This window comes from Magnolia sinica, chromosome 4, assembly GCF_029962835.1.
Source record: "Magnolia sinica isolate HGM2019 chromosome 4, MsV1, whole genome shotgun sequence".
NCBI classification, from domain to species: domain Eukaryota; kingdom Viridiplantae; phylum Streptophyta; class Magnoliopsida; order Magnoliales; family Magnoliaceae; genus Magnolia; species Magnolia sinica.
The window spans coordinates 39,813,367-39,885,455 of NC_080576.1; the positions used below are offsets into that span (position 1 = coordinate 39,813,367).

General features: G+C 38.4%; 2 long non-coding RNA genes across 2 annotated transcripts; one reads left to right on the forward strand and one right to left on the reverse strand.

The window, feature by feature from the left end:
* The first annotated feature begins 6,516 nt into the window (after positions 1–6,516).
* Positions 6,517–7,815, forward strand: LOC131244465 (uncharacterized). The gene is made up of 3 exons (XR_009170305.1): positions 6,517–6,805; positions 6,951–7,025; positions 7,489–7,815. It is a non-coding gene; the product is annotated as an uncharacterized LOC131244465 (long non-coding RNA).
* An 11,421-nt stretch (positions 7,816–19,236) lies between these two features.
* LOC131244466 (uncharacterized) lies at positions 19,237–34,321 on the reverse strand. The gene is made up of 4 exons (XR_009170306.1): positions 34,205–34,321; positions 33,178–33,514; positions 32,549–32,599; positions 19,237–19,306 (listed from the first exon to the last, which is right to left on the reverse strand). It is a non-coding gene; the product is annotated as an uncharacterized LOC131244466 (long non-coding RNA).
* Positions 34,322–72,089: the final 37,768 nt, after the last annotated feature.

Here is a 72,089-nt window from a genome sequence, read left to right on the forward strand (position 1 = left end):
AGGGAGGGACCTCTTCTAATGCATTGCTTACAAGAGGCAGGAATACTAAGTGAGACACAAGATCTTCAAGGTCTATATCCAAATCTAAGGGCAGGGGCAAAGGCAAGATAAAGTGTTGGAATTGTAGGATGACTGAACACATGAAAACGGATTGTACAAATCATAGGTCGAAGAAAGAAAACTTAGAGACTTCTTCCAGGGAGACCAATATTGTCACATCTGATGAAAAGACAAGCACATGTGAGGTGTTGTCTGTGTCTATGATCAAACACTTGTATGATGATCGTAGAGACGCGTGGATTCTTGACATAGGAGAGTCATATCACATGACTCTTCATAAAAATTGGTTTACCAGTTACAGAGAGTGTGATGGTGGACAGGTCTTTATGGGTAATGACAATGCCTGTAATATTGTGGCTATTGGTACAGTGTGCATCAAGATGTTTGATGGGATGGAGCGTACCTTGACTGATGTCAGGCACGTTCTTAATATGAACAAGAGTTTGATTTCTCTCGGTGCACTCGAGGCTATAGGGTGCAAGTTCACCGGTCTTAATAGTGTCCTTAAAATTTCAAAAGGAAAACTCATGGTTATGAGAGCGTAGAGGCATAGAAACCTTTACAGGTTGATCGGGAGCACTTCGGTAGGTGGAGCGGCAGTGATTGTTGCAGATTCCATGTCTATACGTATGTGGCATTCTCATCTGGGCCACATGAGCGAGCGAGGCATGAAGGTACTTTCTAATCGTTGTTTCATTCCAACTTCTAAGAATTCTGATTTAGATATATGTGAGTATTGTATATATGTTAAAAAATCTAGGTTATCTTTTAAATATGGAAAACATGTAAGTAAGGGAATGCTTGATTATATGCACTTTGATGTATGGAGGCCATCGCCAAAGGTTTCTGTTGGAGGGTCATCATGCTTTGTCTCATTCATTGACGACTACTCCCAAAAAGTTTGGTTTACTTTATGAAACGTAAATTTGAGGTTTTCACCACATTCAGACAATGGAAGACTAGTGGAAAAACAGCCGGGGTAAAAAATAAAGGTTTTAAGGACTGACAATGGAGGTGAGTTTACATCCACTGAATTCAATGAATATTGTAAAGATGAAGAGATCAACAGGCACAACACAGTGTGTCACATGCCCGAACACAACGGTGTGGCTGAACGGATGAATCGGACTCTCTTAGATAGGGCCCGATGTGTCATGCCCCAAACTCGAAAACCGAGCTCATAAAATTCCTGATCGTCGAATCTAGTGCCGACAACCTCCGTAGTACCCCATTCTCGGCTACCAACGCCCATACACCAGGTTCCGATCTCAAGATCCTACAAGGAGGATTTTCTAACATACATTTATCTCGTAAGAAGCATAACCACAAGTATACCTAAATCACAAAGGCAACATCATCATCACATATCCACTAATATAAATAGTTGAATACAGTGTTGAAAGGAAAATATACATATATTGAAAATTAAGCTCCAGAAGACCGCTGCACGCTCCAAGCTCAACGCTGCTGTGACCTAACGCTACCTGCACACATCTAGCATGCATAAGCTTATATGAAGCTTAGAGGGTGGTGAAAGTGTGTGCGCAAGATAAGTGCCAAGCACATAGATATCAGAGTAAGCGGAAATACTGGTAAGTTTACAAACCATACAATATCAGAGTATGCAATGTGGATCGACTATGCAAATGCGGAATCATAGAGAGCTAAATATCAGATGCTGATGATGCAATGCAATATGCAAATCCTGAAGAACCACAAATACCATCAACTTCATCTAGGCCATACATCAACCTGCGCGTATCGCGCGATCATGTGGGGATAACTTCGTCTCACAAGGAGTCCTATAAACATCTCAGCCCAGCGACATCTGCTTTAATCAATCATCCACCACAACATGCATACAAATGATGGGGGTCCACAGAAGGACGACGGATCTAGTCCAAATATCAAGATAGGCTCACTGATTTAAAACGAGTCATGATAGTTAAGAAAAGAATCTAACTTATAGCCACCACAACATCTGACAATGCTCCCGAAGCAGGACAAAGTTCTGCCTTCATTGTATGTATAGTAGGCTACCAATCACTGGTAGCTCGCTTAGGTCCTCATGCCCTACCCACTCAGTGTACGCCCACGTATGCCCGCCCACATGTGATCATAGTGATGGAGTATCACAGTATCCCCCATCGAGGGTAAATTCGGGTCTAAATGCAATAAGTGGGCTTCCTTACCCTCTCTATCGTGCAATAAACTAGACTTCCTATGGGGCTTAATAATTAGGGTCAACCCACTTAGAAAATGATGAGAATGGGCCTAACAAAGCCTAAGGGAAGGTCACAATGAGGACATTTAACCATCATTGCCCATCAATGTGGACATTTAACCAACATTACTCTCAAGGAGTGGCTTACATAGAGCCAAATGTATCGTGGGCCCATGGCCTCATACAAGGACCTAATATATATCACAATGGGCCTCATCATATGGGCCTCTCATATATCACATTGGGCCTCATCAAAGGTCACGAACACATCATAATGGGCCTCCTCACATAAGCCATATATACATCACATCGGGCCTCACTCATGAGCCGCACGTACATCATAATGGGTCTTGGCACATGGGTCATAAATACATCACATCGGGCCTCACTCATGGGCAGCACATACATCATAATGGGCCTCGGCACATGGGCCATAAATACATCACATTGGGCCTCATATACATCAAGTGGACCGCATCAACGGGCCTCATAAACGTCAAGTGGGCCGCATCAATGGGCCGCACCAATGGGCCTCGTATACATCAAGTGGGCCACAACAACGGGTCGCACCAATGGGCCTCATAAACATCAAGTGGACCGCATCAATGGGCCGCTTATACATCAAGTGGGCCACACTAATAGGCCTCATATACATCAAGTGGGCCGCATCAATGGGTCGCTTAATGGGCCTAATACACATCACAATGACCACATACAATCTTAATGGGCTAAATACTTCACAATGGGCCTCACGCCTGGGCCCCAAATACATCACAATGGGCCTCATTACATCACATCGGACCTCATTAAATGGACCACAATTGCATCAAGGTGGGCCTAACGAATGGGCCACAAATACATCACATTGGGCCACATCTCATGGGCCTCAAACACATTAGATCGGGCCTCACATATGGGCCTCATACACATAAGATTGGGCCCCACATATGGGCCTCACATATGGGTCACATATACATCAGATCGGGCCTCACATGGGCTTCATATATAACACATGGGCTGCATCACATGGGCCTTACACGATGCATGTTAAGTAATGCTGGGTTGGGCAAGGACCTATGGACTGAGGTCATTAACATGACTTGTTATTTGGTGAACTGGTCCCCTTCTACAGTAATTGATTGTAAGATCCCAGAGGAAGTATGAAGTGGTTATAAGATGGACTACTCAGATTTGCGCATATTTGGTTGTGAGGCTTACTCTCATATACCGTCAATTGAAAGAAATAAGTTAGACCATAGAGCCAAAAAGTACATCTTTGTTGGCTATGATATTGGTGTGAAAGGTTACTGGTTATTTAACAAGGTCACATGCAAGGTCATCATTAGCCGTGACATCAGATTCGATGAAAGCTCCTTATTCTGCAAGAATGATCAATAGGAGCAAGAGGAACCAGAAAGGTTGATCGTAAACGTCCAGATTAACACAGATGATACTCAGGCAGAGAAAGATGCCCAGACAGAGGTACAAGAGCAAGTGGAGTAATCACCTGTGAGAAGAAACCCACCACGAGATCGCAGGTTATCGACAAGATACAGGGACAACTCTAATATTGCATATGCCCTCATTACAGATGAGGGGGACCTGTCAACTATTTAGTAGGCTCTTGATGAGCCAGATGTAAAAAAGTGGAAGGTGCACTACCAAAAAATTGAGCAAGGGCTACGGACTATGATCGCTTTTTGTGACGAATATAAACCGTAGCTATATTTACCACAGATTTATTCCGTAGCTAAAAGATTGCCACACCATTAATAATTAATGGCCGTGTAAGGGGCTTTATAGGGCCCACCAAAATATATGTATTATATCTAAGCAGTTCATCTATCTTGAAATATCATTTTAGGGTATGAAACTAAAAATCATTTAGATCGAAGGCTCAAGGACCACACGGTAGGAAACATGGAGATTAAATCACATGTGCATCCTATGGTGTGGTCCACTTGGGCCTTCAATCTACCTAAGTTTTGGGAGCATAAACTAAAAAATATTATTAAAATTAATGAACGGCATAGATAAACCACATACATCATGGTGGGCCCCATGGAGCACCTGACAGGACTGTCATACACAGTGCCTTGAAATTCGACGCCTGGAATGGGCGTGTGCTCAAAACAGAGTCGCGCCCATCCAAAACCCCATTCCCCTCATTCTCTCTCTCTGTCTCTCTCTCTCTCCATTCCCTAACCCTCGCTCGCCCGATCTTTGCTCCCGATTCTCGTTTTTCCCTACCTCACCTGCTCCATCTCTCTCATTCTCGTCCCTCTCTCTCCAATGCATCTCCACCATCTCATTCTCCTTCCTCTCTCCAATGAAGCTGTGAAGCTCCTCCCCAAATCACAGCCCTTGCCCTTGTCAAAATCGTAGCCCCTGCTCAAATCACCTACCCAAATCGTAATCCCAACTCGATCTCACTGCCACTGCCGTAGAGGATAAACCCCCCTCAAATCTGCCTACCCTTGCCGCTACTTCCAGCCCCATTTATCTATTGTTGAAGAAGTTAAAGAATCCACAGACAGGTATTTGATTTTTTTTCCCTTTCTTTGTTCTAGGGTTAGTGTTTTTTATGCTTTTCTTTTTTGAAGGATGGAATCCGTGTACCAAAGATGATTACATGGATGAAGAATGGTTTAAATACTCAAATAAACCCGACCCAAATTTGTCTGTACCAGAGATGGTTACAAGGATTATAAGAAAGCAAGAGATGTATGCTTTGTAGCTTGTTATTAGGAGAAATCCCGTTTGTTGATTTGTTGTGCTTTGGATGGAAAATGAAGGAGTAATGGTTTGTATTGGAAAGGGGGAAGTTTTTTAACTGCTTGCTATTATTTTTTCAGTTAGATTGGCCTTTATACCATGGGCCATCCATACTAGTGCCAACCATTTGGACAGTCGGGATTCACTAACTGTATAGCCACATTTACTGTCGAGTTGGCAATGGACCATGAGTTTTGTTCATTACACAATTGGAAAGCTCATATGGATATACTCATTAAATGCTGAAATAATTCCCTCTTATGAAACTTAATGTTATTTTATTAGGTATGGATTTGCATGTGAGATGATTTTCTTAGACAGTTTTTAACTAAATTCTTAATATGCTGACCCTTTTTTATTTTTTTATTTTTTTAACCTTTGTTTGGCTTTGATAAATTCTTAGCATTCGATAATATATGAAATTAATTCATTTGTTTGGGATTTTATCTGTAGCCTTTCCCCATTTTTCTGGTAGTGTCTGTTTGTTTAGTAAGGAAGGTTACATTTATATATGATTTTTTTTTTTTTTTGAATTTTATGGAATTTTATCTACCACATTAAAAGATCACTTGGGGATTAGACATTTTTGGCTTTTAAAAAAAAAATGGGAATTTTCATTTCTTTGAGAAATATACAAAAATACCCATTTTCCTGCCTGACACATTCAGTCATATATATTGATGGTACTGTATTTTGTTGTTGTTTTTTCATGAAATGGCATCTTAATGTAGGACACATTTGGGTTATTTTCCTCTTCAAAGAAATATCCATTTGCATGCATCCATTGCATGTATGTATGTATGCATGCATGAATCTGTGGATTTGGCACTTTAGGTGGTGTTGGACACATTTGGGTTATTTCTCCCTTCAAAGACTCAACCAATCCCTTTTTGTTGCATGCATGCATGTGTCATCTATGCATGTATAGTTGTGGCATTGTATTCTTTTTCCTTTTCATACAGTGATGTCCTAATGTAGGATATTTTGGGTTATTTCTCCCTTGAATGACTGAAGTAAATGCATTTAGCCAGCCAGCCTGCATGTATATATGTATGTTTGTATTGGTATCTTTTTCTTTTTCATACAATGATGTTCTAATCTAGAATTTTTTTTTGGTTATTTCTACCTTGGGAAAGGCATTTTGTATGCTCTTTCACGGAGGGTTGCCCTTAATTTAGATCAGTCTGAAGAATCATGGACCTTCTTTAGGTGGGGCCTCTTTTTTCAACACCAATTTCATCTTCTTATATTTCACAAGATTTATAGATGTATGAAATTGTTATAGTTCTCTAATTTCAGTTGAAAATGATGATCTATATGCTGAGCTTTGGCATGCATCACGACGGGCCCCAACCTAATGTGTATATTAAAAATTTTCAATTATGGGAGGCAGAATAATTGACAAATATCCATTATGGGAGGCAGAAGAATTAAGAATTGACACATCAATCATGTTTTGTTGGCAAGCATAGGAAAGATCACCAAGAGATACAGTACCCTGCCTTTTTTTTTTTTTTTTTTTTTTTCAATAATTCATTTTCAGGCTCATGTACTAGACTAATGAGTCATAACTTACCTCATATTCCATCGTGATACAGAACATTGATCATCCTGATGTGTTCATTGAAGTTATATTCTGACGAAACTGTGCGAGTTCACTAATTTGGCTCATATAGCATCTTGTAGCCCCTTTTAACCGAGTCAGATGACTGTTAGAGAACTGTGATTTCAACATAAATTGTCCTGGTAAATTTTCTTGAGACTTTCTTCTCTTGTTCCTTTGAGGCAGGCAGTGCATCTCTATCCATAAAGATCTTATATCTGAATTCGTCCTCTCTCAATTGCTAAAACTTCGATTTTTTTAAAATTTTTTTTTATTTTTTATTCCAAGGCACTAACTTTGAATAGTTCACACATGCATTGGATTACTTCCATATCTTGGTCTAGTCCTGCATCAATATAAAAGGTAAGTGATCCATTTGTTGAATATCTGTATTTGATTATAATTAATCTTTTTCTTTTTGGAAATGCTCCAATTGGCTATGTACATGGGAACCTTCCTATACACATAATTGCAGTTTGGACACATCAGTAGTTCATATCATTGATCTAAACTACCCATGTGGTCTAGCTCACTCTTCATTGGCCATCTTGAAAAATCCATTCATCTTAATGGTTCTTACCATCCGATCCATGGCATGAAAAATGGATGGCCATGTTCATTTATAAAAAATAAAAAAAATAAAAAAAAAGGTCAAATTATCAATTTCAATCATCAATTGGTGGTGTCATCCTTTGTTTGAGTTTTTCTTGTGGTTTTGAAACAATTGCTTTGGTTAGGTGATAGTAACCATCTCATCCATGGGTTGGAAAGTGGATGTTTATATTAATAGGGTTGATGTTATCCAGTTTATTTGATTTTCTGAAAGGGGCCTAAGAAAGGAGCATTGGATAAAACAGAAGGTCCAGATTAATGTTATCAATACCTCATGTCTGACTGCAACTATCTACAAGGACGTTCCCATACGTACAACCCACCCGAGCATTTCTCCATTTTTTTTTGTAGCCTTCTATAGTTTAGTGTATGGGTTTCCAAAGATGTATGTTCCAAGACCATGAATACATTCAGCTTCTATATATTTGCTAAGAAGTGATATTATGTACTTTGTCATGACTAGAAACTTAGTTCTTATGTATATTTGAATTGGTTGAAATGTATGGAAAATTCAACTCCCAAAAATTTGCCACAAAGGACTTGTATTGGACTAGCAGTTTATGAACTCTTCATGAAGGTCAGGAAAAAAATAATATAACCTACCTTTTCCTTGTTCTTTATACCTGGTTCTCTCTATATGTTATCAATGTGCTTTTATGAAGCTGGTTGTATTCTTTGCTTTAATATATAATTCTATAAAAGACTGATCATCTACAACCACTTGTATGCAACGACCCTTTCTTCTTCTTCCTCTTACCCTTTCAGTCATGTATGATAATATGGAAAAGTATCCAGTGCTTAATGCTTACATTAAAGTTGGTTGTCAAGTACTCTTATCTTGATACACAGCATACATGGACGGCAAGGCATAGGAAAAATAGCAAGCTATAGGAAACAAGGAAAAACAAAAACTACAAAAAACTGCCCCACGTTAGCCAAACCTGGCAAAAACAACATTACGGAGCCCAATCCCGAAACAGAACTAGCACTCTAGAGAACACTCCTGCAGCTGAGACTGAGGAATTCCTAAAGCAGCAATTATTACGCTCCGCCCATATAGCCCAAAAGATAGCAAGAAGAATGATATGTCGTTTCCTTTTGCCCAAAAACCCAACTTGCCACGACAGAGGCTAACATTATTTGCTGCCCTTTCTTTCTTTCTTTCTTTCTTTCTTTATTTTATTTATTTATTTATGTTTTCTTTTTTTGGTGGATGAGATACAAATGATCATTGAATGCAGGACAATAGCTTGGAGTCTCATCAGCATTTCCTGATATTTGGAGGAGGTTGCAGGCTATGCCTTGGCAAGGAATTGGCTATAGTAGAGATTTGTACATTCCTTCATTACTTTGTGACTAAATACAAGTCAGCAACATGATTCTCATGTTACCCTTTCTAAGTTTCAATATGAAATTAAAGTTTGAAGAGGACCTTCCAAACATTAGGTAGGGCTTGTTGTGAACCTTCTTTAGTCCACAAATTAGGATTATCCACAAAAAACTTTGACAACATGCCTATATTGAATATCTACATTAACTTTCATTCTAACTGTTTTAATTTCTCACATAAGTACATGCCACTTGGTAATCACAACAACCTCATTTAGATAAAGGCATGATTATGACAGGCCCCAACTGATGATTGGGCATGTTCTTGCACAAGTCTATGATTGGTACATGTGCATGCATCTGAGTATCATTGCTTGGATCACCTTGGCCTTTCTCTAAGGGACCATTAGGTTTTGATCAATCTTTGATGTGAATATACATATTGGGATTGGAGGACTATTAAAGTGTAATTTGAACAAAATTGATGATAGAACTACATGGACTTAAGAGGATTGATCTTAACAGTATGGTCGTCATGCACATAGACAGAAAATGCTTGCAATGAATGTTTATGAGTATTAGGTGGCCTATTAATGAAAACGATGTCTCCGTCCATAATACGTCTGTTTATGATTTGACCAACTTTCAAATATGTATGTCCTTTTGAACCTTCCCTAATTGCATAAGTGGCTGAGCCATCTCTGTATGTTACACATAATTTGTCATCCACTAGTTTCTGTAAATGAAAATAAGAGGATTGATCTTAACAGTATGGTTGCCATGCACATAGAAAATGCTTGCAATGAATGTTTATGAGTACTAGGTGGCCTATTAATGAAAACAATGTCTTCGTCCATAATATGCTTGTTTATGATTTGACCAACTTTCAAATATGTATGTCCTTTTGAACCTTCCCTAATTGCATAAGTGGCTGAACCATCTCTGTATGTTACACATAATTTGTCATCCACTAGTTTCTGTAAATGATCCATGTTGTATGTCGTGACCTTCTCTTCAAATGTGATCTTTTGAACAATTTCTAATGGTAAACCGATTTCATGAATCCCTTTATATGCATCCCCAGTAATCACACTATGAGAAGAGAACCCTGATCCCTTCACGATATTTGGTGCAACCAAACACAGCCTAATTTAGAGTTGTATTATCAAGCACCCATGGTTTGGAATTGGCAGGAGATATATGAAACAAGGGAACCTAACCTAAACCTATACTTATAACCTAAACCTATTCTCAAATTCCAAAACCTATAACCTAAACCTTAACCTAAACCTATAACCTATAACCTATAACATGAACCTATAACCTAAACTCAATTCCCTAAACCTTAACTTATAACCTAACCTAAACCTATACTTATAACCTAAACCTATACTTATAAGTTAAACCTATAACCTACAACATTAACCTTAACCTATAACCTAAACCTATACATATAACCTAAACCTAAACTTCTAACCTTAACCTAAACCTATTCTCAAATCCCAAAACCTATACTTATAACCTAAACCTAAACCTTAACTTATAACCTTAACCTAAACTTATAACCTTAACCTATAACCTATAACCTAAACCTATGCTTATAACCTTAACTTAAACTTCTAACCTTAACCTAAACCTATTCTCAAATCCCAAAACCTATAACCTAAACCTAAAACTTAACCTATAACCTATAACCTATACCTATAACCTATAACCTAAACTCAATTCCCTAAACCTTAACCTATAACCTAAACGCAATTCCCTAAACCTTAACCCATAACCTAACCTAAACCTAAACCTAAACCTAAACCTAAACCTAAACCTAAATCTAAACCTATAACCTAAACCCTATAACCTTAACCTAAACTTATAGCCTAAACCTAAACCTAAACTTATAACCTAAACATATTCTCAAATCCCAAAACCTATAACCTAAACCTAAACCTTAACTTATAACCCAACTTAAACCTAAACTTATAACCTAAACCTATTCTCAAATCCCAAAACTTATAATCTAAACCTAAACCTTAACCTATAACCCAACCTAAACCTATTATTAAATCCCAAAACTTATAACGTACGTCTCTTGTCGAGAATGCACATGTGTAGTTCATCAAACAATATATTATGTGATATCGCGTGCATGATATGTATGTTGTAATTACAGCTATCTATAATAATTATAATTTGTTCATTATAGTGCATTCACAATAGTTATCATTGTGGTTACAGTTATTCATTATGTGACAGGTTTTCAGGTGAGATGATCGAGTTTCAAAACAAAACAGTCTGCGGTTTTGAGAAGCGATTCCCAGGATGTATGTGTGTTTCAGGGGCCATTTAGACCTTGGAAGCATACAATGGAAGGTAAGGAAAACCCTCGAGTTCCCTTCTTTGAATCATGAAAAGGTATTTGTGCTTAATCCCACGCATTGGCAATATTAGGCATGCTCATGAGCAGGACATGTATAATTCTGTAAAAATTGATGGAGCAGACCCGGATGTGCGTCGGAGCTATCCGGATATTGAGCGGGGGTCCTTGGAAGGTGGGAACCGCTGTTAGGATCATGATGAAGCTGTCCATTTCCTATGGATAGCATTGGAGTGGCCTGGCCATTTGGACAGGCAGTATTTATGTATTTGATCGCCATTAATGGAGTAGACCCGGATGTGCGTCGGAGCTATCTGGATGAGCGGGGGTCCCTAGAAGATGGGAACCGCTGTTATGACCATGAGGAAGCTGTCCATTTTCAATGGACAGCATTGGAAGGGCCTGGCCAATTGGAGCAGGCCGTGTTTATATCTATATTTGCAGGGACCACACCCATATCCTATAACCTAAACCTATTCTCAAATCTCAAAACCTATAACTACAACCTAAACCTATAACCTATAACCTACACTCAGTTCCCCAAACTTTAACCTACAACCTAACCTAAACCTATACTTATAACCTAAACCTATTCTCAAATCCCAAAACCTATAACCTAAACCTTAACCTAAACTTATAACCTATAACCTATAACATGAACCAATAACCCAAACTCAATTTCCTAAACCTTAACCTATATCCTAACCTAAACCTATACTTATAACCTAAACCTATACTTATAAGCTAAACCTATAACCTACAAAATTAACCTTAACCTATAACCTAAACCTAATTCTCAAATCCCGAAACCTATACTTATAACCTAAACCTAAACGTTAACTTATAACCTTAATCTAAACTTATAACATTAACTTATAACCTTAACCTATAACCTATAACCTATAACCTAAACCTATACTTATAACCTTAACCTAAACTTCTAACCTTAACTTAAACCTATTCTCAAATCCCAAAACCTATAACCTAATCCTAAAACTTAACTTATAACCTATAACCTATAACCTAAACTCAATTACCTAAACCTTAACCTATAACCTAAACGCAATTCCCTAAACCTAAACCCCATAACCTAACCTAAACCTAAACCTAAACCTAAACATATAACCTAAACCTAAACCTAAACTCAAAACCTAAATGTCTTCTCAAATCCCTAAACCTAAACCTATACCTAATCCTAATCTCAACTCCCAAACCTAAACCTAAACCTAAACATGAAAACCCAAACCCAAACCCGAACCTGATTTCCTAAACCTAAACCTTAACCTATTCTCAATTCCTATAACCCTAAAGCTTATAACCTAAACCTAAACCTTAACCTAAACCTAAACCTAAACCTATGACCAAAAACCTTAACCTATAACCTATAACCTAAACGAATAACCTATAACCTAACCTTAGCCTAAACCTTAACCTATAACCTAAAACCTAAACCAAAACCTAAAACCTAAATGTATTTTCAAATCCCTAAACCTAAACCTACACCAAATCCTAATCTCAACTCCCTAACCTAAACCTAAACCTAAACTTGAAAACCCAAACCTAAACCCGACCCCGAACCCGAACCCAATTTCCTAAACCTAAACCTTAACCGATTCTCAATTCCTATAACCCTAAAGCTTATAACCTAAACCTAAACCTAAACCTAAACCTATGACCTAAAACCTTAACCTATAACCTATAACCTAAACTTATAACCTATAAACTAACCTTAGCCTAAACCTAAAACCTAAACCTTAACCTATAACCTAAAACGTAAACCTAAACCTAAAAGCTAAATGTATTCTCAAATCCCTAAACCTAAACCTACACCTAATCCTAATCTCAACTCTCTAACCTAAGCCTAAACCTAAAATTGAAAACCCAAACACAAACATGATCCCGAACCCAAACCCAATTTCCTAAACCTAAACCTTAACCTATTCTCAATTCCCTAAACCTATAGCTTATAATCTAAACCTAAACCTTAACCTAAACCTAAACCTAAACCTAAACTTAAATCTAAACCTTAACCTAAACCTATAACCCTAACCTAAACCAAAACCTATGACCTAAAACCTTAACCTATAACCTATAACCCAAACTTATAACCTATAACCTAACCTAAACCTAAACCTAAAACTTAAACCTTAACCTATAACCTAAACCTAAACCTAAACCTAAAACCTAAATGTATTCAGAAATCCCTAAACCTAAACCTAAACCTAATCCTAATCACAACTCCCTAACCTAAACCTAAACCTAAACTTAAAAACCCAAACCTAAACCTGATCTCGAACCCAAACTCGATTTCCTAAACCTACAGCTTAACCTATTCTCAATTTTTATAACCCTAAAGCTAATAACCTAAGCCTAGAACCTAAACCTAAACCTAAAACCTAAATGTACTCTCAAATCCCTAAACCAAAACCTACACCTAATCCTAATCTCAACTCCCTAACCTAAACCTAAAACTAAACTTGAAAACCCAAACCCAAACCCGATCCCAAACCCGAACCCGATTTCCTAAACCAAAACCTTAACCTATTCTCATTTCCCTAAACCTATAGCTTATAATCTAAGCCTAGACCTTAACCTAAACCTAAATCTAAACCTTAAACTAAACCTACAACCTTATCCTAAACCAAAACTTATGACCTAAAACCTTAACCTATAACCTATAACCCAAACTTATAACCTATAACCTAACCTTAACCTAAACCTAAAACCTAAACCTTAACCTATAACCTAAAACCTAAACCTAAACCTATAACCTAAATGTATTCTCAAATCCCTAAACCTAAACCTACACCTAATCCTAATCTCAACTCCCTAACCTAAACCTAAACCTACACCTAATCCTAATCTCAACTCCCTAACCTAAACCTAAACCTAAACTTGAAAACCCAAACCGAAACCCGATCCCGAACCCGAACCCGATTTCGTAAACTTAAACCTTAACTTATTCTCAATTCCCGAAACCTATAGCTTATAACCTAAACCTAACCTAAACCTAAACCTAAACCTATGACTTAAAACCTTAACCTATAACCTATATCCTAAACTTATAACCTATAACCGAACCTTAGCCTAAACCTAAAACCTATCTTATAACCTAAACCTAAACCTAAACCTATAACCTTAACTTAAACTAAAACCTATGACCTAAATCCTTAACCTATAACCTTAACCTATAACCTAAACCTAAACCTAAACCTAAACCTTAACCTAAACCTATAACCTTAACCTAAAACCTAAAACCTAAAACCTAAAACCTAAACCTAAAACCTAAATGCATTCTCAAATCCCTAAACCTAAACCTACATGTAATCCTAATCTCAACTCTCTAACCTAAAGCTAAACCTAAACTTGAAAGCCAAAACCTAAACCCAATCCCGAACCCGAACCCGATTTCCTAAACCTAAACCTTAACCTATTCTCAATTCCCTAAACCTATAGCATATAATCTAAATCTAAACCTTAACCTAAACCTAAACCTAAACCTTAAACTAAACCTATAACCTTAACCTAAACCAAAACCTACGACCTAAAACCTTAACTTATAACCTATAACCTAAACTTATAACCTTTAACCTAACCTTACCCTAAACCTAAAACCAAAACCTTAACCTATAACTTAAAACTAAACCTAAACCCAAAACCTAAATGTATTCTCAAATCCCTAAACCTAAACCTACACCTAATCCTAATCTTAACTCCCTAACCTAAACCTAAACCTAAACTTGAAAACCCAAACCTAAACCCCATCCCAAACCCGAACCCGATTTCGTAAACCTAAACCTTAACATATTCTCAATTCCCGAAACCCATAGCTTATAACCTAAACCTAACCTTAACCTAAACCTAAACCTAACCTAAACCTTAACCTAAACCTATGACCTAAAACCTTAACCTATAACCTATAACCTAAACTTATAACCTATAACCTAACCTTAGCCTAAACCTAAAACCTAAACCTTAACCTATAACCTAAAACCTAACCCTAAACCTAAAACCTAACCCTAAACCTAAAACCTAAATGTATTCTCAAATCCCTAAACCTAAACCTACCCCTAATCCTAATCTCAACTCCCTAACCTAAACCTAAACCTAAACTTGAAAACCCAAACCTAAACCCGATCCCGAACTCAAACCCGATTTTCTAAACCTAAACCTTAACCTATTCTCAATTCATTAAACCTATAGCTTATAATCTAAACCTAAACCTTAACCTAAACCTAAATCCAAACCTTAACCTAAACCAAAACCTATGACCTAAAATGTAATGACCTGGGAATTTTTGTGCTAATCTTTCCTTAAGTAGTTGCTTTTGGGGTAATTAGCGCTATGCTCGATTGCTTGTGAAATTCGCATCAATCACTTTAAATCTGATCTGCATGACTCAAAACTTGTAGATTAGTTAGCACTATGTTACTCTGAAATCTGGGATCCATCGCTAAATCCAGTTGTTCTGGAGAATTTTTGGAAGTTTTGGATCGGACCTGGACCGTGCGTCGAAAGTCCGATAGCGATGATCTTAGGCTATTGCGGTCACCATGTTGGACTTGACCTTCACCTCGAAAATCAAGTCCATGTGATGTTCTGGGTCGATTTGACTGAGTTCGGAGTGAAGAGTGTGAGAACGGTTGGATATTAATTAAGATTTTATGAAATCTGAGTCGTGTCGCTTATGCGACGATTTTAAGCAATCTGACCATTGGATTCTGACCCAATTTCACCCTCTGATCAGGGAAGGTGGCCCAGGCATGTCCTTGTGCTTGTGGACCTGATCGAGATTCAGTGACCGTTGAATTGAGTGTGGTCCGCCACGGCTGATCTTAAGAGCCGGTCGGTACGAAAACTCAGCTTGACCTAGATCCATGGTCAAAGAGCTTAAGTCTGACCTTTCATGGTTATAGGCCCACCAGAAGTGCTTCGTTGGATCGTGAGAGGCAGGTTTTGGTTATACCCTAAGTATACCTTGGCCCTGTGGTTATTTTCATCAATTTTAGGCCTATTTATAGACCTTGAAACCCTAGCACTCTTTTCCATACGAATTTCCTAACCCTACCTAAGAAAGAGAAAGGAAAAGAGAGAGAAAGTGAGAGAGAAGTTGGTGAATCATCTTAGATTCTTTCCTGTTCTTCTTCATCCTTTAACCTTCACTTTGAATCGTTATTTCGACGATTCTGAGTTCATCTTTGGGTAAGTTAACCTAACCCTAATCTGTGTTAGAGCTTAGAATAGTGTATAGGTTATGGTTTTCAAGGCTTTCAATGCCAGTGAATGGTTTATTCTTGTTATGGATGCAATTTCACATGCCAAATGTTATGTTTGCTTTACGTTCCTGATATGCATGTGTTATTTTGAGATTTGTGTATTCTATGTGTATGTATAAAGTACCGTATGCGTGTAAAATATGAACATGAGATTGCCATGATTTATTGTCGTGTACTTATGCTAATGGTATGTGCGGCAACTCCTTGGTAAAAGGAATTGTCCAAATGCATGTATTTCAACATACGTCATGTATGTTGAACTATGTATTCTAAGTGTTTGTAGAAATGTCTGAATGATCTAAAATGTAACTTATTACACTATTTGCGGGCGTTGAGAAGTGATTCTCAACACTCCTATTGATGTGTATGATTTCATTCATGTAAGTTACATTCCTTGTTATTTAATTTCAAGTCTTACTTATGCTTACTTTTATGTTAAGTTGATATTCTTCAAATGCTTGCGTACCATATGATTTGAGTTGTTGCTCCATTACTGTTCTACATTCAATACGAATATCTGTTGTAGTGTAATGTGTGTGGGACTATGCATTAGTCCAGGAAATCGGTAATCTGCCTTAAGGTTGTGGCTGAGATTGCTTTCGCCACGAAGGACGTGATTAGACGAACCTGAGTCGTATTAGAGTTGTTGGCAGTGGTTTGGCCACGCGGAGTGTTTGTGCACTCTATGTCGTTCAACCCAACGTGCGCTCGTGCTAGTCGAGTTCGTCAAGTAACTCGATTGTCTGATGTATGTTTACCATGTATGGACACTACTGCTTGAATCTAAGGTACCGAACTTACCAATGAAATCCTATTAACCATGGTACCTTGATCCGCTAAGACTCATGAGCCGGACATAGTGGTATGGGACACCGTGGTCGAGCTGTCGGCCTACGCTGGGGTGACGAGCCTCCCCGTAGTGACCAGTGAGCAACCAAACTCGTGAGCCGATTATGGTGGTATGGGACACTATATTCGTGCTGTCGGCCTACATTGATTGGTGACAAGCCCTTTGTAGTGACCTCGAGCATGCCTGAATACCGCATTGAGGTGACGAGCCTTGGTGTAGTAACGAAGGTATGATAGGCGTGCATTGATTGGTGACGAGCCCTCTGCAACGACCTACAACCATATGATCGTATGAGATGTCTAGGATTGACGACCCTAGAATTGATTACTGTTTGGATGGTGATATGAGGAAGGTATCTTAGCTTCCCAATCTTGTTGTATGAAAATGACTAATAACAACTTGGTAATCATATTCATGCACCGCATTTGCATGTGCTTTGTAGATGTGGCGCACTTTGAGGTGGTGTCATGCGTAACGTAAGATGAAGACGCTGAGGGTGTACACGTGAGGGCACACATCATTCTGCATACATCCTTGCATTAACAAGAGTACTTAGGACTTGTTTACTTATTCTGCTTTATCATTACTGCTTGACTGAATTGATAACATGTTAACCTGTGCTTTATTGTTCCTCTGAGTTGATCACTCACTCCCACGTTCTGGGGTAGTGTTAAACACCCACCAGACTCTATCTTAGGTTCTGATGTTGCAGATGTTGATGCGACTTCTGAGGCAGAGCGGGAGATGAATGATGATGAGGCAGCTTTCTCTTATATGCAGTTTTCAGACGGGTTCTAGCGAGCCTTGTTCTGATGCGCGGGATTCTGGGATTATTTTTGAGAATTAAATGATGTAACTTGATACTTGTAATTTTGATAGTAACACTTACATTACGACCTGGTATGTATATGTACTTCAGCGATTTGCACTTGTACACATATATTTCTATAAGTCTTCCGCTTGCTTTCTTCACTTATCCCTGAATTATATCTGTGCTTTGGCTTAATCTATTCCATGTTTTATGCACTAATACAGACAACCTACATCCATCATTAAATATGTTGCATAAGTGATGTTTTTAAACTCGGGAGCTGAGTTATGCTCGACCCCTGAATTTTAGGGCGTTACATAAAACCTTAACCTATAACCTATAACCTAAACTTATAACCTCTAACCAAACATACCCTAAACCTAAAACTTAAACCATAACCTATAACCTAAAACTAAACCTAAATACAAAACCTAAATGTATTCTCAAATCCCTAAACCTAAACCAATAACTAATCCTAATCTCAACTCCTTAACCTAAACCTAAACCTAAACTTGAAAACCCAAACGCAAACCCGATCCCGAACCTGAACCCGATTTCCTAAACCTAAACCTTAACCTATTCTCAATTTCCCAAACCTATAGCTTATAATCTAAACCTAAACCTTAACCTAAACCTATAACATTAACCTAAACCAAAACCTATGACCTAAAACCTTAACCTATAACCTATAACCCAAACTTATAACTCATAACCTAAGCTTAACCTAAACCTAAAACTTAAACCTAAACCTAAACATAAACCTAAAACCTAAATGTATTCTCAAATCCCTAAACCAAAACCTACACCTAATCCTAATCTCAACTCCCTAACCTAAACCTAAACCCAAACTTGAAAACCTAAACCTAAACCCGATCCCGAACACGAACCCGATTTCGTAAACCTAAACCTTAACCTATTCTCAATTCCCTAAACCTATACCTTATAACCTAAACTTAAACCTTAACCTAAACCTAAACCATAACCTAACATAAACCTAAACCTAAACCTATGACCTAAAACCTTAACCTATAACCTATAACCTAAACATATAACCTATAACCTAACCTTAGCCTAAACCTATAACCTAAACCTTAACCTATAACCTAAAACCTAAACCTAAACCTAAAACCTAAATGCATTCTCAAATCCCTAAACATAAACCTACACCTAATCCTAATCTCAACGCCCTAACCTAAAGCTAAACCTAAACTTGAAAGCCAAAACCTAAACCCGATCCCGAACCCGAACACGATTTCCTAAACCTAAACCTTAAACTATTCTCAATTCCCAAAACCTATAGCTTATAATCTAAATCTAAACCTTAACCTAAACCTAAACCTAAACCTTAACCTAAACCTATAACCTTAACCTAAACCAAAACCTATGACCTAAAACCTTAACCTATAACCTATAAACTAAACTTATAACCGCTAACCTAACCTTACCCTAAACCTAAAACCAAAACCATAACCTACAACCTAAAACTAAACCTAAACCCAAAACCTAAATGTATTCTCAAATCCCTAAACCTAAACCTACACCTAATCCTAATCTCAACTCCCTAACCTAAACCTAAACCTAAACTTGAAAACCCAAACCTAAACCCCATCCCAAACCCGAACCCGATTTCGTAAACCTAAACCTTAACCTATTCTCAATTCCCGAAACCCATAGCTTATAACCTAAACCTAACCTTAACCTAAACCAAAACCTAACCTAAACCTAAACCTAAACCTATGACCTAAAACCTTAACCTATAACCTATAACCTAAACTTATAACCTATAACCTAACCTTAGCCTAAACCTAAAACCTAAACCTTAACCTATAACCTAAAACCTAAACCTAAAACCTAAATGTATTCTCAAATCCCTAAACCTAAACCTACACCTAATCCTAATCTCAACTCCCAAACCTAAACCTAAACCTAAACTTGAAAACCCAAACCCAAACCCGATCCTGACTCGAACCCTATTTCCTAAACCTAAACCTTAACCTATTCTCAATTCATTAAACCTATAGCTTATAATCTAAACCTAAACCTTAACCTAAACCTAAATCTAAACCTTAACCTAAACCTATAACCTTAACCTAAACCAAAACCTATGACCTAAAACCTTAACCTATAACCTATAACCTAAACTTATAACCTCTAACCTAACCATACCCTAAACCTAAAACCTAAACCATAACCTATAATCTAAAACTAAACCTAAACCCAAAACCTAAATATATTCTCAAATCCTTAAACCAAAACCTATAACTAATCCTAATCTCAACTCCTTAACCTAAACCTAAACCTAAACTTGAAAACCCAAACCCAAACCCGATCCCGAACCCGAACCCGATTTCCTAAACCTAAACCTTAACCTAGTCTCAATTCCCTAAACCTATAGCTTATAATCAAAACCTACACCTTAAACTAAACCTATAACCTTAACCTAAACCAAAACCTATGACCTAAAACCTTAACATATAACCTATAACCCAAACTTATAACCCATAACCTAAGCTTAACCTTAACCTATAACCTAAACCTTAACCTATAACCTAAACCTAAACCTAAACCTAAAACCTAAATGTATTCTCAAATCCCTAAACCTAAACCTAAACCTAATCCTAATCTCAACTCCCTAACCTAAACCTAAACCTACACCTAATCCAAATCTTAACTCCCTAACCTAAACCTAAACCTAAACTTGAAAACCCAAACCTAAACCCGATCCCGAACCCGAACCCGATTTCGTAAACCTAAACCTTAACTTATTCTCAATTCCCGAAACGTATAGCTTATAACCTAAGCCTAACCTTAACCTAAACCAAAACCTAAACCTAACCTAAACCTAAACCTAAACCTATGACCTAAAACCTTAACCTATAACCTATATCCTAAACTTATAACCTATAACCTAACCTTAGCCTAAACCAAAAACCTAAACCTTAACCTATAACCTAAAACCTAAACGTAAACCTAAAACCTAAATGTATTCTCAAATCCCTAAACCTAAACCTACACCTAATCCTAATCTCAACTCCCTAAAATAAACCTAAACCTAAACTTGAAAACCCAAACCCAAACCCGATCCCGAACTCGAACCCCATTTCCTAAACCTAAACCTTAACCTATTCTCAATTCATTAAACCTATAGCTTATAATCTAAACCTAAACCTTAACCTAAACCAAAATCTAAGCCTTAACCTAAACGTATAACCTAACCTAAACCAAAACCTATGACCTAAAATCTTAACCTATAACCTATAACCTAAACTTATAACCTCTAACCTAACCATACCCTAAACCTAAAACCTAAACCATAACCTATAACCTAAAACTAAACCTAAACTCAAAACCTAAATGTATTCTCAAATCCCTAAACCTAAACCAATAACTAATCCTAATCTCAACTCCTTAACCTAAACCTAAACCTAAACTTGAAAACCCAAACCCAAACCCGATCCCGATCCCGAACCCGATTTCCTAAACCTAAACCTTAACCTATTCTCAATTCCCCCAACCTATAGCTTATAATCTAAACCTAAACCTTAACCTAAACCTATAACCTTAACCTAAACCAAAACCTATGACCTAAAACCTTAACCTATAACATATAACCCAAACTTATAACCCATAACCTAAGCATAACCTAAACCTAAAACCTAAACCTAAACCTAAACCTAAACCTAAAACCTAAATGTATTCTCAAATCCCAATACCTAAACCTACACCCAATCCTAATCTCAACTCCCTAACCTAAACCTAAACCTAAACTTGAAAACCCAAACTTAAACCTGATCTCGAAACCGAACCCGATTTCCTAAACCTAAACCTTAACCTAATCTCAATTCTTATAACCTTAAAGCTTATCACCTAAGCCTAAAACCTAAACCTAAAATCTAAATGTATTCTCAAATCCCTAAACTTAAACCTACACCTAATCCTAATCTCAACACCCTAACCTAAACCTAAACCTAAACTTGAAAACCCAAACCCAAACCCGATCCCGAACCCGAACCGGATTTCCTAACCTCAACCTTAACCTATTCTCAATTCCCTAAACCTATAGCTTATAATCTAAACCTAAACCTTAACCTAAACCTAAATCTACACCTTAACCTAAACCTATAACCTTAACCTAAACCAAAACCTATGACCTAAAACCTCAACCTATAAACTATAACCTAAACTTATAACCTCTAACCTAACCTTACCTTAAACCTAAAACCTAAACCTTAACCTATAACATAAAACTAAACCTAAACCCAAAACCTAAATGTATTCTCAAATCCCTAAATCAAAACCTACACCTAATCCTAATCTCAACTCCCAAACCTAAACCTAAACCCAAACTTGAAAACCCAAACCAAAACCGGATCCCGAACCCGAACCCGATTTCGTAAACCTAAACCTTAACCTTTTCTCAATTCCATAAACCTATACCTTATAACCTAAACCTAAACCTTAACCTAAACCTAAACCAAAACCTAACCTAAACCTAAAACTAAACCTATGACCTAAAACCTTAACCTATAACCTATAACCTAAACTTATAACCTATAACCTAACCTTAGCCTAAACCTATAACCTAAACCTTAACCTATAACCTAAAACCTAAACCTAAACCTAAAACCTAAATGCATTCTCAAATCCCTAAACCTAAACCTACACCTAATCCTAATCTCAACGCCCTAACCTAAACCTAAACCTAAACTTGAAAGCCCAAACCTAAACCCGATCCCGAACCCGAACCCGATTTCCTAAACCTAAACCTTAACCTATTCTCAATTCCCTAAACCTATAGTTTATAATCTAAATCTAAACCTAAATCTAAACCTAAACCTAAACCTTAACCTAAACCTATAACCTTAACCTAAGACAAAACCTACGACCTAAAATCTTAACCTATAACCTATAACCTAAACTTATAACCTCTAACCTAACCTTACCTAAACTTAAAACCAAAACTTTAACCTATAACCTAAAACTAAACCTAAACCAAAAACCTAAATGTATTCTCAAATCCCTAAACCAAAACCTACACCTAATCCTAATCTTAACTCCCTAACCTAAACCTAAACCTAAACTTGAAAACCCAAACCTAAACCCCATCCCAAACCCGAACCCGATTTCGTAAACCTAAACCTTAACCTATTCTCAATTCCCGAAACCCATAGCTTATAACCTAAACCTAACCTTAACCCAAACCTAAACCTAACCTAAACCTAAATCTAAACCTATGACCTAAAACCTTAACCTATAACCTATAACCTAAACTTATAACCTATAACCTAACCTTAGCCTAAACCTAAAACCTAAACCTTAACCTATAACCTAAAACCTAACCCTAGACCTAAAACCTAACCCTAAACCTAAAACCTAAATGTATTCTCAAATCCCTAAACCTAAACCTACCCCTAATCCAAATCTCAACTCCCTAACCTAAACCTAAACCTAAACTTGAAAACCCAAACCTAAAGCCGATCCCGAACTCAAACCTGATTTCCTAAACCTAAACCTTAACCTATTCTCAATTCATTAAACCTATAGCTTATAATCTAAACCTAAACCTTAACCTAAACCTAAATCTAAACCTTAACCTAAACCTATAACCTTAACCTAAACCAAAACCTACGACCTAAAACCTTAACCTATAACCTATAACCTAAACTTATAACCTCTAACCGAACCTTACCCTAAACCTAAAACTCAAACCATAACCTATAACCTAAAACTAAACCTAAACCCAAAACCTAAATGTATTCTCAAATCCCTAAACCTAAACCTATACCTAATCCTAATCTCAACTCCCTAACCTAAACCTAAACCTAAACTTGAAAACCTAAACCCAAACACGATCTCGAACCCGAACCCGATCTCCTAAACCTAAACCTTAACCTATTCTCAATTCTCTAAACCTATAGCTTATAATCTAAACCAACACCATAACCTAAACCTAAATCTAAACCTTAACCTAAACCTATAACCTTAACCTAAACCAAAACCTATGACCTAAAACCTTAACCTATAACCTAACCTTACCCTAAACCTAAAACCAAAACCTTAACCTATAACCTAAAACTAAACCTAAACCCAAAACCTAAATGTATTCACAAATCCCTAAACCTAAACCTGCACCTAATCCTAATCTCAACTCCCTAACCTAAACCTAAACCTAAACTTGAAAACCCAAACCTAAACCCGATCCCGAACCCGAACCCGATTTCGTAAACCTAAACCTTAACTTATTCTCAATTCCCGAAATGTATAGCTTATAACCTAAACCTAACCTTAACCTAAACCAAAACCTAAACCTAACCTAAACCTAAACCTAAACCTAAGACCTAAAACCTTAACCTATAACCTATATCCTAAACTTATAACCTATAACCTAACCATAGCCTAAACCTAAAACCTAAACCTTAACCTATAACCTAAAACCTAAATGTAAACCTAAAACCTGAATGTATTCTCAAATCCCTAAACCTAAACCTACACCTAATCCTAATCTCATCTCCCTAAAATAAACCTAAACCTAAACTGGAAAACCCAAACCCAAACCCGATCCCGAACTCGAACCCGATTTCCTAAACCTAAACCTTAACCTATTCTCAATTCATTAAACCTATAGCTTATAATCTAAACTTAAACCTTTACTAAACCTAAATCTAAACCTTAACCTAAACCTATAACCTAACCTAAACCAAAACCTATGACCTAAAACCTTAACCTATAACCTATAACCTAAAACCTGACCCGAGTTCACATGTTTGCATGTGTGTGTGTGAGTATGCATCTCGTGTATTTTGGTCCCGCGGTCCTACCGGTCAAATTTCGGCGACCCGCGACCTTCGGATAGTGATTGCGGTCACCCTCGAGTTTAGTCACGTAGACCCGACTCGGATTGACCCAAGACCTATGCTATTGCGACCGCATCATCGCCGCGGTTCCAGCGTCGTGTCTCATGCGTAAATCCGGCATGTCCATCAAAAGTTATGGGCCGCGCATTATTTGGACCGTTGATTGCATTTTTGGTGGGACCCACCTGATTGCATATTTCCCCATGTGCACTATTCCCCATGTAAGCCACCTTTAGGCTAGCAATGATGGCTTCTTTTCTCAAGAAAACCATGATGAGATTAGCTTCTCTAGGCAATGATGAGCCACCCTATCCCATGAGCAATGATTATTTCTCTTTTCAAAAATTCATCTTTTTCTAAGAAAGCAATCATTTCAACCTTAGAAACTCTCTCATCTCCCTCTCTCTTTCTTCATTTCTCTCTTCTCCTCTTTGCAAATGTCCTCCATTGCTGAATTTTTCCAGCCCTCTTTCCTCTTCTTTCCCCTAGATCTAACCATCAAAGATCCATCATCACCATTGAACCTCCTTCCTTGAAGCTTAAGGAGCATGGTGGTTGAAGAATCTTGAAGATCCAACAAGTGGGTGAGCATGTAGGATAGATTGCATGATTCTTATTGTCATAGATCTTTTGTTGCTTCATATGGAGAGTGTAGGACTCACCACATCAATGGTGAAGGTCCACCACTCCTTGGATAAGGTCTTTTTAGCCATCACTTGCATCTTGATGGGGCCATTCTCCATGGACCCCATCTTGATGAGATTTCCTTTATCCTTCTCTTCTCCACTTTCTATGGTTTGGATGTAATGATTATGTGGCCCACCTGATGTGCCATGCAACCAGAATTTTTAAATTTTGGGACATCCAGGCCCAAGTTGTTGGACACCCAGGCCCAACTGTGCTGCCTAGTTTTGCTGCTTGATTTGGAAAGCCTTTGGGCCTGATTTTATAGATTTTCTTGGGGAGGTGCTGGGCTTGGGAGTTGTGTGACACATCAGGGTGGACCCCACCTTGTGGAATCTATGATTTATTTCCCATTTATTAATTTTTGGGCTGATCTAGACAGCAACATGTTGTTGTCCAGATTGCTGGAATTTTTTTTATGTTGTAATGTATGTGCTGTAGGCCTTGTTTGTGGTCTCATTTTTCCTGATTTCTTAGACTTCTCTTTGAGGTATGGACCCCACCTAAAAGTATGCTAAACCTCAGCTTCAAATGTCCCTATTTGATCACCCAAAAGGGTGGGCCAAGGAGGGTGGACGGTCCAGATTTTTCTGGACTGTCCAGCTACACTGTTTGCTGGAAACTCATAAATATCAGCCTAAAATGCCTTTTGGAATCACGTACTTGTATAGGAAGGTTGGTCTTGCTTTTATCAAATTTACATAGACCTGGGCCCACTCAACTGGGGTGCACTGCAGCAGGAAAAATAAAAATCTGGACCTTGCTGTCCATGAATTTCATGAGTTCCCATTTGAATATCCCAAAATCCTAAATTTTTGTAGGGAGGTGTCCCACCTATAGTAGGCACATAATTTCAGGGCCAAGGAATCCTATTTGGGCATCCAAAAGGGGGAGCCAACATACTGGACTGCCAGAAATTTCTGCTGTGCAGTCCAGCAGCATAGTCCCATAAAAATAATATTATAAAAAATAATTTCTAAGAAGTTGGGCCATATTTCTAGATCCCAACTTGAAGAACCCACCCATTGGATGGCCCAAATTCAGGACAGTTATATTCCAGCAATATTTCACCCTATATAGATTGTATTCTTTAAATTAATTTAAATACTTTTGAGTATCATAAAATCATGAAAATTTATAGAGAGGTATTCCACCCATGGTGGGACTCACCTACAAATTTTTGGGGCCAATGGAGTCCCGTGCACACCGTGCCAAGTGCTGGACTGGCTCACCACGTTCAGGCATCCCGATTCACCAGATTTTCTTGATGGTCTGTTTTATTTAAATTAATTAAAATACTTTTGACCATCCAAAAATCACAAAATTTTGAAGATTCGTGGTCCACCTATGGGAGGACCATATTATAAATTTTCATGGCCATCGGGCCCCTGTACTGACCGTGGTGTGGCCTGCAAACTTGGGTCAGTTTTGGGCCAGATACTCAGGCCCGTAGGACTACCCACCACGGGATGCCCCTACCTTGGGCTGTTGCTGGGCCTGTATTCCAGTGGCATGACCCACTTCTAATATGTGTTGTGCATTCCTCTCTCATCCGGTGGGACCCACTATGATATGTGTGGGTCACCATGGGCTAGTAACCCATCTAAATTACATAAATTTCTGGATTCCAGCAGGCCTAAAGTGGGTGGGCTGAAATTCCAACAAGGGGCCCAAATTTGCTCCATAATTGACCCCACCAGATTTAAGGGAGTGTTGCACATACTCCTTGCCTTATTTCCTTGATATTTTTGGGCGTAATTAGTTCCTCTTAAGGCCCACCTTTGTGGTGATGTCCTTAACCAGATTTTTGGTAGTTTGTAGGCCCAATGGGTGGAAACCTATTTCTTGAGCCCAAACGTGTAGGGCCTGACCTTAACCCCAAAGCCGTCTAACAGGCTGACCTATTTATTAGCCGTGATGCCCTCAAAATGCTTAATTATGGGCTGACTTGCGGGCCCTCACATAAATGTATAGTGTGGAGGGCCTTGCTAAAAGGTCAGTATAGGCCTTGCCTATGTGTATTCTTGGGTTTATGGGCTTAAGCCCACCATAATGTATGAATTGGATGACTTTTGTTTTGGCCCATTTCTTTAGGGCCCATTATGTGATATAGTATATGCATGTTTGTGTTAGCAAGTAGGCCTTGTGGACTCAGTTCTTTTGGATAGGCCCATTGATCTTGAGCCTATACTCTCCTATCTATTGTGAGGGGCTTAGGGGCAATGATAGACAAGAAGTCGGGCCCTTGGCTGCCCATTAAACTGACCCTGTACTTAGGCCAAAAGTGAGGCCCAACTCACTTGTGTTAAATGTGAAACTTGCCCATGTAAATGAATTACTGGGCTGCCCATGAAGCCCACCACAATATGTGGAATTATGACCTTTGTGGTTGGGCCTAAACCTTACTTGAGGGCCCACTATATGGCTTATGAGTTGGGCTTGGTGTATGGCCTACTAGTCCACACATTGCTTAGGCCTCAGATCTTTCATTATATGGGTAGTGGTAAGCTACCTCTTGGAAACCAGTTGAGGTTGGATGTCTAAACCTGGGTGAAATCCTAAGGTAAGCCATAGGTTTCTCTATGGGTGGTTAAAGGCCCAACACACTATAGACCTTAGGCTATTTATTTAAGGCTCAATGTGCATGTATGTAGAACCTACAACTTAATGCATGTTTGGTCCAGCCGCCTTAGATCGCCCGATTGTGGAAGCACTCTCTGCCTTGGGTTGTTGCTGGACTCCAGTCGTAGGCCTACTTGATCTTTTCATGATATATAAACACTCTCCATAGTGAGTATAGTTGGCCTTCATGAGATTATTTCCACATACTCAACTAATTTCCAGAAAGTCAAACGGGCCAAAAGTTTATCAAAGGGCCTTCAATGTACAATTTTATGGTTACAACTTTATTTGGCTGTAGGGCTCACCGTATTGAGAACTTGTGTCTTTTGGGTCGCTTTTAGTGATCTTATGAGGACCCCATCTTATGAGGACATCCAGTGAGCCTAGATTGGGCAGGGACATCCCAGCTTGGCCCAACCATATATTGGGCCGACTTCCATCATTTTGATGGACTTGTGGACTGAGGTAAGGATAGTATTGGGCCCTCGGTTGCCCACTTAAATTACTAGTTATTGGGCTGATGTAGTGAGGCCCATTTCATCCAAACTTAAACCTATTTTTGGACCGTATATTGTGTACACGGGCTGCCCTAGAGTCCATGTTGTTAAAAGTGGTATTATATCTTTTTATGGCCTATTATGAGGAATATATGTATATGGTTACCTTAAATATAGGCCTTGGGCCTTTTAATCCATAAATGGTAGATATGCCTAAAAAATGTTCCTTAACCTATCCTATAAAAAACTTATAACCTCTAAGCCTAACTTAGACCCTAAACTTATGGGCTACCCTGTAAACCACTAAACCTTATGGATATTGTCCTATAACTTGGTTCCTTCTTGGAAGGAGGAATGTAATTTACTTTGTATATCGCCGCATGATGCGCCTAAACCCATAACCCATGTGCATCATTGTATGCTTGGACGACACTGCGTGTGTGGTTTTTGATGCTTGGAATTGATGCATAATTGATTGTGTTGCATCTGGCATTGCATAATATATGAGCATTATCACCCTATCGGGGTTGTACCTCTAAACATCGTGGATGGCCAACCTAAATGTTACTTGAGCATAAGGATGCCCATGGGTGAAATTCCCAAAACCTCTTACCAAGGATCTGCCCAACGCCGTGAACCCGAGTGGAATACCTATGAGCGCACGAGGGCTTATACTATTAGGTCGCGAATTCCCGAAATGTATCGGTTGGAGGGGTGTGGCTTATAACCTATGTAACATTGCTAACCTTGAACCTAATTGGTTGTCCAAGAAAACAACAAACCTATAACGCTAACCTAAACCTAAACCTAATGGACCTGATTTCCTTATGATAAATATACCTTGACATATATGAGCCTATTGCATCGCTATTAGTATTGCCTATGTAAGCCTTCATGCATTGCCTATGGCCTAAACCTTGCATCACCTATAATAAGCCTAAATGGTAAGGCTAGAATGATATTCTCATTGAGCATGTCTCCTAAACCTAAACCTACACCTAATCCTATTATCAACTCGCACTATTATCACACACTACACCACCCTCTAAGCTTCTATAACTTATGCCCAAACCCAGAACCCGATCCCGAACTTGAGGACCCGATTGCATCATTCTTTCTTTCTTCTATTATCTTATGTATGTCCTATTGGGCATGTAAACATGTAAAAGTTCAAATTCATAGTGGAACTTTTGTGATATGTGCTTTTTTTACTCATATTTACTTGTTATGATCTTGGGTATGCTCGTATTGGAAATTATTATATTGTTATGGAAATCCTCCTTGTAGGATCCCAGGATCGGAACCTGCCTCAGGAGACCTAAAACCTTAACCTATAACCTATAACCTAAACTTATAACCTCTAACCTAACCATACCCTAAACCTAAAACCTAAACCATAACCTATAACCTAAAACTAAACCTAAACACAAAACCTAAATGTATTCTCAAATCCCTAAACCTAAACCAATAACTAATCCTAATCTCAACTCCTTAACCTAAACCTAAACCTAAACTTGAAAACCGAAACCCAAACCCGATCCCGAACCCGAACCCGATTTCCTAAACCTAAATATTAACCAATTCTCAATTCCCCAAACCTATAGCTTATAATCTAAACCTAAACCTTAACCTAAACCTATAACCTTAACCTAAACCAAAACCTTTGACTTGAAACCTTAACCTATAACCTATAACCCAAACTTATAACCCATAACCTAAGCTTAACCTAAATCTAAAACCTAAACCTAAACCTAAACCTATAACCTAAACCTAAACCTAAACCAAAAACCTAAATGTATTCTCAAATCCCTAAACCTAAACCTACACCTAATCCTAATCTCAACTCTCTAACTTAAACTTAAACCTAAACTTGAAAACCCAAACTTAAACCTGATCTCGAACCCGAACCCGATTTCCTAAACCTAAACCTTAACCTATTCTCAATTCTTATAACCCTAAAGCTTATAACCTAAGCCTAAAACCTAAACCTAAACCTAAAATCTAAATGTATTCTCAAATTCCTAAACTTAAAACTACACCTAATCTTAATCTCAACTCCCTAACCTAAACCTAAACCTAAACTTGAAAACCCAAACCCAAACCCGATCCCGAACCCGAACCCGATTTCCTAAACCTAAACCTTAACCTATTCTCAATTCCCTAAACCTATAGCTTATAATCTAAACCTAAACCTAAATCTACACCTTAACCTAAACCTATAACCTTAACCTAAACCAAAACCTATGACCTAAAACCTTAACCTAAACTTATAACCTCTAACCTAACCTTACCCTAAACCTAAAACCTAAACCTTAACCTATAACCTAAAACTAAACCTAAACCCAAAATCTAAATGTATTCTCAAATCCCTAAACCAAAACCTACACCTAATCCTAATCTCAACTCCCTAACCTAAACCTAAACCCAAACTTGAAAACCCAAACCTAAACCCGATACCGAACATGAACCCGATTTCGTAAACCTAAACCATAACCTATTCTCAATTCCCTAAACCTATACCTTATAACCTAAACCTAAACCTTAACCTAAACCTAAACCAAAACCTAACCTAAACAAAAACCTAAACCTATGACCTAAAACCTTAACCTATAACCTATAACCTAAACTTATAACCTATAACCTAACCTTACCCTAAACCTATAACCTAAACCTTAACCTATAACCTAAAACCTAAACCTAAACCTAAAACCTAAATGTATTCTCAAATCCCTAAACCTAAACCTACACCTAATCCTAATCTCAACGCCAAAACCTAAACCTAAACCTAATCTTGCAAACCCAAACCTAAACCCGATCCCGAACCCGAACCCGATTTCCTAAACCTAAACCTTAACCTATTCTCAATTCCCTAAACCTATAGCTTATAATCTAAATCTAAACCTTAAAATAAACCTAAACATAAACCTATAACCTTAACCTAAACCAAAACCTACGACCTAAAACCTTAACCTATAACCTATAACCTAAACTTATAACCTCTAACCTAACCTTACCCTAAACCTAAAACCAAAACCTTAACCTACAACCTAAAACTAAACCTAAACCCAAAACCTAAATGTATTCTCAAATCCCTAAACCTAAACCTACACCTAATCCTAATCTCAACTCCTTAACCTAAACCTAAACCTAAACTTGAAAACCCAAACCTAAACCCCATCCCAAACCCGAACCCGATTTCGTAAACCTAAACCTTAACCTATTCTCAATTCCCGAAACCCATAGGTTATAACCTAAACCTAACCTTAACCTAAACCTAAACGTAAACCTAAACCTATGACCTAAAACCTTAACCTATAACCTATAACCTAAACTTATAACCTATAACCTAACCTTAGCCTAAACCTAAAACCTAAACCTTAACCTATAACCTAAAACCTAACCCTAAACCTAAAACCTAACCCTAAACCTAAAACTTAAATGTATTCTCAAATCCCTAAACCTAAACCTACACCTAATCCTAATCTCAACTCCCAAACCTAAACCTAAACATAAACTTGAAAACCCAAACTCAAACCCGATCCTGAACTCGAACCCTATTTCCTAAACCTAAACCTTCACCTATTCTCAATTCATTAAACCGATAGATTATAATCTAAACCTAAACCTTAACCTAAACCTAAATCTAAACCTTAACCTAAACCAAAACCTATGACCTAAAACCTTAACCTATAACCTATAACCTAAACTTATAACCTCTAACCTAACCATACCCTAAACCTAAAACCTAAACCATAACCTATAACCTAAAACTAAACCTAAACCCAAAACCTAAATGTATTCTCAAATCCCTAAACCTAAACCTATAACTAATCCTAATCTCAACTCCTTAACCTAAACCTAAACCTAAACTTGAAAACCCAAACCCAAACCCGATCCCGAACCCGAACCCGATTTCCTAAACCTAAACCTTAACCTATTCTCAATTCCCTAAACCTATAGCTTATAATCTAAACCTACACCTTAGCCTAAACCTATAACCTTAACCTAAACCAAAACCTATGACCTAAAACCTTAACCTATAACCTATAACCCAAACTTATAACCCATAACCTAAGCTTAACCTTAACCTATAACCTAAACCTTAACCTATAACCTAAACCTGAACCTAAACCTAAAACCTAAATGTATTCTCAAATCCGTAAACATAAACCTAAACCTAATCCTAATCTCAACTCCCTAACCTAAACCTAAACCTACACCTAATCCTAATCTCAACTCCCTAACCTAAACCTAAACCTAAACTTGAAAACCCAAATCTAAACCTGATCTCGAACCTAAACCCGATTTCCTAAACCTAAAGCTTAACCTATTCTCAATTCTTATAACCTTAAAGCTTATAACCTAAGCCTAAAACCTAAACCTAAACCTAAAATCTAAATGTATTCTCAAATCCCTAAACTTAAACCTACACCTAATCCTAATCTCAACTCCCTAACCTAAACCTAAACCTAAACTTGAAAACCCAAACCCAAACCCGATCCCGAACCCGAACTGGATTTCCTAAACCTTAACCTTAACCTATTCTCAATTCCCTAAACCTATAGCTTATAATCTAAACCTAAACCTTAACCTAAACCTAATTCTAAACCTTAACCTAAACCTATAACCTTAACCTAAACCAAAACCTATGACCTAAAACCTTAACCTATAACCTATAACCTAAACTTATAACCTCTAACCTAACCTTACCCTAAACCTTAACCTATAATCTAAAACTAAACCTAAAACCAAAACCTAAATGTATTCTCAAATCCCTAAACCTAAACCTACACCTAATCCTAATCTCAACTCCCTAACCTAAACCTAAACCCAAACTTAAAAACCCAAACCTAAACCCGATCCCGAACCCGAACCCAATTTCGTAAACCTAAACCTTAACCTATTCTCAATTCCCTAAACCTATACCTTATAACCTAAACCTAAACCTTAACCTAAACCTAAACCAAAACCTTAACCTATAACCTATAACCTAAACTTATAACCTATAACCTAACCTTAGCCTAAACCTATAACCTAAACCTTAACCTATAACCTAAAACCTTAACCTAAACCTAAAACCTAAATGTATTCTCTAATCCCTAAACCTAAACCTACACCTAATCCTAATCTCACCTCCCAAACCTAAACCTAAACCTAAACTTGAAAGTCCAAATCTAAACTCGATCTCGAACCCGAACCCGATTTCCTAAACCTAAACCTTAACCTATTCTCAATTCCCTAAACCTATAGCTTATAACCTAAACCTAAACCTTAACCTAAACCTTAACCTAAACCTAAACATAAACCTTAACCTATAACTATAACCTTAACCTAAACCAAAACCTATGACCTAAAACCTTAACTTATAACTTAAACCTAAACCTTAACCTAAACCTATAACCTTAACCTAAAACCTAAAACTTAAACCTAAACCTAAAACCTAAATGTATTCTCAAATCCCTAAACCTAACCTACACCTAATCCTAATCTCAACTCCCTAACCTAAACCTAAACCTAAACTTGAAAACCCAAACAGAAACCCGATCCTGAACCCGAACCCGATTTCCTAAACCTAAACCTTAACCTATTCTCAATTCCTTAAACCTATAGCTTATAACCTAAACCTAAACCTTAACCTAAACCTAAAACTAAACCTAAACCTTAACCTAAATCTATAACCTTAACCTAAACCAAAACCTATGACCTAAAACCTTAACCTATAACCTAAACCTCAACCTTAACCTAAACCTAAACCTAAACCTCGACCTTAAACTTAACCTAAACCTATAACCTTAACCTATAACCTAAAACCTAAACCTAAACCTAAAACTTAAATGTATTCCCAAATCCCTAAACCAAAACCTACACTTAATCCTAATCTCAACTCCCTAACCTAAACCTATACTTAAACTTGAAAACCCGAACCCGATTTCCTAAACCTAAACCTTAACCTATTCTCAATTCCCTAAACCTAAACCTAAACCTATAACCTTAACCTAAACTAAAACCTATGACCTAAAACCTTAACCTATAACCTTAACCTATAACCTAAACCTAAACCTAAACCTAAACCTTAACCTAAACCTATAACCTTAACCTAAAACCTAAAACTTAAAACCTAAACCTAAACCTAAAACCTAAATGTACTCTCAAATCCCTAAACCTAAACCTACATGTAATCCTAATCTCAACTCTCTAACCTAAACCTAAACTTAAGCTTGAAAACCCAAACCTAAACCCGATCCCGAACCTGATTTCCTAAACCTAAACCTTAACCTTTTCTCAATTCCCTAAACCTATAGCTTATAACCTAAACCTAAACCTTAACCTATACCTATAACCTTAACCTAAACCAAAACCTATGACCTAAAACCTTAACCTATAACCTAAACCTAAACCTAAACCTAAACCTATAACCTTAACCTAAAACCTAAAACCTAAACCTAAACCTAAAACCTAAATGTATTCTCAAATCCCTAAACCTAAACCTACATCTAATCCTAATCTCAACTCTCTAACCTAAACCTAAACCTAAACTTGAAAACCCAAACCTAAACCCGATCCCAAACCCGAACCCGATTTCCTAAACCTAAACCTTAACCTATTCTCAATTCCCTAAACCTATAGCTTATAACCTAAACCTAAACCTTAACCTATACCTATAACCTTAACCTAAACCAAAACCTATGACCTAAAACCTTAACCTATAACCTAAACCTAAACCTAAACCTAAACCTTAACCTTAACCTATACATATAACCTTAACCTAAACCAAAACCTATGACCTAAAACCTTAACCTAAACCTAAACCTAAACCTTAACCTAAACCTATAACCTTAACCTAAAACTTAAAACCTAAGCCTAAACCTAAAACCTAAATGTATTCTCAAATCCCTAAACCTATACCTACACCTAATCCTAATCTCAACTCCCTAACCTAAACCTAAATCTAAACTTGAAAGCCCAAACATAAACCCGATCCCGAACCTAAACCCGATTTCCTAAACCTAAACCTTAACCTATAGCCTAAACCTTAACCTATAACCTATAACCTAAACCTATAACGTATAACTTAAACTCAATTCCCTAAACCTAAACCTAAACCTAAACCTAAACCTAAACCTAAACGTAAAGCTTAAACTTAAACCTAAAACGTAAAACCTAAACCTAAACCTAAAATGTAAATGTATTCTCAAATCCCTAAACCTACAACTGGAGTCACAAATGCCAACAAGGAGAATCTTTCGGCGATTTCACAACCCGCCTGGTAAGTACCCAAGTTTGTATTTGGGTCATGTTATTTACAACAACTGAATTTCTTCCAGCTATACTTGCAACTTGAATTATTTCATGGGTTTTGGGATCTGAAATTTAGTAAATGGCTAATCATTTTTAAAAGAACACTACCACAGAAAATTTCTATATCAGCAGTGTCTTAATGCTTGGTTTTGTCCCATTTTCATCTACATATCATTCCTGGGGCAACTAATAGAAAATCTGAACGGTTCTATACCGGCAAAGTAAGCATACATTAAGTTTCTTTCTGTCCTATGCAGGGCTTTGACAAACTGAAAGAGAGTTGAGAAGTGGGAGGGCATAACAAAGGCACCGGCACGATTTAATCTAACGCTTTTTGCTGACAAAGACATGTATGAAGCCATGGATGAACTTGCAAAGTTGCAGAACAAGACTGCTCACTAGCTGGCCGTGGAAGTCATCCGCAACTGAAATGAAAGTGTTTCTCTTGCCTTGCTTCAATCTAAGGCAGCTCATATGAGGTCAGAGAATGGTTCTTGGTTCACCATTGCTGAATGGTCATGTAACCTTCACCATTAGTAATTGCTTCAATCTGAGGCAGCTTATATGTGATTGTAATTGAATGAATGAATGATTATGCAGGTGATAATTGAATGAATGAATGATTATGTAGGTCGTAATTGAATGAATGAATGATTATGCAGGTGGTAATTGAATGAATGAATGATTGTAATTGAATGAATGAATGATTATGAAGGTGGTAATTGAATGAATGAATGATTGTAATTGAATGAATGAATGATTATGAAGGTGGTAATTGAATGAATGAATGAATGATTAGAAAATTTTTTTAATGTTGGCTATAGTTACGGATATTAACCGTAGCTGTTATAAAATTCAGAATATTGCTACAGATCCAACACTACTTTTAGCTACCAATAATATCCGTAGTTGTAGGTTTTTTTTGCTACACTATTTTAACCTATTGCTATGGATTAGATCCGTAGCCATAGGTTTTAGACCTATTGTTTCGAGACCTACGACGACGGTCGTGCCACGGACGTGCTACGGATTTAATCTGTAGCTATAGGTCTATGGCTACGGATTAAATCCGTAGCCTTTGCCCATTTTTCTGGTAGTGGTGGTTATGAACGATGAGATGGACTCTTTGTACATGAACCATAGTGGGAGCTAATGAAGCTTCCAGTGGGGCGAAAAGTAATTGGATGCAAGTGGTTATTCAAAAGGAAACATGATATATACAAAGCGAGGCTGGCGTCGAAGGGTTATGCTTAAAGAGAAGGAATCGACTTCACAGAGATATTCATGCCAGTAGTTAAGCAGGTGTCTATCAGATTCGTGTTGGCGGTGGTTGCCCAATACGATCTCAAGTTGGAACAGATGAACGTGAAGGCTGCATTCTTACATGTGAAATTTGAAGAGCAAATCTACATGAAGCAACTAGAGGGCTACGAAGTTAAAGGGGCAGATAGCAAATTTTACAGGTTAATGAGGTTTTTGTATAGCCTGAAACAGTCGCCTAGGCAATGGTATAAAAAATTTGATTCTCTCATGTTGAGTTAGAAATTTACTAGGAGTAAATACGATCACTATGTCTATTACAAGATACTGATTGATGACAAGTTCATCATCCTCATACTGTATGTTGATGATATGTTGATCGTCAATCATGACATATCCAAAATCGATGTACTGAAGACTCAGTTATTAGGGACATTCAAGATGAAAGATTTGGGGGCTGCAAAGAGAGTTCTTGGCATAAATATTCATAGAGACATGAAGAGGAGTATGCTTTAGTTATCACAGGAAGAATACCTTGAAAAAGTGTTGATTAAGATGGGATAGACAAGGCAAAGCTGGTATGCATTCCCTATGTGGCTTACTTTAAACTTTCCTCAAAACAACGTCCCAAAATAGATGAGGAAAAAGAGGATATGTCTCATGTGCCTTTTTCGAATGCGGTTGGTAGTTTAATGTATGTCATGGTTTGTATGAGACCGGATATTTCATAAGTAGTCGGTGTTGTGAGTAGATACACGTCAAACCTCGACAAGCAACATTAGGAAGCAGTGAAATGGGTACTTCGATACATTCGAGGTATAAAAGACTAAGTCTTAACTTTTGAGAAGACAGGGGCCAAATTAGTTAGGAATGTTGATTTTGAATACGCAGGTAGTGTGGATTTCAAAAAGTTTACTTTAGGTTATGTGTTTGTACTAGTGGGTGGATCAAATAGTTGGATGTTGAAGCTTCATTCAATGGTGGCTCTTTCCACGACTGAAGCAGAGTATATGGCAGTGATGGAAGAGTTTAAAAGTGTTTGGTTAAGAGGCATGATAAATTAGTTGGGGCTTCAGCATGAGGCTGTGCTGATTAACTGTGATAGCGAGAGCGCTATCAATTTGGCTAAAAAATTTGTTTATCACTCACATACTAATACATTGATGTTCGTCACCACTTTATCTGACGGGTGCTTGAATAAGGAGGTGTGACTCTAGAGAAGATTCACACGATAGTGAATCCAACGGACATGCTCACCAAGGTGGTTCCTATAGAGAAGTTCAAGTTCTGTGCGACTTCTCTAGGCTTACCGATGGCGTAAAAAGAGGACAAAGTGTGCACCAGAAGCGTTGATGGAGCTATGATTCAAGACATATAAGAGAAGAGGACAAGAAGCTACACATTTGATGATTGAAGACATGGTGGAGATTGTTGTATTTGATGTCTTAAATCGAGTTAGATATAAGGCATGTCGATGTCATTAATAGTTTATTCGATGTCATCGAACAGTGCACGATCCCATCGATATTTTTTGAATTTTCTTTAGTTGGTCGCTGGGCTAACTGGCCACTTTTTCGATGTCATCAATGAATGTTTATGCCATCGACATGATTAGTTCGATGCCATCGAGAATTTCTAAAAAATCATGTTTTGTTTCTAGATAGTTGAGGTGTTAGTTCAACGCCATCGAAGGATTAGTTTCGATGCCATTTATGAGTGTTCAATGGCATCGACAGATTTTGCACAGATTTTTCGCAAAGCTACGAATTTGTGGGATTTGTTTCCAATTTCGTTTGGGATTCTTTCCAAGGCTAGATATATGGGTGTAAATGGGATTGGGATGTATTCTACATGTTTCTAAATCATCTCAGGGTTTCAAAGAGTGTAACAAGGGTGAGATTTGAGATTGTTCAAATCGGGTAATCTCTTTCTCTTTATAATTTTTTCTTTCATAGTAATCATCTGTCGCTTTGTGCCGTGGTTTTTCCTCGAATGGGTTTTTTCAAGTTAAAATCATTGCCTTCTTTTCGTTATTTCTTGGTATTATTGGATTGCTATCCTAGATTCATCTCTATGTGCTTTCACGATTCCCCAACAATATTTGTGTACAATCTAAAATAACTAGAAAATAGTTTCCTAGGGTGGAAAGAGAATCACAACTCATAAACCTAGTTCATAGTGACATATGTGAAATGTACAGTCTAATAACAAGATGGGGAAAAAGGTATTTCATAACCTTTATAAACAATTTCTCCCGTTATACCCTAGTATACCTATTGAAGAATAAAGATGAAGCATTACAAAAATTCAAAATATATATGATAGAAGTGGAGAACCAGTTAGACTGAAAGATTAAAATCCTAAGGTCAGAAAGGGGCGGAGAACATCTATCTTTAGAATTCTAAGAGTTTTGCAAAAACTCATGGTTTAATTTACTAAATTACGGCTCTCTATTCACCCTAACAAAATGGGATAGCATAACAGAAAAACAAATATCTTATAGACATAGTAAACTCTATGCTCAATAATGCAAGTTTAAGTTCGGGATTTTTGAGGAGAAACTTTATTGACTGCCTGTCATATCTTTAATAGGATACCTCACTTTAAGACTTGTAAGACTTCATATGAACTATAGAAGAATATGATTCCTAACATCTCATACTTAAATGTACGGGGTTGTAGAGCCTTAGCTAGGCTTATTGAGCCTAAAAAATCCAAGATAGGATTGAGATATCTTCAGTATATTTTCATAAGATATGAACAAAATAGTAAGGTTTATAGGTCTCTAGTTATAAAATCTAATCATGCGATCTTAGTAAACACCACAATAGAATATAGAGATGTCGAGTTTTACAAAAAATCATTCTCTTCTATAACTAGAAAAGAGATAAGATCTCAAGTTTCTAGTACAAACAGTAGTTCTTAGATACCTCAAGATATCAGTAGTCTCGATCAAGATGATATAGAACTTAAAAGGATCAACAGGATCAGAACAGGTACATCCTTTGGACCCAACTTCTACCTTCTACTAATAGAAGGGGATAAAGAAAACACAACGGAGAAAACCATGTTGGTCTGTAACATAGAAAATGATCCGGTAATAATACACGATGCCCTTAGATCTCAAGATGCTTCTTTTTTTAAAGGAAACTATAAACGATGAGATGGATTTTATATTGCAAAATGGAACATGCAAACTTATGGATCTACGCCCATGATCAAAACCAATAAGCTGTAAATGAATTTTTAAAAGAAAACTAAGTTCAGATAGAACCACAAAAAGGTTTAAGACCAGATTAGTTGCTAAAGGATTTATGCAAAAAGAAGGTACTGACTTTTTCAATACTTATGCTCCAGTAGCAAGGATATCAACTATTCGAATTTTAGTTGCTCTAGCATCTATCTATAAGTTAGAAATCGATCAGATGAATGTAAAGACGATTTTTTAAATGGTGACCTTGATGAAGATGTTTATATGGAACAACCAGAAGGTTTTATAATTCCAGAACAGGAAAATAAAGTATGTAAATTGATCAAGTCATTATATGGACTTAAACATGCACCTAAGCAATGACATGAAAAGTTCAATAAAATAGTCACCTCATATGGGTTTAAGATTAATGAATCTGATAAATGTGTATATTTAAAATTCTCTTATAATAAATGAGTAATTATATGTTTATGCGTAGATGATATGTTAATCTTTGGCACATGTTTAAAAGTTATAAAAACACTAAAAGATTCTTATCATCTACCTTTGACACGAAGGATATGGGTGAAGCTAATGTGATTCTAGGTATCTAACTATTGAGAAACGATGATGGTATCACTTTATCTCAATCACATTATATTGAAAAGATACTTAAAAAGTTTGATCACTATAATAAAAATTCAATTTCTACTCCTTTTGGTTATAATATTAAGTTAATTAAAAATGAAGGTCGTAATGTATCTCAGTTAGAGTGTTCTAAGATGATTGATAGTCTTATGTATGCTATTATTTCAAATCGACCTGACGTTGCTTTTGCAGTAGATAAATTGAGTAGGTTTACGAGTAATCCAAGTTTAGATCATTAGAATTCTGTTTCAAGAATACCTGGATACTTAAGGAAAACAATTAACTATGGTCGACATTTTTCTAGTTACCCCGGTGTGCTTAAAGGGTATACTAATGCAAGTTGGATCACTGATTTTGATGAATCTAACTCTACCAATGGATGTATTTTTACACTTAGAGTAGTTGTCATTTATTGGAGATCTAAGAAACAAACTTGTATATCTCACTCTACTATAGAATCTGAATTTATAGCTTTGGAGGTAGAATGGTTGCAAAACTTATTATTAGAAATACAATTATTGGTAAGACCTTTGCCACCAATTTTTATCTACTATGATAGTGAAGTAATACTGTCAAAGTCATATAACAAGACTTATAATATAAAATCTAGACATATCAATCTAAAGCATAGTTTTATACGGTAACTACTTGGTGATGGCGTTATAACAATACAATATGTGCGATCTATCTAAAATCTAACGGACCCGTTCACCAAGGGATTTGTAAGAGATGTTATCAGTAGAACATAAAGAGGAGTGATACTTAAGCCAATTTCATATACACTAGATGAGAGAAACCCAACCTAAATTAATAGGTTCAATGGGCAAAGTACCTCGCAAGAGTGTCTAAAGTAGCATTGTATGTTTTCTATCCATCTCATTCTTAAATGTATGTATAGTGTTGGGTACCTATAATGGTTAAAAGGAAGATAAATATGCTATTAATGAGTCATTTTCACGGTGTTATTGTTACAGGAGCATTCATAAGAATTCACCTATATGAGTATTGAAAGTGGGATCGCTTCCTTATATTCGAAAGTTTTGGCTACTCTTATGAACTCATGAATCCAGGACAGAGCACAAGGCCGTTAATATGTTATAATTTTAAAATACATGGCAATTTATATATGTGTGTGACATATCCAGTTGTGTTGTATAGGATACTTAGTTCAAGACCATAGTAATCAAAGATTCTGATACAACTTTGATTTGTCTACCCTAAGTGAATGTTCAGGTTCATAAAATACATTCTTCTATACACATATCTTTCTTACATACCATGATCTCTTTATTTTGAAAAATATTGGAGGATTGTTGGGTTTTATCAAAATAAGAAAAAAAATATATTTAAAAAAAAAAACTTGTAAAAGAAAATTTAGGAAAATGGTTGTGACTTTTGGTTATTATTGGTGACCATTCATTTGTGAATAGTAATGCCTCTTGGTATATAGAGCATTATTTGAATTCGAAATGGTGTTGAAAAGATACCATTGTGGTGAATGGATGTCATTATTGAAGCAAAACCATGGAAGAAGATGCCTTTCCATGAAAAGGATCTTAAAGTGACTCTTATGACTCTATATAAACCCATCTTTGGGTCAATACGAAAACAACAATTCCAACAATTTTCTCTCCTTCTTCTTCTTCTTCTTCGTTTTTGGATGGTTTTTGAAAAGTTGTAGTTTTTGAGGCCATAAATTGCAAAACAATTTCCAGGGGGTAAGTTATAATAGCATAAAGGTCAGGCATGTAAGATGTAAAAGTGTGTTTGGAGTGTGGTTTTTCAGTTTTGCAGGCCGAAACCCACATATCTCTAGTCTTGGAGAAGAGACTTATTATATCATAGAGACGGATTTGTTGTAACCTTATTGCAAAGTGATTTAATCACCAGTAGGGTGCAAATATCGCCTTAAAGATAGTGATATCGTAATGCACCATAAGCCTATCTTTAAGTGATTAATTTTCTATCTTTCCGCCTCAACCCTTACACATGTTAAGCCTAGGGCCCAAAAATCAGCCCTATCTATGATTCGGGTGGGGCACGTGAGTGAAAATAGTGATGTTGGGTGTGATTTAGGTGGGGCACATGAGTGAAAACAGTGTTATAGGGCGGCGCCCACCCTCTAAACCTTTTCCCTTCATATGGTCCACATGAATCACAAAAAGGGTTGATTGTTGGGTCATTAGCCTAAATTTTAGTTTCGCATGTAATGCTTGGAGTGGATTTGATATAATAATCATGATGCGCCCTAAATAAAAAATAAAAAATAAAAAAATCAAGGGTGGTGGTCTCTTCTCCGACTGTTTCTTTTGGTTTGGTTCACCTCAATCACATTTCAACCTGATTTTTTAGCCTTATACCTAATTTGGGATGAGCATTAAATGGTCAGAGTTGATTTCTCTTAAACATCTCGATGGGCCATGTAATAATCAAGGGTTAATAGACATCCCTCTCCCAATTGTTTCTTTTATATGGCCCACCTAAATAACCGATCAAACCAATTTTTGGGCCCTATTGCAAAAAAGGGGTAACACACTTGCTAATTAAGGGTGAATTTCATTTGAACATTTGATGGAGCTCACTTCATCCACCCACACCTTAAGATTGTAAACATACGCCATTATTCTCCTGCGAATGAGACCATAAACCCTAAACTTGCAATTTAGGGTCAAATGCATTGACCGATGCAGGTTGCCCCAGCCGTAATATTCATGTGAAAGCCAGTCCATATATTAGATTCATTGTCCCACACTAGGCCTAGGGCCCAAAATGCCCTATTCGTGGTTCAGGTGGGCCATATAGTGAAATCAGTGTTGAAGGGGGACACCCATCCTCTTTCCCTTTGTGCGGTCCACTTGAATAATGGATAGGGCTGATTGTTGGGCCCTGGGTAGTTTAGCATGTAATGGTTGAAGTGGATTTGATATAATCATCACTATGGGCCCTTCGAAAAAAAAAATTTAAGGCTGGACGTCTTTCCTCCAACTGTTTACTTTGGTGTGGCCTACCTGAATTACATTTTAGCCCAAGTTTTTTTGGTTGTAGACCTAATTGGGGATGACGCATCTAATGGTTACAATGGATTTCTCTTAAACATCTTAATGGACCAAGTAAAAAATCAAGGTTGGATGGCCCTCTCACAATTGTTTCCCATTGTGTGGCCCACTTGAATCACTAATTGGGTTAATTTTTGGGCCATAAGGCTAAAATGGGCTGACACACCTATGGGGTGGATTTGACTTAAATATTATGGTGGGGCCCACTTCAATCTGCCACACCTTAAGACCATAGATAAGTTCTCCTACAGAGAGTGGGCCCTATAATTATGTTTATGTGAAATCCACTCCATACATAAGATGCGTCAGCCCACATTAGTCCTGGAACTCCAAAATCAGCCTCATCCATGATTCAAGTGAGCCACACTAGTGAAAATGGTGTTAAAAGGGAACGCCACCCTCCAAATTATTTCCTTTCGTGTGGCCCATCTGAATCATGGGTTAGGGTTGATTGTTGGCCATTGGGCGTAAAGTTTAGCTTGGCATGTAATGGTTGGGATGGATTTGATATAATCATCACGGTGGGCTCTAGAAGAAAACAAGGGCGGATGTCTCTCCTCCCACAACATCCTTTGCTGTGGACCACTTGAATCACATTTCAGCCTTATTTTTTGGCCCTAGACGTAGTTTGGGATGATGCATTTAATGGTTGGAATGGACCATGTAAAAATCAAGAGCAGGAATCCCTAGCCTAACTATTTCCCTTCATATGGCCTATCTAAATCATGGGTTGGGGTGATTTTTGGGCCTATAGCTAAATTATTGTAACTATCAATGATCATGGTGGTTCTAACTTAAGCATTATGGCAGCTGGGCACACCTTAAGATTGTAGATAAGGTCTCCTGCACACTGCACCAGCTCAAGACTTTGTGTGTGTATACATGTGTGTGTGTGTATATGTGTGTGTATTTATATATGTATGTATATGTGTATAATGTGTGTATGTGTGTAGTCCAAATCTCCTGCACACTAGAGACCTTATCTACGGTCTTAAGGTATGGTGGGATGAAGCGCGCTCCACTATGATGTTTGAGTAAAATCTATCATGATCACGAAGTGTGTCACTTCATTTTAGTTGCAGGGCTCAAAAATTAGCATAGTTTGTGATTCAGGTAAGTCATATGAAGGGAAATAGTTAGGAAATGGATGCTCGCCCTTGATTTGTACATGGCCTACTAAGATGTTTAAGAGAAATCCACATTGACTATTAGATGCATCATCCCAAATTACGTGTAGGGCAACAAAGGAAAAAAATCAGGCTGAAATGTGATCAAGATAGATCATATCAAATGCAACAGTGGGAGCGAAGACATCCACCCATGATGATTTTTTTATTTTTTTTTCCAAAACCTAGTGTGATTATATAAAATCTACTCCAACCATTACATACCAACATAAGATTTAGGCATCGAGCCCATAATTAACACTATTTTCACCCATGTGGCTCACCCGAATCATAAATAGAGCTGATATTTGGGCCTAGGCCTAACATGAGCCGACACATTTGATGTATAGAGTCTATTTCATATAAACATTGCAGTGGGGCCAACCTACACGGCCAACCTGACCAACCAACACACCGGACCGCGCTTATATGAGTCACAGTCTCCTCATTTTAGCGGCCCTGGTCCATGATTCAGATGGGGCCCACCTATGCGTTCAATGCACCGGACTGAAGCCATGTTATTTACAAGCATCACAGTAGGCCCACTGAATGTGGACTGTTGTCGTAACTTTCATTCAGCTTCCTTGAGCTTATTAAGTATATTGCTGAACAGCATCATGGTTCCACTCCAAAGCTGGGTAATGCTCATCTGATTGCACTTATCAGCCACAAGAGAATAAAAGTTCACATGAGGAACCCACGTGTAGAACTTAGAGAAGACCAAAATGGTGTTCAATCAAAGGGTTTACATCCAGTAGGACCAGAGTAGAACTAAATTTACATATGGCTATGAATCAACTTCATTTTATTTCGACGCCTGAAATTTATCAAAAATGGATTTGAATGAACACAAATTTATTTTGAAGTCTTTTGATCATAAGGTTGGATAGGCTAAGTAAAATTTCATGAAAAATACATGGAACATCATCAAATTTGTGAAACTCTAAGCCCCGGGCAGAAGTACATATACTTGAGAGCAGCTCTTGATTCGAAGGTGCCTTAAAACTCTAAAAACATCCAAGAAAAGAGTGTAGTAGATACCGTAACAGTAAAAAGTATTTGGGTGCTTGTTTGGATGGTGGGAAAAGAGAATAAAAAGAAAAGAAAGCTGTAATGATTATGATATCCCAAAATTTCTTACGAGCATGGGTTCCATTGGATTCCAATTGTTTGGATAACAAGTGGAAACCCAAATAAAGTTGCCGCAAAAGTCACCTCGTATTTCGTAAGTGTGAATTTGACTATATGGTATTTGGGTAATGATTGCATTTTGAAAGCCAATGTTACCTTTACTATCCACACATTGTGAAATGTCTCATCATGGGAAAGTCATCCATTTTCTTTTCTTGTCTTCTCTTTTCCCACCATCCAAACTGGGCTTAGAAGTCATTTGGTCTTTGTTTAGGATTCTTAGGACCAAAGCATTTGGCGAACTATCAAGAAGGAATTGAATTGTAATTAATGAACTATAGATGCCCACCTTTTGAGGAAGAGTAGCAGTTTCATTAAAAAAAAATGAGCCATATATATAACCAACATCGGAAAGATGGCCTAGTTTGGTATAGAGATACCTCAAATTTCCTCATTTTTACTTCTCTCTTTGCATTTTTTTTTTTTGAAGGATGAGAACTTTATTCGAAAGGGAGGCAAAAGCCAGCCAAAAAGACAAACAAAACACTACAAACAGGGAAGAGAATGTAGAAAAAAGAAAAAGAAGGAGAAAAGAAAGGAAAGATGAGAACATACGAAGAAAGAAGAGAGCAAATACAAAGGCTACACCCCCAGCCACACCCCAAAGCCGACCAAAAGGATCACGGTGCCCAATCCTTGAACAAGATAAGAACCTTAGAGAACACATCAGTAGAGGGGAGGCTTTGATTCCTGAAAACATGATTGTTTCTCTCCACCCAAACTACCCAAAAAACAACCAACAAGATGGACCACCATTTTCTTTTTCCAACTGCACCACCATCCTCCACATGCCACAAATTGTAACATCTCGAAAAAATTCGTACAAGGACCCGAGTACCACCTCAGACAGAAATCACCTAGGACCAAAACCTTTAGAAATTAGGTTAATGTTAGCAAGTGCTAAACTAGAGTGCTTATGAAATTACAACTAATCACTTTAAATATGAACTACAAGACCCAAATCGTGTAGTATCAATGACGCTACATTACCCTGAAATCTAGAATCCATCCCTAAACCCGGTTGCTCTCGGGAGTACACCGAAACTCCGTATTGGACCTGGACCGCACGTCGAAAGTACAGTTACCCCGAAACTATATGGATATGACTGCATTACTGGACTTGACAACCCACTCGGAAATTAAGTCCTAATTGTGTCTAGAAATGCACAACTTGAGCCCGGAGCAAAGTGTATGAGAAACGTGAATATCTTTAGAATGAAATCTGAATTTAAGTAATCTGAGTTGTGTCACTTGCGGGCCAAATATAAAGATTCAGACCATCAGAATCTGACCCAAATACACCCTCGGATCAGGGGAAATGTCCCATGCATAGCCATGTACTTATGGCCCTGATCGAGTGCCTGTGACCGTTGAACTGAAACTGGTCTGCCACGGCTGATCTGTAAACCCGATTGGAACGAAAACTCAGCCTGACCTAGATCCATGTTCAGGGAGCTTAAGTTCGACCGTACATGGAAAAGGGGCCACCAGAAGTGCTCCGTTGGGCTGAAACAGACGCCCTTTGGATATAACCTAAGTATACCTTAGCCCTAAGGCCATTTCCATCAATCCGGGGCCTATATAAGGACCTTAAACCCTCTCTCTCTCACCTCATACGAATTTAAGAAATCCTAGGGGAAAGAAAAGAGAAAAGAGAAGGGAAAAGAGAGAAAGTGAGAGTGAGAGTTGGAGATTCTTTCTGGGATTCGATCCCGCTATTCCACGCACTCAACCACCATTCATGTATTGCTATACAAGCGATTCTAATTCCGTTCTTAGGTAAGAAAACCTAACCCTAATCTATTTTAGTGTTTCAAATAGTGTAAGTTATGAAATAGCTAACCTAATTTATGCTATAGGTTGCCAATCCGCCATTGATAAGACTAAGTGTCTAAAACGAATCCATTACACGTTTACCGGCGTAAGGTGCGGACTATAAACATATAGGTTATGGTTTTCAAGGCTTTCAATGTCGGTTAATGGTTTATTACTGATGTGGGTGCTATTTCACATGCCAAATGTGATGTCTGTTTCGCTTTACGTATATATATGAATTATGTTGAGTATATTATAATCCGTGCGTTTGTAGAAATGATCGTATATGTATGGAATTTGAAATTGTGTTTGCCATGATTAATTACCATGTATATATGCAAGATGTATGTGTAACAACTGCTTGATGAAAGGATTTGCCCAAATACATGTTATCCCAACATACGCCGCGTATGTTATAAAGTGTAGCCTAGGTGTTTGTGAAAATGTCTGAATGAGTGGAGGATTTGTATTCATGCTCGCCATGAAAAATTGTTGTGGGTATATGGTTGTTGTGTAGGTGGCAACCCGTTGGCGAAAGGTTTTGCCCTAATACACATTATAATCAACATACGTTGTGTATGTTAAAAAGGTGTAGTCTAAGTGTTCGTAAAAAATGTTTGAATGAGCAAGTACCTGGCATCAGGTACTTTATTTGGGTGTTGAGATAAGATTCTCAACTACCTTGACTATATGTATGATTTCCTCCAAGCAATTTATATTATATTGTCTGTTTTACTTATCAAATGCATATGTGTGAATTCCTGTGTATGTTGTACTTCATAACATGTTCAAATGGTTGTAGGATTGGAATTATATGTTTATTACTGCTTTGACTATTTTATACGAATACTTATTATAATTGAATGTGTTTGGGACTGCGATATAGTCCAAGCAATCGGTAACAGGCCCTGATTTGGTGGCTGAGGTTGATTTTGCCCCACAAGACGTGTTTGATGAGTCCGAGCCGTACTTCAGTTGTCGATAGTGGTTAGGCCACACGGAGAGTTCGTGCACTTCATGTCGATCAATTCAATGTGCGCTCGTACCAGTCGAGCTCGTCAAGTAACCCGATTAACCCGATGTATGTTCACCATGTATGGACGTTACTGCTTGAATCTAAGGTACCAAACTCACCAGTGAAAACTCCTTTAACCTTGGTACCTCAATTCGCTAAGATTCCTGAGTCGGGCATGGTGGTATGGGACACCGTGGTCGAGCTGTTGGCCTACGCTGGGGTGACGAGCCTCCCCGTAGTGTCCAATGAGCAACACAGCCTCGTGAGCCGAATACGGTGGTATGGGACACTGTATTAGAGCTATCGGCCTACACTGATAAGGTGACGAACCCTTTGTAGTGACCTCGAGCGTACTCTAAGACCACGTAAAGGCGACGAGCCCTTACGTAGCAACAAGAGTACACTAGGCCTGCACTGATAAGGTGACGAGCCCTTTGCAGTGACCTAGAACCGCAATATCGTATGAGAATTGCTAGGACTGACGACCCTAGAATGGATCATTGTTTGAAAATTGATATAAGGGAGGTACCTTAGCTTCTCAATCTTGCTATATGAAAAGGACTAATAAGAACTTGATAATCATATTCATGCACCACATTGCATGTGCCATTTGGCGATGTGTAGAGAGCACGAGGAAGTGACTGACATGTGCAACCATTAGATGAAGATCGCTGAGGGAGTGCAGGCGAGGGCATGCATCATTTATTCATACCATTCATGCATTAATCAGAGTACTTAGGGATGTTCGATTGTATTGCTTTATCATTATTGTTTGACTGAATTGATAACATGTTAACCTTTGCTTTATTGTTCCACTGAGTTGATCACTCACTCCCACGTTACGGGACGATGTCTTAAACACCAACTAGACCCTGTTGTAGGTTCAGATGATAGCGTAGCCTGTAAGGCGGAGCCAGACTTTGAGGATGATGAGGAGGCATTCTCATATATGTAGTATTCAGGCGAGTTCTCGTAGACCGTTCTGATCGACGGGGCTTCAGGGTTATACTTGTAGTGGACTGTTACATTTTTGATATTTTGAATTTTGAAACAATACATGTTATTATTGACCTGGCAATGCATACATACATTCGGGACCTAAACTAGTTTATCAAGTTATACATATTTATTTTAGTCTTCCGCTTGCGTATTACAACTGTCCCTGGATTATGTTTTGCTGATTTGGGTTAATCTTATTTATGTTTTATGCACTAATACAGACAATATTTAATCATAATTAAATATGTTGCATAAGTGATGCATTGGAACTCGGGAGTTGGACTTTTACTCGACCCCCGATTTTCAGGGAATTACACAAATAGAGGAGCTAGTCAAGAGAGGAAGGCATGACCTAAGACATGCCTGTTAGCTGAAGAACATTCCACCAAATATCAGAAGGAAAGTGGCAGTGGATAAGGAGATGGTCCACAGATTCTTCGTTTGGATGCAAAGAGGACAAACATTCAGCAAGACCATCCCTCACTTTTTCGGATTGTCAATTATGAGGATTCTCTTCTTAGATGCAAGCCAACCGAAGTCCGCCACCTATGGTGTGCCATAAAGGCTGTTACGAGGCCGTAAAGGATGTTACGGAAAGGTAACAGTGGCAACATTACACGTTACGAGGTCGTAACGGCTGTAACAACTGTTATGGAAAAAATGACCTATAATTGCCGTGAACGGTACTTTACATCCCCCATAAAGGCCATAATAGCCCCGTAATGGTCTATTATGGAACATATATAGGTTTTTCATACTTTTTAATCAACATTACCGGGCAGATACAGGTTTTTAGGAGTTTTTTCAATAAATAAAAAATAAGAAAGAGAGACCGTAATGGCTGTTACGGGGCCGTAATAGCCATTATGCCCCGTATCGTAAAGGTAACGGTGGTGGCCATTACGGCCACCGTTACCGTTACGGAATACCTTGCCGCCACCTTAGGAGGAATGCCATACGTCCAAATCGCACTTGTATGATGATAAGAATGAGGATTGGTAGAGGATGATAGATGATTGTAAAGATACTTGACCAAGAAAGTTCCCTGAGCTAGAGAGCTTCCAAACTAGAGAATCTTGAAGGAAAGGATTAACGACACATTCCTGCAAGAGAGAGAGAGAGAGAGAGAGAGAGAGAGAGAGAGAGAGAGAGAGGAGTGGAATAAATTCCTCAATCTCATCTTCAGAGAAATTTCTTCTGAAAGGAGGAATCCAAACTCCTTCGGATCTATTATGAAAGAACCAACCTTTCACAAAGATATTCTGATTAGGGCAAATGGAAAAAATGGTTGGAAAAGAGACAACCAATGTGGATGGGCCGCACCAGTGGTCCAACTAGAAATTGATTCTATTGCCATCACCAATAGAGAAAATGGCATTCTTGCAAACAATAGGAGTCAATTTAGCAATATTTTTCCAAAGAGATGAAGTCTTGTGCATGGAAGAATCATTCATCCACTAACCAAAGGGGGAGGTGCTATATTTTACCGCAATAATTTGCCACCATAGGCTATTGGGCTGATTCCCGAACCTCCATATCCATTTTACCAAGAGGGCTTTATTGACAATCTCAGGGTTTTTAATATCTGCCCCTCATTTACTAAGGAGTACAAACTTCCTTCCATTTAAGTAAGGAAAACTTGAAAGATTCACTGCTCCCTTGCCATATGAATCTCTTGCATATACTATTAGTTTTTGAAATAACAGATTTAGGGCATAGAAATAGAGAAAAAATAGATATGCATATTGGAGAGAGAAGCCTTGATCAAGTTGATCTTGCCCCCTAGAGATAGAAAGTTTAACATCCAGGAAGAGAGCTTCCTCATTCTTTCCAATATGTTATCCCATAAGAAAAGTTGAGGCCTTACCTATGCACAGGGGGAGGCCCAAATAGAGTGTAGGGAGGGAGCCAATCTTACACCCAAGAGAATCACCAAAAGAAATGCAAGCCCCAGTAGAAAGATTAATACTAAAGAGTTCTGATTTCGATAGGTTGACCTTCAAGCCTGAGACCACTTGAAACCAACAAATAGACATACTGAGGGTCACCATACTCTCGTTTGCATCACAAAAAAGCAAGGTATCATCAGCAAACTGCAAGTGATTGACGCAGAGAGGAAAGTTTCTAATGGAAAATCCCCTGTACAACCTCACTTCCTGACCCTTAGTCAGCATACCATTAAGGGCCTCAGTAACAAGCATAGAGAAAAGGGGGTAAAGGATCCCTTGGTGAAGCCCTCTAGTAGCTCTAAAGTAATCGAAGGGGGAGCCATTAATAAGGACCAAATATTTATGAAATACAGATGCTCATCCAAGCTCTCCAAGAATAGTGAAATCCCAGTCTACTTTCCTTAATCTTGTCTAAGATCGTCTCCGTAACATTCTGTCCAGATTCATGAGAGGAGTCTTATTCATCTCTGATCCAACAGATCCGGGCCATGGGTGTTGCATAAACAGTAGGAGAAAAAATTCCATGAGCCTGATCATTGCCAAGAACAGATGCGAGATCATCATACCTTGAAATAGACTTTCCCCAAACATGTTCCACATATGGGTGAGACTACAACATGAAATACTAACTGTTAGCTTGTAATAGTGATTGTTGAATTGAAATGTTTGGAAGACAAAAGTTGTTGTCTTCAAATGTAAGTGGACTATTAAAAACTTAATCTTGATGTGATCTGTCCAAACATTGTTGGGAGCAACGATCATTTTGGACGTGAGGTCCCACCCGAAGCCACTCGCATTCAACATTTTCTTGGTGATGTAATACAATTTCTTCAATGTGTGAAGACGATTTGAAATATTGTCATTGTTCATCAGCATACCACATTTTTTCATGTATGTCAGCGATAGTTGCCTTGTAGGCCTTAGGTTTAAATCCAATGTCACCTTTTCTTCCAAGGCTAACTTGTTCAACTAGTGAGTCAATGAGTGCATTATCCATAGGCTTAGCCCATACTATTCTACCTGACCACTTCAAACCCTGACCCCTGACTAGAACCCCCTCCCTCAGCTTTCTTAGGCAATTTGCGCATTGACTTTGATGGAGATGGGTCTGAAGGCATAGGTGGTATTGATGATATTATGTGATGTGAAGTAATCATTTCATCGACGAAGCCGTTCTCGTCAGACTATAGTTGATTATAAGTAGGCCGCACGGATACAAGAACATATATATTCAAAATCATATCACATTGGAGATGTTATGAAGTCATGAATGTATGAAGTGGAGCATGCCTAAATCAGAAACATAAAATTGTCAAGTCTGAAAGGCCAGAATAAATAAAGAACCAGTCTAAAATGCCCACCAAACATCAACTTATTGTTACTATGTAGTTAAGTCAAATTATTAAATGCCATAGATCAACTTCTTTATAGCATTTGCTGAATAGAAGGATGGCCATCATGCCACATACTCTTCGCAATGTCATCCCTCTTCCTCACCCATTCTTCTCTATACCACTGAGTTATGTTTAAAAGCACCTGACTTTCATTGGCAGATATAACCTCAACTTGTGTTGGAATCACATCCTCCACTCTATCTCCAATGTTCTCAATTGTTTTGGCTAGGTTGTCTTCTCCACTAATATGGATGAAGTTGTGGAGAGCACAACATGCTAACACAGACTTCACTTGAGTTATAAACTTGAACTACAACACAGTTCCAAGTATCGGGAATCATGCCTTCAGTATGTCGAAGCATCGTTTAATTACATTACGACATTATGCATGCCGATAATTGAAATGCTCATTATTAACAGAATTTATTCCACTTCTAAACGTATCAATCACCTTTGTATGGAGCCCTGAACCTAGGAGTGCATATCCGGCATCACCAATCTAATATTTTCCCACAAAAATAGTATATGAGTGTATAAACTATATTTGCAGTATAATGTTTTAGTGCGTAGGAAGATGAGAAGGTTAGAGGTTACCATGAGGTATTAGGAAAGAGTCTGGTCTTTCCGTTTGTGTATTTTGAAGGACTCACGCATCAGATGTAGATTTGTCCCAACCAGCAAGCACATGTATGAATTTCATATTGAAAGTGCATGTTGTATGCGCATTTTACGATAGAACTCCTTTCCTATTTTGGAAGTTGGAGTTTGCATCTCTACGCAAATGTGCCAAGATATGGGTATTGTCAAGGGCACCAATGCAGTCCTAGAAATAAAAGGGTGTTTTGGCATCAACTTCTCCATGTAGTAGAGGCATTCAAGTAAAATTATGTAAGAAACAAAACAAAGAATAGTTACCTGAAAATACGTGTTCCGCTTTAGGAGTAACAAAGATTTCTCGTGGCGTATTCAAACTTTACATAATCTGGATAAAGTTGGATAAACACATCTAGCACTCTATTGAGATGGCAGTTTATAGTCTCTCCAGACCTTATGAAGTGATGTCCAATTACACTATTATGGACATCATGGCTCATAGTATGAAGAAATAAAATGACATGCTTTTCTAATGGGGATATCTCGCACACACACATGCCCCCCTATGCACGTACTTAAGGAGGAGGGCCCCACCTTCGATCTGGATCGATGATGACGTCCATGGAGGGCCTTCTAGTTAGAGGACTGTATTTTGGTTCCTTGGGGTGAACTCGATCATCATACAGATCCCACCATTGGATCTCATGATCTTGGCCCACTACCATAGATGATCTAGGACATTGAGTTTTGCTTATTATCATTATTAGGAACATCATGAATGGTTTAAATTGATTTGATTAGTTGTTATTTTTTGTTACTTCATCTCTAAGTAATAGGCTTTTGAGGTATAGGGTTTTGTTATGAATAGGCAACCCATTGCAGGTTTTTTTTATTGAAGATTATTAATAAAATTCCACGTTTTCCTGCTTCTCCAATTCTCTGAGTTGTAGATATCCAATTGGGTGCGAAACCCTCCATTTTTCGAAGGGCTAACTACCGTAGTGTAAAGCCACATCCATCCCAAATCGCTCGCATCTCCTACCCTCTATATTCATCATCTCCCATAGCCATCCACTCTTCAAATTCACCTTTATTTTGGAGTCAATCCTTCTCTACAACAGATATCCAGAATCAGGCCCTACAGGAGGGCCGAAACTTTGGCAGAGCACCGTGCTCAAACCAGTCATCCGATTGACATGAAACTTGGTGTGTGGGTGGCCCATCCCTGGCTGACCAATCCCTAGTTGGCCCTTTTTGGGTTCGTGGTCCCCACACACGTGCAGGCAACAATCCACGCATGTGCGTCAGGCCAGCCTACTGTCTATACGTGTGGAATGATTACAGGTTCTCTCTCTCCTCTCTTTCACTCCTCTCTCACCTTATTTCCATAACCCTAACCCTAGATAATCCTAATTCCCAAGTCGTATTCCACTTTTGCAAACCCTAGGTTTTTTCGATTTGAAACATGTGAATCCCTTGGATTGAAAAGCAATCCTTTGCATGTGTGGATGAATCTATTCTCCTTTGATCATTGTTTGGTCTATAATTTTAACTGATCCATCCCTAGCATGTGTAGGCTTGGAATGTCATGCCCCCAACTCAGAAACCGAGCTCACAAAATTTTTGATCGCCGAATCCGGTGCCGACAGCCTCTGTAGTACCCCATTCTCAGCTCCCAGCGCGCATGTGCCAGATTCCGATCCTGGGATCCAGCAAGAAGGATTTTTCAACGTACATTTATCTCGTAAGAAGCATAACCACAAGTATAACCAAATTACAAGAGCAACATCATCACCACATATCCACTAATATAATCATTCGAGTACAATGCTAAAATGGAAATACAATATAAAGATATCAAAAGAAACTCTAAAAGCTCCACTGCATGCTCCTGTCTCAGATCGGCTGCTTCCTAACATCACCTGCACGATCTATCATGCATAAGCTTATAGAAAGCTTAGAGGGTGGTGAAAGTATGTGTGCAAGATAAGTGTCAAGCACACAAATACAATACCATAAATCATACAATATCGGAATAAGAAGAAATACTAACAAGATCATGGATTATACGATATCAGAGTAAGCAGAAATATACTGGTAAGTCCATGAGTCATACAATATCAGAATATGTAATGTAGATCGGCTATGCAAACGCGGAATCATAGAGAGTCAAATATCAGATGCCGAGGATGCAATGCAATATACAAATCCTCCTAAGTTTGTCTAGGCCATATAAGTGCAGAAACATAGCAACCCAAAATGCCATATGCCTGCGGATGTAATGCAATATGCGATGCGAATGAAATGACTCAGCTAGAGTGTAAAGTCGGGATGACAGTACGTAGTATCACAGGCCACAGGGTCCATCACAAGGGACTTCTATCCAAACCAGTCCCATACCTAAATTTGGATAGTCAGACTATGGTAGAATCACACATTGCAATGGACCTTATATACATCCCATTGGGCCTCGACCCATGGGCCTCAAACACATCAAATGAGCTGCATCACGTGGGCCTTATATATATCAAGGTGGGCCTCAACAACGGGCCTCATACATACCCAAAAAGAATCATATTGAAGGATCATTTGGACCATACCACAAATAGCAATGGAGATAATAATTTTCATGGTTAAATAAATCACAGGGCCCACTATAAAGTTTATTTCCCAACCAATTTAATCATAAGGTCATAAAGACGTGGATTAAGAGGGGAAAACAAATATCATATAGGTACAAACCCTGTAGTCCAAGGGTTTTAATGGTGGGCGTTCAAACCCACTATTTTCTGTAATGTGGTCCACCTGATCCTAGATCTGTCTTATTTTAGTCTCAAGCCTTACAATTATCTTTCAAAATGGTTGGACGGTTTCGATGCAACACATACATCATGGTGGGTCCCACTCAGATGGGCTATGGATGTAATATATACCACAAGCCCCCAGAATTTGCTGATGGCATGATAGCAGCCATGATGCTGCTAAATGGGCAACATAGATAAAACACATATCATGGCATGGCCCACTGCATGGACGATGCAGATGGAGTCCATGCATCACGGTTGGCCCCACCAGCCAACGCCCATAAAAATGGATGGTGCGGAGGGCGGATGGGACCCACAGAGCTTGTGACGTCACTATAGTAGCTATGTAGCTGGAGTGAGGTACACCAGCCATCCCTCTTGCAAGTGAGTGTGCTACACAGAATGCTAGTGGGTCCCACGTGGGGCCCACCATAACGTTTATTTGCCATCCAATCTATTAATAAGGTCACGCAAACCCAGATGAAGAGGAAAAATAAATTTCATAATGATCCAAAACTTCTGTGACAACCCAAAAAGGGTTTCAATGGCAGATGCTCAATCCCACTATTTCCTACCGTGTGAGCCACCTGAGTTCCACATACGACTGATTTTTGGGGTGGCCCACTGCCCTAATGGGGCCTACTAAATGCACGGTGTTGATGTCCAACACACCTCACGGTGGGGCCCATGGTTGGGACCCACGTCCCTGACCCTTTCACGCCCAGCACAGGACGCTGCTGTGTCCTCTGACGGTCAGCAGCAACGGCGCTGCTGCTCTTTTTTATTTTTTATTTTTTTTTGTTTTCATTTTTGGGGGGTTTTTCGTAGGTGGGGTCCCATCAGTAAAATTCAACCTAATCATTGGTTTCTATGGCCCAAGACAAACCCATCAAGCCCAATATTCAACATGTTTTGGTGTACAAAAACATCAGGGTGGATTTCAACAGTAAAAACACTGTTTTTCTATGCTATGGCCCGCCAGAAAATTGGATTGGGTTCATTTTTCAGCTCAACATCTAAAATGAGCTGGGGAATGGAATGGACGGCGTGGATTAGACCCATACTTCAAGGTGGGGCCTGCTTAAGCGGTCCACCCAAGTTTTGAATTAAAATGATATATTTTTGTTTTGGTTTGCACGTTAGTGCACCACGCTGTCAGTTCATACTTCACTTGTGGCCACGTCCAGCGTCCCTGGATGCTAGATGGTTTGGTTGCAACACCCTTTTAAGGTGGGCCCCACCTACAGACGTAGGCCACCAAAAGCTTGGATGGTGTGGATAATACATACATCAAGGTGGGTCCATCTGAGTGGCCACACAACCATGTCATCACACACAATAACAAAATGAAAAAGAGAGGGAGAGAGAGAAAGAGAGAGGGGCACGTGTGATGGAGGACTCCACCACTATGAGCCTTCCCTTGTATTCAATCATACATAAAGTGGGTCCCAATACATGTGGGCCCACCAAATCAAAGATCAACGGTGGAGATTCATTTTCCACCGAAATGGAAGGTCTAGATGACCATATTCATGCAAGGAAAATAAACATCATGATGGGGTCCATGGAGAATGGCCCCATCATGGAATGATCATGAGAATCAAGGTGGGCCATCGGCCACATCTAGGGTCCAAAGTGAGATCCATACCATCAATCGGTAGGCCTCATTTGGCCCATCATTAAAAAAAAAAAAGAAATCTAGGCCTATAGAAACTCCCACCATTCGATCTTCTTAATTCGATGGAACGCCAAGCTCCTTGTGTCCCTCTTTGATGGAAGATGATAAGAAATGAAGGGCTAGGGTGATGGATCTTGGGAGAGGAAAGTGGGCCACAACTCACTATTTTCTCTCTTGGAAGTGCTTGGACGTGCACTCCTTTGGTGTTTGGAAAATGTGAAGAGAAAGAGAGTGAGAAGGGATGGATGTAAGGGAGGTGATGGATGTAAGTGATGGATGTGAGATGATAGTTGTACTTGACATGTATAGGTGTGTAAGTGTAACGCCTTAAAATTCGGGGGTCGAGCAAAGCTCTACTTCCGAGTTCCAATGCATCACTTATGCAACATGGATAATGATGTTTAGATGTCGTCCATTAGCAATGCAGTAAACATGAGTAGGGTTATACTAAAATAACATATTATACTCCAAAGTTAATGTAATTTGGCAAGCGGAAGACTAAAATATATGCATTTAATTATGAAAACGTTTCACAAATTTCAGAGTATGAGTATGAAACTGGGCTAAATATATACATGTGTTGTTTCTAATTATATAAATGCAGAAAGTAAATGTGTTCAAATAAAAAAGTATACCAGTAGTCCCTACGCATCGGTATGAGATCTACATAGATCCGCCTAATAGTTGAACGTAGGAGAACTCTTCCACCTCGCCTATGAAGTCCAACTCTGCTGTATAGACCTCACCATCACCTGCATCTAAACCAGAGTCTGGGTGATGTTTAAAACACCACCCCAAGTGGGAATGAGTAGATAATTCAGTAGAACTATAAAGTAAAGGTTAACATGTTATCAATTCAGTCAAGCAGTAATGATAAAGCAGTACAACAATCATGTCCTAAGTACTCTTGTTAATGTAGGGATGATATGCTATAATGATGCATGCCCTCGCCTACACTCCCTTAGTGACATCATCTCACGGTCACGCATGCAACACTCCCTCTGTGCTCAACTCCATTGCCAAAAGCATATGTAATGCGGTGTATGCGCGTGTTAGCCAAGTTCTTAATTAGACCTATTCATACAGAAGGTTTGAAAAGCTAAGGTACCTCCCTTTATATTATTTACCCAAACAATAATCCATCTAGGGTTGTCAATCCTAGTTAATCACATATGATAGGTAAGTTCAAGAGTTTACACTCTAAGTTACTACGAGAGACTCATCACCGTTAGCGTAGGCCTATTTTGTACTCGAGGTCACACCACAAACGCCCTACTAACTGGCAGTATATTTTCGAAGGATCGTCACCAACCTGAATGGGGACCACAGCCAGGCTGCGCCGAGGTAGGCCAACGGCTCGAATACAGTGTCTCATACCACTGTATTTAGCTCATGAGTTTTGGGTTGCTCACTGGTCACTACGGGGAGGCTCGTCACCCCAGCGTGGGCCGATAGCTTGACCACGATATCCCATACCACCATACCCGGCTCATAAGTCTTAGTGGATCGTAGTACCATGGTTGAAACGGGCTTTTACATTGGTAAGTGGTACCTTAGATTCAAGCAGTAGCGTTCATATATGGTAAACACACAATAGGCCCATCAGTTTATTAGACAAGTTCGACTGGTATAAGCGTACGCTGAATTAATTGACATGGCACCACTGTCGATAATCATCGTATGCCTTAGATTTACTAAACGCATCAAATGTGGCGAGACTAATTCGACCACTCAAACAGGAATTGTTACCGATTGCCTGGACTACATAGTAGTCCTAATCATACTCAAATGTAGCATGTGGAGACATGTGATAATCATATAAGCATTTAACAAACAATCTAAGTACAACACTCATTTGAGCATTTTATCAACATATTATACACGCTACCGAACATTTCAATTCATCCATAAATTGCATAGTTGAAATTAAGATTACATGAAGAAAATTATACATGTAGATAAGGCAATTGAGAATTCTATCTCAACACCCTTATTAAATACAATTCATCAAACAATATCTCATTCAAACATTTTATCAAACACTTAACCTACACATTACCAAATACATAGACTAGATTAGTTATGACATGAACTATAGCAATTTCCTACACAGCATAGGCTATAACGCATATAACAAACATGGATCTTAGATTAGAAATCATAACAAGCACAAATCAAAATTCCAAGTTCATTCAAACATTTCAATAAACACATGGAATGCATATTTATTCAACATAGTTCATACATATGTAACATATGGAAAATGCTGTAACTAAGATCATATGACAGCAATCAAGTTAGACATAAATCATTAGCTGAGATTGAAAGCCTTGAAAACCATAACCTAAACGTTTATAGTCCACACCTTTCGCTGGTACGCCGACTACGAACTCGGTTCGAACCCTACGTCTTTGTCTATGGCACAACGGCTACCTAAATCATGAAAGAGGTTAGCTATTTTGTTGATTCTTCTACTTGGATTCCTAAAACGAGATTAAGGTTATGATTCCTTACCCAAATCAAAGTTGGAGATGATCGTGAAGCGATGTGGAAGGGTGAATTAGGGCGTGGAGTTGTGGGAGAGAATCCCGGCAACGATCTCCCACTCTTTCTCTTCTCTCCTCACACTTTTCTCCTATTTTCTCTCTTCTCACTCTTAGGGTTTGGAGTAAATTCGTATATGAGAGAGAAGGGGTGGGTTAAGGGTCTTATATAGGCCCAAAACTGGTTCAAATGGCCCCAGGGCCATGGTATACTTAGGTTATAGCCAAAGGGAGTCTGTTTCTGATAAATGGGGCCTATCTAGAGGTCCATTACTCACCTACGATGTAGGGTAAGTTCCCTGGCAATGGATCTAGGCCAGGTTAAATTTCGGTCCGATCGGATTTGTAGATCGACCGTGGAGGACCAGTTTCAGTTCAACGGCTAACGTCACTCGATCAGGGCCATAAGTACACTGACCTACGTAGAGAAATTTCTCTGATCCAAGGGTGTAGTTGGATCAGAATCTAACGGTCTGAAACTTTAAATTTGGCCCGCAAGCGAACAGCCCAAATCACTCAAATCTGAGTTCATTTTCTAAAGATATTCGCGTTTCCCACACACTTCGCTTCAAGCTCAAGTTGTGCATTTCTAGATACTATTTAGACTCAATTCCCGCGATGGTTGTCAAGCCCAGTAAGGTGGTCAAAACCTTATAGTTTCGCGATCATCGAATTTTTGACATGCGGTCCAGATTCAATACGGAGTTCCAGTGTGCTCCTGTGAGCAACTGGGTTTTGAGATTGCTCTTAGGTTTTTAAGTAATGTTGAGTTAGTGATTTTAATGGTTTTGAGTCTTGTAGTTTGTATAGAAAGTGGTTCAAGCCAAATCTATTGATTGTTTAGTTTAGTACTTAACTACGTGTCGCCCAATTACGACAAACTAGGTTGCTCTATCAAAATCACCTATTTATTTTGTTAGATTCCATAAGACTAATGGCCCAAAACCCATTTTTATTTATATATTTACTATTATAATAAATTTAAGTTTAAGTATTGGTCTCCATCATTTAAATGTTAGGATTAGCGTCTACTATGAAAGTACTTAGAAAAATGTGAAGAATAAGGTGGTGAAAGGTGAGATTTGTGAAGAAAATGGGTTGAAAAGGGATTTTAAACTTTGGGATTGAGTTTTAAGAAGTCAATAAGGTGTTATAATCGACCCATTGCCTAAGGACATCTAACTCTAGGTTGAAAAAAATTTAGGACATTACAGTAAGAGAGAGAGAGAGGGAGAGAGAGTTGACTTTGGGGTTGCTCTGGTACTTGACACGAGGTGATTGATTGATTGATTGATTGGTGGGACATGTTGCAAAGATTCTCTTGAGATTGTAAACATGTGGTGTTTTTCTTAAACTAAATGCGGGCTTACATCTCCTAGCCAGGGTATCGGATCGGTATGCAAGATGCGGCATTGGAACCGTGGCGACGATGCGGTCGCAATAGTACAAGTCTCGGATTAAGCCGACTCAGGTCTACAGGATATGACTTAGGGTCACGCGCAAACGTCGATTATAGGCCGCGGATTGTTGAAATTCGACAGGGAGGATCGTAGGAATCAACGGAATAGTACGGGCTAGGATATAGGTCTTACATGGAACCTTATAGATCCCCCTTGTTGAATGCTTGACTTTATGTGGGATGTGGATTTTTTGTGATTGTTTCTAAATTAGTATAATCTAAAGTCTGAAATCTTGCATATCATATTTAATTTCCATGTCCTGTATCATTTTTCAAGCTACATCTCTTTGTATCATTTGGAAGATTTTGATCCATGAACAATGCACGAGGGCGAAAAAAAAGCCTCCATTGTCATCTGTAATTGTAGAGAATCTCAATCGCTCTTCTCAATTAAACCATTTATGACTCAATTTCTTTCGAGATAACCTTGTCTTGGAGGGGTCGTCATACGATAATGATGGTAGTATTCGGCTGCTCCCATTGCGCAAGTTAAAGCTGCGATGGTTGTGATTATAATAGCCACCCCCTTATCATCCCACTCCTCGAAAGACATTGTCGACAGGTATACAATGTGTGAACTTAAGTTTGTTTCCTAATTTCTAAAAAACTTTCATTGGCAGGGATTGTAGGCATGTTACTAACCAGATGAAAGCAGTGTCTCTCTTCCATTAAAAAGAGACACATAAAGATATGAAACAAACAATGAAAATAAACATAATTAATGATAGGGTGAAGAGTACATGCATGATTAGACTGAGGTAAAATAATAGGGAGATCATCAGAATGTGGAAGAATTGTACCTGGATCTCCATGAGAAGTAGATGGTATGATGGGAGTCTAAGTGGTAAGGGATTTCTTCCGTCGTTGATACACATGAAATAGTTTGAGAGTTTCAGGAGGATGGGAATCTTCGTAAAGAGTGGGAATCGTATGAGGAATGGGGTGATTCTGTTGAGGGTCAAATATTGCATATTAGACCCTAGTTATTACCTGATTTTACAAACATGATACTGTTTAACGGCCTATTTTAATCGTGATTGTGTTGCAAGGTGAACTTAGGAGCCTGGACTGAAAAAGGATACTAAAAGCATGGAATTAATGCTTCGAAGTCACCAAGGTAAGGTACGAACCCTAAAGGACCAAGATCGAGAAATTTACATGCCAAAGATTCGAGAAAATTAAGTAATTAAAGTCCAAGAGGCTTGAAAATTGTCCAGAATGCAAGATCACAGGGTTCTCACCATCCGTTTGGTCCAAAACTTTATATCTAGCATGAGGATCATAAATTAACTGTACACGTCGAATTTCAGCCATTGAATCCTTGTGAAAGTGGCCCAATGGACATATCAGCCCATAATACTCTGATTTGGGGCCCACCTGATATCTGGATATACTTCAATTTTGGTCTCAACCCCTTAAATGGGGTGACAGAACGGATGGACAGAACGAATTTCTCATAAACATCAAGGTGGACCCCACCTTGAGTGGTGTGTGCACGGTGCACAAGTGCACTGGCTGTGCACCAAGAGCCAAGAACGGGTCAACGCACGCTGACCCGTCCCCATTCTGTCTCTCTCTGCGTAGAAACACAATGGTCGAACAGCTTCCGACCGGATTTGTTTAATGGGCCCCACCCATCTCCATATGGACGATCTGGACCGTCCATTGTGTCCAGAGGTGGGAGGGGGGGTATGACCCTTGCCACGGTGGCCTTTTGGCCCCATGCACAGGTACACACGTTAATCACCAGAAAATGCATGATGAACAACGAGTTGATTTAATACTGTGGTCCACACCAAAATGTGACCAAAACCACTCCTTTTTCACTGGTTTTTCTCCAGGAATCTAATGAGCAGGGTGGATTTCCCTGAAAACATCACTGTGGGGCCCACCGAACACGTCAGCGCAAGAAATTCTCCAAAATATGCACGTCGGACGTTGTTTCCTCCATGGGCCGTTCTGTGATCATAACAATGGTCGGTTGGATGATCTGAACCATCCAAAAGATCAGGCAGGGGGTCTTTACCCCAGCCATGGAGACAAAAAGTGTTTCTTAGACGTCCACCGGTACAAAATTCTGTCCAAACGTGGGTTGCTTTGCGTTTCTCTACGCAGCATGTATGTGCTACGAAAGCACCATCTCCAGCACTCTAAACCGCCCCTAAAGAGGGAGGACGTGGAGAACATCCAATCTTGGATGTGGGATCCAAGCAAGGGCAACCGTGGAGGCAATCTTTGGACGTGGAGGACCGGCGAGCACGAGTAAGTTTCAAAGAGAGAGAGAGAGAGAGAGAGAGAGAGAGAGAGAGAGCAGCTGGCCATCTCTCTAATCATCAAGAGCTTCTCTTTCTTTCATGGTTTTTCTTCCTTTAATTTATTTTTAGCTTGATCATGTCTAAGACAGGCTAAACCTCTTATAGCTAGGGCTAAGAGGTGAAGCTTGTAGTGTGATGGGGTGGTTTCTATACTTTTTATTCATGTTTAAACTGAACTGTTTTTTATTCTAGTTTGATTATAAGGAATGCTTTTAGTTTTTAATGGTTTGTTGTGACTTAAATTACAATAAATCTGTGATAGCTTTGAGTACGCTCTTTTCATTATAGGGATTGTGAACTTGGGAGCCCTATTGTTCACCATCGTCTCCTGGGCATGGTTGGATGATGGAACCCTTCCTAACATTCGTAACTCTCTCAAATTGGTTGTGGATTGGTTAAATTCTGTTGTTTGCTTTGTCTCATGGGCATCGTTTTGTGATAGAATCAAGTCTAATTCACATCCTTCTCATCTCTTGAAAACTGGATCAAAGGAAATTAAGATTTGATTTTTAAGGTTACATCTTCCAACTAGATGAAGATGGGACTCTGATTCTAGTTGTGTTCATGAATCAAGTATAGATCTCCCTGATCTTTACAAGTGGATCCTTGGCACCCTAGTTTCCCACCTTTGAATTTTACAAATTTTAGTTAATTAAATTTATAATTATTTCCTTAATTTCTCCTGATTTAGATTACATCTTAGTCTAGTTCTAGTTCTAGTTACTTTTAGATTACGTACAAGGTTCAGTCCCTGTGGATTCAACCTCGGTCTTACCGAGATTCTTACTAAATCGCAACCCTATACTTGGGGTGTGAACAAGTTTTTGGCACCGTTGCCGGAGATTGACAGTTGCATTTTTCTAAGATTAACTAGTCCTGGAATTAGGTTAAGATTAAGATTTTTTAGTTTTCTAACTTTAGGTTTAGGGTTTATTTTCTGTTTGATTTTTAAAAACTAACTTAACATTCTAATTTTGTAGGACTCTGAGGTAGACATTTTAAATTGGTAATCTCTTTCTAATTTTTCTATTTTTCTATTTTTAGGATTAGGTTTGATTTTTCTATTTTTAGAAACTTTCTAATTTTAGGATTCTTTTGTTTCTAGAAACTAACGTACTTTCTAATTTTAGGTTTAGAATTTTCCTATTTTGTTTTTAGAAACTTTCTATTTTCTATTTTTAGAAAATTTTCCTTTTTTTTTTTTTAAGAAACTAGTTTACTTTCTATTTTAGGAACTTTCTAATTTTAGAATTTCTATTTTTAGAAACTAATTTCTTTTGTTTTCTTTTGCAGGATCTTAACATAGGAATTTCTAATTTCGTAACTTCCTTCTAACTTCTCCTCTACTTACTTTCCATATTGCTGTACAATTTTTTTATTGTTATTTTCTTTTGGGATTAGATTCAGAGTTGGGGTTTTACCATGGAAGAATGGGTACATTAATATGCTGAGATGGATAAAAGATATCGGGGAGGAACGTATAATGATTATGATGTAATTCAATCTATATCTCAAGATTTTTCTCAAACCAACATCGAGAACCGACTGGAATATTATGCTTCATCGGTTAAAAAGTCCTTACACGATCATAATTATGGGAGTGAGGACTATTATCACCTATCAGATAATAAGAAAACAATGTGTGATTATATTATGGGTGATAATATGTATTAACAACTATCATATTCTCCCACCTATGATCCGTATAACTATAACCAATGGAAACATCAAAATTGGAAAGATGAACCAACAATATGTTATAATAATTATTCTCTTGGATCCCCTACCTTTGAAATCCAACCAGAAACGATCCAAGAGGAGACACTTCAAGGTGACATATATGATTTTTCAGAAATTAGAAAAATAATAGAAACAATCGCATTGCGCATTGATAAGACATTGAAGGCTCATTCGTCTCAGCTATAACTCAATCTAGAAACACAATGCGAGGAAAGTGATCTTAACTCACTTGTGAAAAATTCTGAAATTTGGAATACAGAGTTGGAATGTGATAATGAGCATAAGGTTCAATTTCCTGATGAGTCGATCTCGATGATAGTCCAAAGGAATGGTCAAGAGACGTGGGTGTCTTTCAAATATAATAATAGTGACACACTTTACTCACATGACACATGATTTTAATGATGAGGTAGAGATTAATAGTTTATTCGAACCTCAACCCAATTTAAGAATAGAATGTGAGGAAAGCGATCCCATCCCAAGTGTGTACTGCACAGAATTAGACGATGATGAGTTTTGGGATGCCTATTATGAATGTGCAGCCCAAATTCCCCTGGAATCAATCTCAAGTATGGTCCAAGTCAGTAATCAAGAAGTACACAAAGTAATTGGTCATAAGGATATACTCCACTCATTTGACATGCTTGATTTAAATTTGGAGGATAAACCCTTTATAATCAACCCTTCTAACTCTTGTGAAATATGTTTGGACCACTCCCCTGAATTGAATGATGATATGATTTGGGAGAGGAATGAGTTGCTCGACATGACTTTGAAATTTGAAACCACTCAGTTGAGGCTACCATCTGAGCTGTACACTTTTGAGGATTCAATGACTCTGCTGAGTAGCTTCAATGAACAGAGTGTTCACATCAATGTTTCCCCTATTGATTTTCAATCTATCTATGCGGGGCAAGAGCAAGAGAGCATGTGTCCATCTACTTTCAAAGACGATGGAATCGTTGGGCAACTCATCACAAGCTTCAATGTGGAGAATAAGTCACTCTCAGCTGAATTTCTCAACTCTTTGGATGATTGCTTGACACACTTTGTAGAATTAAACGATCCCATGATAAAAGACATAGTGAATGCCTTGCAAGACAATATCTCGGTAGTTGTCACGGACCGAGAAAACCCTTATTCTGAAGCCCCTCCTTCCCTAGATCCCAAATGTCTACCATTAAAGGAGGAGCTGACAATGGAACTGAAGTCTGTAACTTCGGAATGTGTTGAGACTACATCACTTCCTGAAAATTTTTCTGAACAATATCTACCTGTAGTCTCGGATTCACCATAGAGTATTAACATTAAAAAAAATTTCGGTCACAGGTAAATCATATATACTTTGGATACCTTAAGCGATTCAATGACAATTTTTTACTGAGGTCCATAAATTTCTCTAGAAATTCATGCTCCAGGGCATCCAAGCCTATTGCAAAAAGGGCTTTTGGATGATCTTGTTGAGAAACCTACTAAGAAATTTATCAAGATATTGTCCAGAAGATGAACCTTACGGCATGACTGAGTAGCTTTTCCCCTACTTTCATAGGACTAGGGTAGTTTGCTTTATATCGTTCTAAGTTAGTCAGCTTTATGGTGTTAGGTTAGTTTTCTTTCCGGTGTTTTAGGATAGTTTGCTTTTGTTGGATGGAGTCTTGTGCCGAACCACCGTCACTCTGAGATCTCCTTGGGAAAAAGACGCTTAACTCCATCATCAGATACTATCTTTCCATTACTTCTCCTTCAATTTCGTTGTCTCACATGCATTGCATGGGTACATCTTTTACATTGAGGATAATGTAGATTTTAGGTTGGAGATGGGAGATTAGATTACCTAATCAGTATTATCTTGGTCTTGAGCAAAAATTATGGAAAATTTTTAAAATTTTTCTGAAATTTCTTATAAATTCGAAATGATTTTGACAGCCATCTTTTAGAATTATAAGATATGTAATGTTAGTAATTTATGACTCTTGGATTTAGCCATTTGTTAGATTTCACAGTTAAGTTCGAATTGTTAATTCATGAGTAGAAGTTTTAAACATTGATTGAGTCATGATTTCACATTTCACACCTAGCTTACACGTTAAAGCTTCAATTCGAGATTGAATTGTTAACCTGATAGTCACTGGGCATGGAAGGAGCCAACCTGGGGAATTTGTCCATCATGTTCTAATATATATATATATATATATATATATATACATACATATATATATATATATATATATATATATATATATATACATACATATATATATATACACACCCAGCTAAAAAAATAGTTGTCTTCAAAAAGTTGTGGGTGAATGGTCTTCACCATAGGTTTGCTCCCTATAGGTGAGGGTTCGATTCCCCAAGGTTGACACGACATGAAAGTCGTTGATCAAAAAAATAATTAAAATTTTTTTTTTTTTGAACTGTAAGGCAAGTTTTGGTTTTGGTTCGCTTATCCGGAATATTCCTTTTGGTTATCAATGTTACCATGCAAATTGACGATTGGACCCTTAATTGTGAATAAGTCAAGGTTGCACTATACACCTATGGAACTCAATGTTTAGAATTTTTCTAATGGATGGATTAATACTTTGAACTTGGCTATGAAGTTTACTATGCGCTTGAGCCTAGGAGAAAGTAATGCCCACCATTCATTAATCTTGGATTTCTATTGATTGGATTGTTTTTAAAAAATCACTCGGTTTTATAGGAATTGTCCCGTAATTCGTAAATTATTTTTCACATACTTTGCTTGGGACTAGCAAAATGCTGGTTGGGGATTGTGTTGAGGATCAAATATTGCATATTAGACTCTAATTATTACCTGATTTTACGAACATGATACTATTTAACGGCCAATTTTAATCGTTTTTGAGTTGTAAGGTGAATTTAGGAGCCTAGACTGAAAAAGGATACTAAAAGCATGGATTTAATACTCCAAAGTCACCAAGGTAAGGGATGGGCCCCAGGGAACAAAGATTGAGGAATTTACACGTCAAAGATCCAAGAAAATTAAGAAATTGAAGTCCAAGAGGCTTGAAAATTGTCCAGAATGCAAGATCACAGGGTTCTCACCATCGTTCAACTCGAAACTTTATATCTGGCCTGAGGACCATAAATTAACTGTACACGTCGAATTTCAGCCATTAGATCGTTGTGGAAGTGGCCCAACCGACATATCAGCCCACAATACTCTGATTTGGGGCCCACCTGATGTCTGGATATACTTCAATTTTGGTCTCAACCCCTTAAATGGGGTGACAGAATGGATGGATGGAACGGATTTCTCATAAACATCAAAGTTGACCCCACCTTGAGTGGTGTGTGCACAGCGCACAAGTGCACTGGCCGTGCACCAAAAGCCGAGAACGGGTCAGTGCACGCTGACCCGTCCCCTTCCGTCTCTCTCTGCACAGAAACACAACAGCCGGACAGCGTCCGACTGGACTTGCGTAGTGGGACCCACCCATCTCCCATATGGACGATATGGATCGTCCATTGCATCCAAAGGGTCGAATATTGCATATCAGACCCTAATTAGTGCATGATTTTACGTACATGATAATGCTTAATGGAATATTTTAATTATATTTTTGTTACAGGATGAAATCAAGAGCGTTAATGGAAAAAGAGTACTACAAGCATGAATTTGACGCTCAAGTCACCAGGCAGAAACACACTGGGAACTAAGATCAAGAATTTATATGCCACCATGCGTTTCACGTTAAAAGGCCCGACCGTAAGGATCACATGCCCGCCATCCGAAAACGCATAGCCTGGAGGCCATAAATAAACCGTACATATTAAATTTCAACCATTGACTCGAGAAGTGGCCCAACGGCTAGATCATCCCTTTAATTCCTTAAGTGGTCCCTGGATATGGCTCATCTTTGGTATCATCGCTTTAAATTACATGGAGAATCATATGGACGGAGGAGATTTGGTGCATACATCATGAAGGACCTCACCTGTGCACTGCATGCACGCAGTGCAGACGCACACCAGCACTGCATTAATACACGCAAGAAAATAGTTCATTCTCGATTGAAATTCCGTCCTGCATCCAATGGACGGATTGGATTTACCAAAATAACGGGAGAATGGGTCCCACCAGCATCACAGCGGACCGGATCCGACGCTGTCCGACTTTTGCAGCAATTGTGGCCCACCTCTACGGTTCGTATGAACAATCCAAGCCATCCATCATGTAGACAACTTGAAAACGTCCTAAGGGACGATGTTTATATGGTAACTGAGCAAGGAAAGATGTGTGGTTTTGCATCTGAACTTGGCTGCGTAAAGAAGTTCCGCACGCTGGTGCGTAAAGATCTCTCAGAGAGAAGAGAGAAAGAGAGAAGATAGGAGTGTGTGGCTGGACGTGGATCTGAGAACAGAGAGAAAGAGGGTGGCTGACAGATCCAGGGCAGATCCAGGGAGAGTTTGAAGAAAGCAAAAGAGAGAAAGCAAGAGGGAAGAGAGGATGGAATTTTTCTTTTCTAAATATTATTTTTCCGTCTTCCTACTTGATTTCATGAGTTGCTAATCTTTTAGCTGAGATGAAGCCCTAATTTGAGTGACTCTTGTAAGTGTTGATTTCATAATTTGATTGGTTTGTTTCTTTCTCTACTATGCTTAATTGGAATATCCATACTCCTCCATTCTAAGAGCTCAACCAAAGTCTAGTTATGGATGTTGCTTAGATTACTATTCTAGGTGCTTGTGTTTGACCATGAACAGTTCCTATAGAGGAAGAAACAGAATCTACATCTCTTCATGCCCGACCATGGATGGAAAGATGTAATCCATATGCTTTAAGGAATATGCATTCTGTGTGCCCGGCCAAGGACATAGAGTGCGCTGTATTTATTTTGATATCAATCTGAATTAGGGTGAATCAACAGGTAGAACAAGGTTTATGATAGTTAGGGGTGGATTCGAAAGTCCTAGTCTTCTCCTTGATTGAATTTTTCTTATTATTGCTCTCGGTTATTTTTCCATTGATTTTTATTTAGTTTACTCAATTACTATCTCAAATATTTGTTGGATTAGTTAAGAAGAGTCTTTAATTTTGAATTATGACGACCAGTCCTCGTGGGAACGATCTCGTAATACGTACCATATCTACATCCGATTCGTATACTTGCGAGTTTAAAATCATTTAAATCAGGTTGGTTTAAAAAGGGGGGGCACGACCCTCGCCATGGTGGCCTTTTAGCACCATGCGCACGTAAACACAAGGATCGCCAGAAAACGCAGGATGGACGGCGAGTTGATTTGATACAGTGGATCGAACCAAAATTTGACTAAAACCACTCTTTTCCAACTGGTTTTTCTCCAGGAATCTAATGAGCAGGGTGGATTTCCTCGAAAACATCACTGTGGGGCCCACCAAACACGTCAGCACAAGAA